The 72,089-nt window shown below is 40.7% G+C and overlaps 4 protein-coding genes across 4 annotated transcripts; 1 reads left to right on the plus strand and 3 right to left on the minus strand.

Annotated features, from left to right (window-relative positions):
• Window positions 1–1,580: 1,580 nt before the first annotated feature.
• Window positions 1,581–4,927, minus strand: lgals2a (lectin, galactoside-binding, soluble, 2a). The gene is made up of 4 exons (XM_083896042.1): window positions 4,840–4,927; window positions 2,786–2,865; window positions 2,502–2,673; window positions 1,581–2,314 (listed from the first exon to the last, which is right to left on the minus strand). The coding sequence occupies exons 1-4, from the start codon at window positions 4,846–4,848 to the stop codon at window positions 2,168–2,170; spliced, it is 408 nt and encodes a 135-aa protein (XP_083752168.1). The 5' UTR covers window positions 4,849–4,927; the 3' UTR covers window positions 1,581–2,167.
• Window positions 4,928–7,873: 2,946 nt separating this feature from the next.
• LOC310933385 (GTP-binding protein 1-like) lies at window positions 7,874–15,632 on the plus strand. Its single transcript, XM_083896863.1, has 13 exons — window positions 7,874–8,313; window positions 9,804–9,915; window positions 10,035–10,215; window positions 10,383–10,566; window positions 10,706–10,870; window positions 11,056–11,179; window positions 11,277–11,391; window positions 11,478–11,622; window positions 12,644–12,826; window positions 12,960–13,095; window positions 13,242–13,420; window positions 13,506–13,667; window positions 14,452–15,632. The coding sequence occupies exons 1-13, from the start codon at window positions 8,131–8,133 to the stop codon at window positions 14,566–14,568; spliced, it is 1,986 nt and encodes a 661-aa protein (XP_083752989.1). The 5' UTR covers window positions 7,874–8,130; the 3' UTR covers window positions 14,569–15,632.
• A 901-nt stretch (window positions 15,633–16,533) lies between these two features.
• sgsm3 (small G protein signaling modulator 3) lies at window positions 16,534–28,831 on the minus strand. The gene is made up of 21 exons (XM_083896357.1): window positions 28,661–28,831; window positions 23,861–23,962; window positions 23,609–23,694; window positions 23,087–23,150; window positions 22,630–22,841; window positions 22,441–22,548; window positions 22,122–22,265; window positions 21,817–22,012; window positions 21,153–21,298; window positions 20,676–20,909; window positions 20,305–20,487; window positions 19,958–20,113; window positions 19,815–19,869; window positions 19,687–19,736; window positions 19,388–19,540; window positions 18,914–18,984; window positions 18,298–18,346; window positions 18,067–18,152; window positions 17,855–17,977; window positions 17,694–17,754; window positions 16,534–17,318 (listed from the first exon to the last, which is right to left on the minus strand). The coding sequence occupies exons 2-21, from the start codon at window positions 23,865–23,867 to the stop codon at window positions 17,235–17,237; spliced, it is 2,268 nt and encodes a 755-aa protein (XP_083752483.1). The 5' UTR covers window positions 23,868–23,962; window positions 28,661–28,831; the 3' UTR covers window positions 16,534–17,234.
• A 37,946-nt stretch (window positions 28,832–66,777) lies between these two features.
• elfn2b (extracellular leucine-rich repeat and fibronectin type III domain containing 2b) lies at window positions 66,778–70,080 on the minus strand (the record flags this gene model as incomplete). The annotated part of the gene is made up of 2 exons (XM_083896868.1): window positions 66,778–69,303; window positions 69,751–70,080. 2 exons carry the CDS (start codon window positions 70,078–70,080, stop codon window positions 66,778–66,780), a joined length of 2,856 nt encoding a protein of 951 aa, XP_083752994.1.
• Between the last annotated feature and the right edge of the window lie 2,009 nt (window positions 70,081–72,089).

Genomic DNA, 72,089 nt, shown 5'->3' on the forward strand with positions numbered 1-72,089 from the left:
AATACAATTAAGATCACTTTTTCACAAAAGCGAGACCCGGCCACAGACGTACTCCAGGCACCGCAATCGTATGAGTCTTCCATCAGCACGTGCAAGGATGAACACAAAGACTCCGTCTCGGCGTAAAGGTCAGACACAATTCATGCTAAAATGATCTACGTGGGTGTGAAACAATCACAGACGCACGAGCATTATTGACAACGTAGCCTCGGATATCGATCTCGTCTGCCGCAAAATAATGAAGAGTGGAAGAGCGACAATGAGTTTTTTTTTTTTCCAATTAAGAGTGGAGGAAGAGGGATGGGTGAGGGAGAGAGTGAGAGAAGAAGAGCAGAGCAGAGAGAAAGGAAGAGAAATAAAGGGGAGGAGGAAAAAAAGAGTCAAATGATGAAGATGGAAAAGATAAAGAGTGGATGGAAGGGAATATCAGGAGGGGGTGAACTGTGACAGCAAAATCTGCTTCAACTGCTCCTCCAGAGAGATCACCTCTGACACTGATGGCTGATGGCACTCATTACCACACACACACACACACACGCACAAACACACACATTCTTGTGCTTGCTGCATACTGAGGACTGGGTTGCTGACCATGTGAGGACCAGCATTTCCACTTTATAAATCAACACAATTACGAATATCTGAATGACATCTATGAAGAACTACTGGGTGCAGTACCAAAAAATTTCTGCAGGTGGAGCCCCAGAGCAAAACAGGGCTGGAAAACAGGTTTTTATACCAAATTGAGGACCTCGGTTAAAAGCAGAGTATAGCATGTTTACAACCTTAGGAAGTGATTTTAATGAAAACAAAGTGAGGACCGGCCAAAATGTCCTCACTTCGTAAAAATGACCTCACTTTGTTGGTTAAGAACCCTCAATGGTCCTCAGTATGCCCCAAGTACACACACACGCAAGCACACACACGACACGATGTACATGGAATTGTAACCCGATACAGACCGATCACATGCATTGTGTTGCTCTGACCCCTGACCTTTGTTTTCAATTTAAGTGCAGTAGGAACCAGACATGTTTCACTTCTCTCCTTTAAGACATTTAGACACATTACTGTCTGTTATTACACCAGATTAAATTACAGGGAAAAACTCACAAGGATCCCCATGTCTCTGTCTCTCTCTTTGTTCTGGTTGTCGTTTTCATTATTATTGTGGTGATCGGTGAGAGATCGCTCAGAAATCACCTTAGTAGCTTCATCACAGTCTCAGATCTGAACCAGCTTCGACACTTCCACAGGAAACTAATTCAGTTACTGATATGGCTGCAAGAACCAAAGCTACTGTAACAGCTAGTGTGTGTCTGAGAGTTCCCAAATACCCTGTGCTAAATTAAATTGTACAGCAATGCTGACATCTAGTGGCTAACGTGGCTAATTGCATCGGATTGAGGAACTTGATACCGGTCAAAATGAAGGAATCATGTTCTTGTCACAAACATTTCCAGCACAACAAAGCTCCACGTCTCAAAGACAGTCATCGCACATTGGTTTCAACCCTTAGCTGTCGTCACAAAGAGGTGGAATATGTCTATGTAAGAGAAATAACCAGTCCCATGTTTTGTTTTTTCATAAAAGGCCATGCTTTAATCCATGTTGTTACAGACAAGCATCATACTCGGTTACAAATATCTGGAATGTTTTGGGAGGGAAGACAAATAAAAACACGGAGCATTTCAAGGCACCTTAATGAGCAACTGGTGCTTTTCAGCTACAACACTGCAACGCAGCAAAAAAAAGCAAAATATTGCTATACTGGTGAATGATTATCGTGTCAATTTAGTTTGAAATCAGTTTCCTGTAGCCCAAATCCATTTTAATATACATATGTAGACTTAAAATGGTGTTAATGCACAATCCAATGAGATCAAGTTGAGTATAGTTCTATCAGATGTGCAGAGTGAGCATCCTTTACTTGTATGTATTTCAGTGTGTGCATCTAAGTATTATGATTTGTATGTTTTATCTACTTTCTTCTTTTGTTTATTTTTTTGTGGTTTGAAGCCACACTTAAGCACTTAAGCTTAATTCTTGCATAACACAATATCATGAGCACATAAGGCTGCTGTCACATGTATTAAGGAAACTAGAAAAACTGAAAAAGGGTAAAAACAGAATTTCAATGCAGCGATTTCTGGCTAGAGTGCAAGATTTACTTGATCTCAATGCCCTTGATGCGAGCATCCCCCTCAAAGCTCATGTACGAGTACTTCTCCGCTCCGATGCGGTTGGCGAAGTGGACTTGAGAGCCGTCTGAGAAAGTCACCAGGAACTCCTCGACTGTGAACTGTATGGTGATCTAGAAAGGGGAAGGATGATGTGTATATGACAAGGATGTCAAATATCAAACGTGTGCTCCAATATGAAAATGATATGGATTCAGCTCTGACAGATCTTGGTGACTTTAATAATTCACGATCTATGACACAGATTATGACACGAATTATTAACAAAAGGCAGTGAAGAGATCACACGGGACCATTTACCGTGAACTCCTCTCCGAGTTGGAAAGGAAAGCCTTCGCCACGTTGCTCCTCACACCAGTTTCCGCCCTCATAAGAGTTGCAGACAATTGCATTCTCATCCCCATGGGCATTAAAGCGAGGGTTCAAATGCATCGTGATCTCCTGCTCACTGGGCCCAATGTTAACAGCAAAACTGTAATACAAATATGTATAAAAAAAATATGTTTATTAGATGCTAATATAACTTGCTGTGCTTAAAATGAGTATGAAATGGTATCAAAAGTACAGTTTTTTACTTTACTTACTTTGAAGCATCAGGTTTTGCAAATCCAACAATGGTCAATGTCTGCCCGACCTTGAAGGACATGTTCTTTACCATCATATCCTGTGCAGAAACAGAAAAAAAAGGGTCAGTTATACAGTACATTACTGTGTGGTACAACTGTTGGATTTTTACAAGATCCAATTATTATTGCAGTTATAGGCAAAACACCAGCAGCGACGGCCTCAGCCAACTCTCCAATCCTCCCTCTGTCCTCAGAAATGACTAAACATGTGTTTTCAATTACACACCCACTGATGGGGTTGCTCATAGCTTCCAGTTCCTTTCTGCCTTGCTGTTGCCACGGCTCTTTTCCACTATGCACTATTTCCACTATTTTGGCATAATGAAATGTTTAAAAGTGATAGGTGCAAAGGAAAGTGGAAACTATACACAGTACACGAGGAGAGCAGAATCTCTGTGTACATGTGGCAGGGGGATTCACTCGCTGTGCTATGATTAGTAAATTATGGTGCAACGTATCGTTCGGTCGTGAAAACAGAGATCGCCGCTGCGTAACAGGTTTGCCACTTTGTCCAATTACACGACTGTCAGCGAGGTAACAAGCACAGATGCAGAAGCCACTTGAGGATTCACAGTTTTCACCACAACGTTAAAACCGCGTGCATGCTTAAGTGATAGGTCGACGTGACACATGAGAAAAAATTTGATTCTCTGCAGACAACATGAGCTCTGCTGTTGTTTCTCCTTCTGCTCATGAACAAAGTTCCAATTGTGCAGCAAATCAAGTGGGATTTCAATACTTTGCTTGTATCTTTCTTTGTAAATAAATTGTTTTGGTTTTTTTGCCATTCACACAAACATTTGAGGGAGAATTCTTTTACATTTTCCACTGGAGTGAACTTCCAAGGTTGATCGTTGTCTCATTTTCAGGGAGCATGAGCAGGAAGTTCAGTGGGAGTTTATGCAGCTGCTGGAGAAAATCAATGCTACTGTTAACCATGCCAGACTTCACTTTCCAGCCCACAGTGACTTCAACTGCAGTGTATTTAAGATCACTGTCAGACTGATTATTAAGAAAGAGAAAGCTGCACATGAACCGAGCATAATATAATTACACGGTTTCCCCCCCTGTGACAATTATTGATATTCCTCCCCTGAACACCTCTATTAATCAACCTGCAGAATGAAACCAGGCTGCAATGGTGACATGCTGTTTGGTGGTTTGACGGTTCTGACAGAAACCTGAGACGCTAAGTTTAGAGTAAAACCAAAGAAAGTGAAATGAGGGAGTGTAAAAGGAGAGGACGACAGCAGTACGACATTCTTTCCAATGCTAGAGTCCAGCAGTGAAGTGCGTGTAACACATGGCAGTGGGGCTGGAGTGTGTGTGTGTGTGTGTGTGTGTGTGTGTGTGTGTGTGTGTGTGTGTGTGTGTGTGTGTGTGTGTGTGTGTGTGTGTGTGTGTGTGTGTGTGTGTGTGTGTGTGTGTGTGTGTGTGTGTGTGTGTGTGTGTGTGTGTGTGTGTGTGTGTGTGTGTGGGGGTGTGTGTGCGTGGGCTGGGCTTAAGTTGGAGCTGTCTGCCAATCTGCATTTATCCTACACGGCCATCTAAAGACACTGCAAAAATGGCAATAATGTCAATGAAACCTCAGCTGCTCCCTCTGTCCCTCCCTCACTGTGCCGATCCCCAAACACATGATAACTGTAGCCTGTGGCGAAGGGAAACGCTAGAATGATAATGAGGGCCTTTATTGCAATCCACTCAGTTTATGAGAAAGATACTTTCACAAGATGACTAAGGAGAAATGCATCGGGCTCAGTAGTGACCACAAAAGGCAAAAAAAACCACAAAGTCAGATCTATGAAAATCCAAATAAGAGTACAACGCAATGAAAAACTCGTTCAAGCAAAGTGCAGATGGCTCAGTTTCATCAGCAGTGAGCTGGCAAATGTCAGACAGCTGACAGTAACACTTTTAACACTGCTTCTCCATCGGAGGCATAACGCAGAAAAGATATGACATGCAAGGAGCACAGTAGTTTTGCCATGAAAAAACAAAAAAAAACAACTTACTTTCATCATTTTTGCAGATGTAGTCGAGGAGCTCAGCAGATGAGAAGTGAGAGTGTGACAGGGCAGGCAGGGCCCACTGCATCCTGAGTGGGGAATATATACAGCATGGGAGGGGCCTTCCACGTGACTGACGTCTAGAAGAGCAAATATCAGCGAGCCACTGGTGACTGTGAGCAAATGGACTCAAAGTGAAGTTAGAGACCACAAATAACTAATTTAGTGCTTAACAAGTGATTGCTGACTTTAGAGAAGTGAGGATAAATGGTGATAGATAACTAGGTGACATGAGACCGTCACATTGTTTCTCGGAGGTTATTGAGTCTGCCTGGGAGCGGGAGCAGAGGCCAGAGTGGGCAGATAAAAATAGAAATGTATTTGTTGCCAGGGAGATGACTAAATATTTAGCCCAGCCAGGAGTTTAAATACCCACTTACATGTAACTTACAGTAAGATCGAATGGAAACATCCTGACAGCCATGTAATTTCTCTTTAGGGTAAAAAAAAAAAGAAGAACCAAGACCAATGCAGGAAATTAGCCAATCATCAAATTTGTTTAAATCTGTGACTCACAGTCGTCAAACAAGTGCGATTTCTTCTGCTGACACAGACGCTGTCACTAAAGAAGGAAAAGAATCCACAAACGTAATTGCACGTAATACAATGTAATGAAAAATGAAAAATGACAGTTATGAGGTCATTAGAGGTACTATACATCCTTTATATTTTAGTACTAATACAGTATGTTTGAAATATAACAGGAAGCAGTGTTGTATGGTTGGGTACTGACTGTATAACATGTTTCAATGCTGTATGAGAGTCTTACTAGCAGGTTAAGACAAATTAACTTTTTGTTTTTTGTTTAAAGAGGACATATTATACCCTATTTCTCCAAGTTAACCTAGTTCCCTGGTGTCCTAATGAACATGTCTGTGACATGCATTGGTCAAAATACCATAAGAATGAAGCACCACAGCAGTTCAATCACCCTGCCAAAACAGCCCTGTTCAGAACGCTCGGTTTAGTAGTAACTCTGTAGGTCCACCTTAAAGGGCCACCTTAAAAAAAGTAAAACAAAATTTAAGGGACAGGAATTGACATCAGCCACAGAGGCTACTAGGAGCTAACAGCAGTTAGCATTTGGAAAAGTGATCATTTGCAGGCTCTAGCAGGCACATTGCTGTCATTTATAACATGTATCCACTGGACAGATAAATCCTCTGAGGCTGGAAGTTTGTGTAGAACTCTGTGCTGCACTGTGGAGCCAAGAATAGAACTTTTCGCAGACATCCGGTTTTCGGATACCGGTGCCCTCACGAGCACTCTCACGTGTTCTTTACGGACAATGCGGAGCTCCGCGAGACAACAATTCCAGGAATTTAGCGCATTGTGATGTCCCAGTGAGCGCGGAAGTCAACATTGTGTGTTTTAGCTCCTGTACTTAGACTGAGGAGGACCACAAAAACATGAGTGAGTCATCTTTTTCACACTTTGCCGACTGATAGGGCCGCCAGAGTCCCAAATATAAGGATTTACATGATTAAAAAATGTATATTTTACATAATATGTCCCCTTTAAATGGCTGTGTTTAACCCTGAAATAGTTGGCTAAAGAATTACTGACGACTACAGGGCTCCTGTCATAATAATGAGAAGTAGATTTGAGCACCTTAATAAGTCACATATCTCTTATCTGGGGACATCTATTAAGTACAACTTTCCACAAGGGAATAATGTATGTCCATATGAATTAAATAAAAGAAACATTCTTCCACCACAACAATTAAACAGTGCATCACGGATAAGTTTGAACCTAACATTAAAGGTGCAGTGTGTAAAACTAAAACAGGGACGTTTTTCAATTCACAAAAGTCTGTGTGATCGTTTCTTTCCATACATGTGAGGAACAGATACAATGCATTCCAACGCCCCCCTTAACCTAAATAAACACTAGATCACAGCACTTAAACCAAACCAAAACCTAGCCTGAACCACGTCCAGACCATCTGGACCTATTAAACTCCCTCACTATAAATCAATGTCCTGTCATGGAAAATAACATACATTACATTTGTTTACATTATAGAAGTTTGGTTTCAAACAGCAATTGTGTCCTATAGATGACTGTGTTAGTTGCAGTAGTTGGTTTTCAGCATCACAAACACGTAAACATCTATGAACAGCGTGTGAGAGGAGGCGGAGGGGAAGGAAGTGCTGAGCAAAAGCCTGAATGACTTCTCTACGTCGACTGATAATGTTACATCTGCTTATACATTATGCACACACGTGTGATTTATAATTCAGCTGGGAATGTTGACCTACAGTGTCTTTCTTTATGTCTTTTGTGACACATATCATGTCCTATAGCCACGATTGAACCTGTATTGACATAGTCAATGAGGAATGTGCATCGGGGAGGATAAATCTGTGTCACTGTGTAATGCTGATATTGCATCAGGCATTCAATGAGTCATTTTTTCTTGGTTTCTCGACATAAAGCCTTTATAGTCACTACCTTTGTATATATTTTGTCATGTACGTTTGTTTGTGAAAAACAAAAAGATAGGAAATGTATTTTGAGGGAGAGTTAAAATAACTTTAACTAAAAGTCCAGTCAGAACTCTGGATATTTATTTATAGTGGTTTTATATACATATATATATATATATATATATATATATATATATATATATATATATATATATATATATATATATATATATATATTATACACACAAATTTTTAACATACACAAAAATATAAAACTTTTATAATTTGAATAATTAACAATCGGTCATTACATCAGTTTCATGACAGTTGCATCACAGTTGTTACACTGTGATTACGTCTCCCTGTGGGGGCGGGGCCACATGTTAATCATATGAACGACCCCCTCACTCTCATTGGTCTAATTCTTTAATATTCACGGAGTCTCAAACGCTATTGGTGAAACTACAGTAAAAAGGCGTGTCTGCGCACACAAACACACCTACACACCTACCTTATTATTAATATGAGCGGAGCCGTTTCTGTATTATTCTTAAAAATGGCTTTGAACTCTTTACTGACGACACTTTGACAAACCGTCTGTCATTACAATGGTGGAGAACGTGTCGTCGTTAATGTGAAGCGTTTCAATTGCACTTGGTGTTTGCGGCTTGCGGTGCACTCGTACAGTTGTCGCTGTTTGTGTGTATGTGTGTGTGCGCGCACTGTATTCGGATATCATCGCAGTCGTCAGCATCAACAACAACTGGAACAGCTCCTGGTCTGAGACTGCGAGGTTGGTATAGAAATGGCAACAACACCGGAGCCGTACGAGCCAGGCTCCATACCGCTGGCTGACGCTTTAGTCCCGGCTAGTATATTTGCTCCGGACCGGACAGGATGCATGGACGACACCGGGGACGAGTGCTTCGAGGACGCGGATATGGTCAACGGCGAGCCCGAGGACCGTGCGGTTGACTTTACCAACAAGGTAGAGCTAGGCCCAGAATGCAGCAGTGACGCTAATGCTAGCTGGTTTCTGCTGGTGAACGAATGGATGAATGAATGAATGAATGAATGAATGACACAAATTGTGCATTATTTTTCTTTACATATATGTGTGTAACGACCAAACCCCGTTCACATTTCCTCAAATACAGACATTAGACACGACTGGTTGTGAGGAGCCAGGACGTTGTTTTTGTCGTAGCAAAACATAATGTCCGTAAAGTTAGCATAACCTAATGGCTACATCATTTATCTTTATGAGACAGAGCATATCGCACCTTATGCTACACGAATTGTGATATTGTCGTGTTAGTGTGTTGATAAACAAACGACACGGACACACAAATGCAGGGGCCACAAAATGATGAGGTGGTGTGTTGAGTGGCGGTTTAAGGTAAACATAATATGTTTACCTCTACTACACACTGTGTGTGTATTAGACCAGCAGAACATCAGGTTAGCGTGTTAGTGGATGCGTTACAACGCTATTACAGGTCACACAAACAACTTGCATCAAAGTTGCATCAGTCAGGGGCAGGTCTTCGATCACCTTTGGCATCTGTCCATTTGGGTCAGCCTGATGGGTATCAAATTCATCAATAAACCTATGAATCTATGACATGCTTGTGTTGATAACACATGACCATATTAGTGACGCCTGGTGTCACGTTACTAACTTATGTTACTTACATGTTAATATCTGTTAACCACTTTAGCTATCAGCTTTTTAGTACCTATCATTCACATGATATATTTTGGTTATAACAACTGCCTCAATCTAATGCATTGATTCTTTGATTTATTTTGTGGTTATGTCAGATAAAGGACAAACTGAGGGATGTGTTTTGATCACATTTTACTTATGCATTAGGGCTGCAGTTAATGATTATTATATAATAAATTCATCTGTCAGGTATCTGCTCAATTAACTGATTTGTTGTTTCATTATTTAAATACAAAAAAATGATGCAACATATTTATTGTTGTTTCTTAAACCTCAAAATGACATCACCCTCAAGTGTTTTTTTTTCCACAAAACAAAGGTATTGCGTTTACTGTCATAATGGAACTAATAACCCAGATAATAATCAAAATAGTTTGCTATTAGGTTAGTTATTGAATAATAATCGCTTATTTGTTGCAGCCACATGCAATATAATATACGTTTAGTAAACTAAATTGATACTGCTTTTCTGCCTTCACTTGCTTTTGGTCTTCACACATGGGCATTATTTGCATGCAACCTTGAGCTGTTTCATGGGAAGAGAGACAGCTGTGTTTGTGCGTTTACAAGATTACAAGAACCTTTGGTTTCTGCTAAAGGGAAAATTGTCCAGAGTGATACCACTCTTGAAAAATCACCACAGATGATATAATTGCCTCTAATCTTTGGATATAAGTCCCATCCAGACTTATACCAGTTATAATTGTTCTCTTTTTTCCCCTTATTCCACCTCTTCCTGGACCCAACAGCAGGCTCTTGTTAGCCCAAACGGAGAGCAGTATGACTCGTTAGTACGCCAGCTACGGGACAGGATGGAGGAGGGATGCGGAGAGACCATCTATGTTGTTGGAAAGGGCTCAGGTGAGAAGCCGTGTAAACAAATTCACTTTGAACCTTTCTCTTATTTTTCTCTTTACATTTGTATGAAATATTGTATTAAACCCACTTATTCTCCTTCTTTCTCCATCACTGTGATGAAGATGGTGATGACTGGGGTCTGGATGAGACAGATATGGAGGCCTCAGTGGCTACAGTGCTCTCCATGTGCGAGCAGCTGGACACTGACCTTATTTTACTCCGAGAGCGTAATGAGACTGCCGGCTTGGTGCGTGACTATTTGATCCGCAGGCGTGTGGGTGAGCTGGACTTCCTGGAGGTCAGGTGAGTGGGCAGAGATGAGAATATAGGTTAGAAAGACACCATTTAGGTTAGCTTTTGGATTTACACTGACTATTTTGCCATCAGTAATACTTTTATTGAAACATGGCTGGAAGTTATGCTCCTCTGGTTCAGTTTCTGTGATATTTTGTTACTTCTTTACCTCTCAGAGTTGCAGTGGTGGGTAACGTGGATGCTGGTAAGAGTACTCTCCTGGGAGTGTTGACGCATGGAGAGCTGGACAATGGCAGGGGCTTTGCTCGCCAGAAGCTCTTCCGGCACAAGCACGAGATGGAGAGCGGCAGGACCAGCAGTGTGGGCAACGATATCCTGGGCTTTGACCAGGAGGGACAGGTGAGGGGGGGTAAAGAGCAGAGATGTCTTATTATTTTGAATTAAAACTTTATATGATTGAGTTTGAAAAATAACCATTCACGTGGAGACTATGGCTGCTGTGAGTATAATATCTCCCTCTCTGTGTGTCTGTGCTTAGGTGGTGAACAAACCAGATAGCCATGGAGGAAGCCTGGACTGGACCAAAATTTGTGAGAAGTCTTCCAAGGTCATAACCTTCATTGACCTGGCAGGTCATGAGAAATACCTCAAGACTACAGTCTTTGGGATGACCGGACACCTACCTGACTTCTGCATGCTCATGGTTAGAAACAGGGACATCAAGAAATATGAAATGTTTTTTTATGTTTGTGTCTTAAGTGGTTTCATATATCAAAAATAGACTGTCTATGTTTCTGTATGTGTATGAAATTGTATATACAAGTCAACTTTTTTTTTGCTTCTTTCATTAAAGTTTAAAAATATAATTCCCACACTCTTTCTCACCAGGTGGGTAGCAATGCAGGTATCGTAGGGATGACCAAAGAGCACCTGGGCCTGGCATTAGCTCTAAATGTGCCTGTATTTGTTGTGGTAACCAAGATAGACATGTGTCCAGCCAACATCCTACAAGGTCAGTCTCAATTATCGGTATCAATAATGATAGTTCTGTTCTCTGTGGTGAATATATTTGTGCTGCAATTCGTGTGTTTTTTTCCCCCCACTAACAGAGACACTGAAGCTTCTCCAGAGGTTACTGAAATCCCCTGGTTGTAGGAAAATCCCTGTCCTGGTCCAGAACAAGGATGACGTCATAGTCACAGCTTCAAACTTTAGTTCTGAGAGGTATTAACTTTAACTCTCACCCTGCAGATTCAAGTATAAAAGTGAGAATGCAACTTTTTAACCTGTGTGTGTGTGTGTGTGTCCAGGATGTGTCCCATCTTTCAGATCTCCAATGTAACCGGAGAGAACATGGACCTGCTCAAGATGTTTCTTAACCTGCTCTCCTCCAGGACTTCGTACAGAGACGATCAGCCTGCAGAGTTTCAGATCGATGACACCTACTCTGTGCCGGTACTGTGACTACTTAAAAAGTCTTAAAGCAACACTATGTAACTTTTGCTAGTCGTGCTGTTGCGGTATCAAAAACACGTTAAAAGCAAATCTTTACCAACTTCAGTGCCCCCACCTGTTAATCAAACATATATTCTAAAAAGACGGGTTAATGGAATAAAAGGCACCATAATCTTTATCAAAATCAATTTAAAAACAAGGCCCTATCTAATTCCTCAAAGCGCCGTAGTACACATGCCAGGCCTGAGAGTGGCGCTGTAACGCAGCCACAACAAAAATAAGGACGTTACACACACTACAATGTATACAATCACAGAAACAGAGACAGAATTAGCCAAACCAGGGGAAAGGAAACCGATAAAACAACCGAGTTGACAACTTATACCTTTGTTGCATTATTTAGTGACTCTTTTTGAAAATCTAGCAACAAATCTAGTGATTTTCTGGCAGAACCCTGAATACTTTAAAAGAATGAAATGGTCAGTTCTGCCCATAGAATGTATTATGAGAATACATTTATCTAGCTCTGTTTACTGCGGCTGCAGAGTCGGTCTGACAGCGAGGGAGAGCGAAAGAAACACTGTGACCACACAGACAAGAACAAGCTGTGGATGTGCAGTGCAATTGATTCAGTTTCACTTTTCCTTAAACACTGTGAAGTCGCTGAGGAAAGGATGTGGTCTGGCGATGTCTAGCGTCTTTTCAGGATGACTTTAGTTACTTTTACTGTGCCAAACAATCTTTATACACAAGAGTAGGACGGTGATGACGTGTCCCTGCTAGCTCAACATTTTTGAGATTTTCCCACCCTGGGACCCGTTTTCAAACAAACACAGTTTCTGCATGGATGAAACGCCAATACGATTTTTAAAAAAACATAACAACGCATATTCACCTACACTCGTTAACGTGTGAACAGGTCTGAAGATTTATAGTGCTGCTTTACCTGTGACTATATTTTAAAATGTGGATTTATTATGCCGAGGGTTAATCTGCCACATGTGTTCTTTTTTTATCTCAGGGAGTAGGCACAGTTGTGTCAGGAACTACTTTACGTGGACTCATACGCCTGAATGATACCATGCTGCTGGGGCCAGACCCCCTGGGCAGCTTTATCCCTATTGCCGTCAAATCAATCCACCGTAAGAGGATGCCTGTGAAGGAGGTTAGAGGCGGCCAGACTGCGTCATTCGCTCTCAAAAAGGTAGGAGGGGATATTGTTTTTTTTGTGGGTTTCTATATCGGTCTTCGTAAAGAAGATCTTGATTAAATGAACGCACATCAGTTTTGTGTATTCTGTTGTCTATACTCCTCCTGTCATGTGGCTCTTTGTACAGATCAAGCGTTCAACAATACGGAAAGGCATGGTGATGGTGTCGCCGAGGTTGAACCCACAGGCTACCTGGGAGTTTGAGGCCGAGATCCTTGTGCTGCATCATCCCACTACGATATCCCCAAGATACCAGGCCATGGGTGGGTAAAAATGAAAGAGGAAGGCATGTGAATTGGATTAAAAAAAAATGGTTCTCTCATGCATATTTTAGTGACTTGTTCTCCTGAGCTTCCACAAACACACCTTCCCCATCTTGTTTTTCCTCTTTCTGGTCTTCACTCTTTAGTCCACTGTGGCAGCATAAGGCAGACAGCCACCATCTTGTCCATGAACAGAGACTGCTTAAGAACGGGGGACAAAGCTTCTGTCCACTTCCGCTTCATCAAGACCCCCGAGTATCTACACTGTGAGCAGAGGCTGGTCTTCAGAGAGGGACGCACCAAGGCTGTGGGGACCATCACCAAGGTAAAGCACGTCGCAACCAGATAGTGTTCCAGATGTGAGAAGCTTTTTATCTGATTCCTTTACAACATGTTGACTTGATTTTTAGCTGTTGCAGTCAACCAATAATCTGCCATCAAATTCCAAACCACCTCAAATCAAGATGCAGTCGACAAAAAAGGCACCGCTACGAAAAGAGGACGGCACCCCGGCAGCCAGCGATGACGCAGCGACGATAGCGCAGTCAGCAGGACCAAGCACGACACAACCAGTGAGTCACACGTCCAAAGCATAGCAGACATTTCACTTCTCTATGGAATTACCTAATTGACTGTTGTTTGACTATTGTCCTAACTTAACTCCTCTGTACATAACTCCTCCCTTTTGGTTATTTCGTGCAACATCGTATCCACCATCCATTTTACCCCCGCTTGATTTTTGCCTCATGTCATCACAACTTCTTTTTGCTGTCATGCCACATTGCTTCTTTGCACCCTCTCCTCCCTCTCATTTTGCTTGCGTGGCCGGCCTCCCTCAGGGAGAGGGAGAGGAAGACCCTCAGATAAAGGAGGGCAACAAAGAGAACAAGGTAAAATGGGTTGATATCAAAATAAGCCATAACAGCGGAGAGGTAAAAAGAAAAAGAAAACAAGTGGAGCATGTGTTTTACAATCAAGATGGATGAGTTCTCAGCTTTGATACATCACTGTCAGGAACAACCACAAAGTCAAAGATGCTGTGCAAACTCAATTTTGGAGAAGAGTGCTCTTGAATTATGAATTTGTCTTTTTGGCATTTTAAATGAAATGATATATGATTAGTAAGCGTCCAAGTTAAACTAAACATTAATCACTGATACATAATTGCATATGGTCATTATAGCATTGCAGAAACGGTAAAAAATAATGGCGTCCTATGACTTTTGCACAGTACTGTGGAATTAGACTTGTTATAAACCAGATTATCACCAGCCATTGGCGTAATCCTTACTCAAATTACTAGTCAAACAACTGTCTGTTCTTGTCAAAAACTCTTTTGGTCTCTCTCTTTCGCAGCCAAAGTCTGGAGGAGGTGGGAGGAGGAGGGGCGGCCAGAGGCACAAGGGGAAAGGCCTGAACAGTGGCAGCAACTCGACAGCAGCTCCCTCCTCATCAGGGACGGGCGGCTGCTGAGCTGTCTCCCCCCACGCAAACCCCCCCCCCCCCTTCCCTCTCTGCAATCACTCCGCCAAGTGTCTTCATCTCACAAACCATGGATGCTGATGTTTGAAGAAAGACACTCTCCTCAGTCCAATTACGACTTGCCTTTTTAAACAAAGACCTACTGTTTTTATTTTTAAAAAGGGAATAGAAGGGGGTATTGTCCGAAAACCGAAAGGCATACAACCTTTTATGCATTTTAATGTCAGCTGCTTTTGCTATTTTTGAATGATAATGGCGTGGTTTCTGAGGTTAGCCTCACTCGGGAGGGTGATTCATTCAATTATATTAATATTTAATGCCTCTAGGAAATCCACAATCCAGTCCTTTGGGCTCACTGTCAGTGATGGGGAGGGTGGCCCAACCCGAAAAACGAGGATCTAGTATCAAGACGAGCAGCTATAAGTGAAACTCCCCCATGCATTCCCTGTGTATTTGCAATGAAAAACACTTCATGTACTATTTATACTGCATTATGTAAAATAGCTGTTAGTTGTGCTCCGATTGGAGATGCTCCGCTGTAAAAAAAAAAAAAATGTATGCAAATCACAAATGAATGTAGCAGAGGGCGCATAGTGAATTGAAATTTTAGATATGTGGAAAATATAAGCTGTAACATTTTATAATTGTCATTTATTTATTTGGCATTCATGCAGAATGTTGACGTTTGGATGGTCTGCAATTTCCTCCTGCTCTAATCCGCGCCGCTAAGATTCAGTCGTATCTTCGACACTTCCTCCGTCAGTCATCCATGTAAATACCTTGCACTCATAGTGTTGATACAGACAAATACAGCACATGACCTTATCACTCCAAAAGCTGTTCATGACCCAAGTCATGCAGTACTCGCAATGATATTTGTAACTCTCATACCCCATGCTGGTTGCTGTTACAAGTTGTGACACTTAAAACAACTTTGCAGCTAAAAAACTTGACCATTAATAAACGGCTTTACCAAACATTTCAACAGTGTTTTTTTCTCTTTAATATTTCCATCTCAAATTTCCTTATTACGTATTAAAATTGTTCACATTTTTTTTTTTCCAATATTCACCATTGTATGCCTTCCTTTTACAAATACTACACCAATAATTTAACAGAATTGTGTGTTTTACACAAGCTACAATAGCTGCAACCATGTTAAACCAGAAACTAAGCTGGTAACGGACATGGAAAAACTCCACAAAACATAATAGTAAATGAACAGAAAACATGAAGCATCAAGCTTTAACGCAACACTATGCAAAACATTTTTGACTTATAACAATTAAAATCACTGAATTGTAATACTGAGAAAAAAAAGAGCCTCTTCTATTCCCAGTCTGCATCTGAACCTCTGTCCTTGCACTATGTTAAGTTTGGTTATTGGGCATTTGGTTAATGCCCAGTATGAATGGTCGCTGTTCACATGTGAGACGATCCCAAAGGATGGATGTTATACCAGGTCTGACCGGAGCCTTGATGATATGACAAGACTGCCAGAAATCAGGCCCACTGAGTTTCATGCTCAACTGAGGTCGGTAACACAAATCTTGGAAGACAAACATGTTTTCATTGTGGTGTAACTGCTACAGCGAGGCCAACAAAGGTTACATAGCGCGGCTTTAGATCACTTTGTTTGCCAAAAACTTATAGTAGAAAATCAGACTTCAGTCGTCCTATCAACCTTCAAGTCCCTTGCATTACAACTCGTTTTTCATCACTTTTGATTTTAAGTCCTAATCCTAAATCACAAACGTGCGTTTATACACAAAAATATATATATATACACACACACATGCCGCACACACATACATACAATATATGTAACATTTATTTAATAGTAGATTTTGTAACACAAAAAAAAGTATCTGCTTCATTTACAATATGTCATACAAGTGTAAGACTGTGTACTGTCACTGTTTTGGTAGCACACATACCCTTAGTCTTAGTATCACAATTTGAAAAGGCTTTACTTGGTGTGTGCAACATTAGTATTTCAGGAAATATATATATATATTGGGACATATATGACACTGAGGTAAGTAGCATTCCACCAACAAATACGTAACTATACAGTTCCATGTTCAGGAATGTTCTGTTGTGGTCTCCACTTTGGGACATTTTAAAGGAATTTGTGGACCACTGGCACAGTGTGATCACCTGATGCTGCATTTAAGGTACACACGCGACCAATGAAAGAGAATGGACTGTATTTATATATATATATGTTACTCCTGTGGAAAACACGCTTGGTTAATACAGTGCAAGCACAGAAACACCTCAGTATTTCAGTCCAGTGAGTACAGACTATTCTGTATGAGAAGAGTGTTTCACTTACACAACTTAATATGATTCAAGACAATAAATGAAACATCCTATTCTGGGTCAAAATAAAACCTATTTATGCACCTCGATGCATACGTGAGCTTCAGCTCACACAAACCAGGCAACGTTAACGCTGAAGCAAGAGTTTCAGTCTTCATTACAGGGCGGACGTCACTGAGCAACACTGAAAGGCGACGTGACAGAGAGAGTCTGTGAAATAGTCACGTAGACAATAATTAAAGATTGACAGCCTGTAACAAACAGGAAGAGGAAATCAAACAGACACAGACAAACATGACATGGACTGGACTCAAGACAGTTTTGCTGCATGTCTAGCCATCAATGTCCCAGCTAAAGAGGTGATGTTTGACCAACATGTCCTGCACTCCCTCCTTCAATGGTCTCTGCTCCTTCTCCTGGAAGAGAAACGAGATAATCTAAAGATAAAATCAACATAAACACCACACAGGTCTACTTATATTGGACCTCAGACAAAATGACAATCAGCAGTTTCAAACAAAGCATGTCGTCTTGCACAGCTAATGCTGATTAAAAATCTTAAAATAGTCACTGGAGTTTTGCCAGAGGTGATTTAAATATCCAAAGTAAATAGTAGTGCACTGATGTTTATTTTCCTGTTTATCTACACTAAGATATAACAATCATCCAGCACATCCATAACACCTGCATTTAGAATGGCAGATTTCATAAACACTATGACGTTTTTGTGCTGAATATCAATAATTTAACCAGATTACTTGTGTTCTCTCCGATAATACTATTTTACTCACCTCTTTCTTGTTGGGTAGCTCACAATCTTGAGAGAGACTGAAGGCAAACCTTGACAGCACCCTGAGGAAACAGTTTTCAATGAGCTTCCCCATTTATGTTTTTAAATTCAACAACTCAAAACAGCCAGGGTAAGAGAGAGAGAGAGAGACTGTAGATTCACCTGAGCTCACACTTGATCTGTACCCATCCAGGACTGCGAAGGAAAGACCAGGGCTGATACCATTTCTCTACAGCAGCCATGCTGGAACACAACACCTCCAGCCATAAGTGTAGCACCTGCTCACTGAAGGAACACACGTGTCAAGAACCAAACACACCAGGTGTGTATCTTGTATTACTTGAGGATGTGTGTTGTGTGTTTGTAAAACTCACTTGAGACCGACACAGACAAGAGACCTAAACTTGACATCCATCTGAGCGTGAGCCGAGTCGTGGCTCATGTTGACTGACTGCACTGCCTGGAAGAGCAGACAGAGGGCGCTAGTACACTAAATCTCAATGGACACTTACACATACTCTATATTTTTCATGTACATATAGAATAATAATAATACAGTATCTTTACATTAAGATATATTAAACTTTTTGACACTGATGACTCACTCTGTACAGCAGCTCCTCTGGTGTTAGTACTTTCCCATCTTCATCTAATCTGGTTAAAGCCAAAGACATTTGTGTTGGTACTTATCAATATTGGACTGAAGAATGCAAATTTCATCAAGGTAAATTCCCCCTAATCTACTGCTGAAAGGACCAGTGCATGAGAATTAGAGACATCTTCTAATGAAATGGAGGATTCTTCCACTCATCCCTTTCTGTGCCAAGGTAGTCGGAGAAGTACAGAGGCTTCTTCTTTGTGTAGAAAGCCCTTTCTTTAAAATGCACCATCATGGCTGGTTTGCACATTCCGACTGTTGTACATGGCAGCACAAGATGGCAGCCTCAGTAAAACAAGCCTAGAGTACATATAAACGCTTGTTCTACAGCTGGGGAAAAGACAAACAATTATACAATCGTATTTAATTTGTATCAAGAAACTATCTTAAATGTTTCACACTAGAGCTTTAAAAGCAAATTTACCAGAGTCAAATCACATCATTACACTGTGCCTGCAGACTCAGGTCATGCTCATATGATTTTTTAATAGATTACAGAATCCACACTTATATTAAATAGGTGCGTGCAGATTTTGACACGGCAGTGAGTGTCTGTGTTCTACCTGTAAGTTTTACATAGCACCAGTCTTGAGTAGACTGAGTTGAAGTCTCTCTCTACCTCTCGACTGGCAGCCTGAGAACACAGATAGTTTTTATTTCAAACACATGTGCAACATTAACAATGACAACACATAATAACAATAATCTTGTCACATGTTTGAAAAGGAGTAGGCACACAACTCAATTTATAGACAACTATCCCATCACAGTATACATTTATACAATGTCCTTAATGTTCTCCCTACAACACATGAATACGTCTTCATACGTTTAATATTATTTTAAACCGATTCATTTGTTAAGACTGTTCCATAATTTAACCCCTGAGATTGAAACGCATATACTTTTTTACTGCATTTTTACATTTAATTTCCTTTGTCTCTCTGGAAACAATGTCTTTATTAAAAAAGAAGAAAAAAAGAAAAAAAGTAACACTGAACTTTATAGAACATAATAAATATGGTGTGCTCTCCTACCTCCTCTATGAATAACCAAGGGTGACAGGGCCCTCCCAGTATAGACGGCTTCTTCAGTCCATGCTGAAAGATGGCTTTTAGGGCTGGACACAGAGTGCCCCTGGCCAAGTCTGTCACTGCCTCTGTCACAGAGTCATCACCTGCTGATGAGTACTGTGGACAGATAAAAGCACAAGTTACTGATTAGAGCACTTAAGTTCATTTTCAGGGAGCATGAGGACACAAAGATAAAAACAGAAAAATATCACATGGCCTGAAGCAAAAATACAGTCAGAGTTGAAAATCAGCTGCCTCCTTACCTCTTTGCTTCTTTCGTCTAGGATCTCAACAAACTTTGCAGGGAACCAACCTGTTATGGGAAATGTATATGAAATTAAACATTCAGACATTTATAATGGACTTGGAAATATTAGAGAAACAAACAAACCTCTGAGGCCATTGAGCTCTCCAACCCAACAATGTTCATCCTTCTGTGAGATGATCTGATGGAGAGAGATTAAAATAATACATTGAAATAAAAAAAAAACGAAATAACACTTTGTGTGCATCTCTGTGCAAGTCATAGCTCACAGTGATGATGTCATTCTTTCTGAAGCCCAGTTCGTCGTCATCGTGTCGTTCAAAATCCAACAAAGCCTTCGCCCTTCTCCGCCTGTTGCGGGACACAACAAGGAAGTTTTCATGATCCCGCTGGTGGCTCTCCATGGAGTAGTCAGGAGTCAGTTCCTGAAGAAAAGAGGTGGGAGTAGGCAAGTCAAAATTCTGTCAGATTGGATGAGAATTAGAAATTCAAAAACATCTGCATCAACAAAGCGTACGACAAAACCGCTTTGCATAACATGTCAATAAATGAAGGTGTGCTTATTGCACAGTCCACAGCAGGACATACAGACATAAAAGCCACAGTGTCAACTCACAGCACTGGAGTGACGTGGGTCAAAACAGTGAAAGTGCTCTGCAGTGCGGGTAATGGCCTCTCGCAGTGCAGCCACCAGCTCTGTCTGCTTAATGTTCTTAGATTTAAGAGCCTCTGCCTCATCCTCCCCAAACAGCAGGGAGCTCAGTGTGGATTTCCTGCGCAGGGACTGTCTTCTCACCACCTGATTAAAAAAAAAAAGAAGCACAAAACACATGGCTTGTTTTAACTACCTTTTACTGAAAGAAATTGACACACACGACTCCTAATCCGTCTAGCCACAAGAGGTTTAAACCATAAGCTTGACACAACATTTTTGAGTTTGACAAAATGTCCATGTTCGCTGTAACATTTGCAAAGACTTAAACTGACCTTATTGAGATTTGTGTTTAGTGTTGTGTTGTTTCCATTGTTGAGCTGAGCCTGTTCATTGAGGATATACGCTTGGTGCTTGTGTCTGTGGGCTTCCAGGGTTTCCTGAGACAGCGTACCAGCTAGCCTCATCGCTTCCCCGAGAACCGCAGGCCCATCTCTCAGCTGGCTTGGCAAGTCCGACAGAGTATTAAAAATGGAAGCAGAGTTCTCTGATGATACAAGCTCCTCCTCCTGGTGTTTGGGAGTAAATGTCACAGCATAGTTTTTGTCAATAGCAGGAGTACAATAGAAGGGGTGATTTCTATCTTTTGATCTTTTACATTTAATAATGGGAACTGTCATTCTTATTATATTCCATTGAAGAGAATAAATGAGTTACAGAAACAATAAAATAACTACATGTCACACCACTAATGAAATGTGATTTTCATCAGGGAGATGAAACTCGGAACCTTAGCAGTGTTGTGCAAATACCTTGATCTTGAGCATGCCCAGTGTGACCTGGAAGAGCACCAATGAGCCCTGGTAGAAGAGAAGATCCCAGATCCTGAGAAGCAGACGGATGTCCACCACACTGGCAAACGATGTCAGGAACCAATGGAGTGTGATCAGCGACAGCTCTGGGTGTGTACAGAGGATGGACAGGGTTCCATGATGTATGACAATTAATGTTTTAAAGGTCCAGTGTGTAAGATTTAGTGATATCTAGTGGTGAGACTGTAGAGTGTAACAAAGAGAGGACTCTATACCCACCCCCTGCTTTAGCAGACTCACCAGGAAAGTACAGCAGCACCCAAAAACTACTTCTTTATTTGCAACAGGTTTGCAATAGAAGCTCCCACTTCAAAATACAAAATGTGCATCTGATGAGGTTGCTTTAAAAACATGTTAGCATAAGATGGCAGCCTCCACAAACCTAAGTATATATAAAATACCTATTCCATGGCTAGAAGAGCCTGAAAGTTTTTATTTTAAAGTGATTTGACACTTGGGTCATATTTTTAATTAAAGGCAATAAGCCCTCCTAAATATTACACACTGGACCTTCAAATGTATTCACCAGCTTCATCGAATGGCCCCGTTTCCCTCTGACCCCATGCACCTCACTTTTACCACCTTTCCTAATTGCAGTGCTTACCTATGTCATGCTCTTGCAGAAGGCGGTCCAGGGCTGGCAGATACTGAACAATGAGCTGGCGGAGAACCCGCTGGTCAGTTTGAACGCCTAGCAGAGTTGAGGAGAAGTAAGACGGAGGAAGGAGGTCTTCAATCAAGGCACACATCATCCACAGTGCATCCTCCTCCTCAAGAAAGAGCAGCAGGCAGGACACCACCTGGGGCAATCAAGAAGTATGTATGAGAGTCAATAAAAAGGAGTCAAGATGGACACATTTTTTTCTAAATATGAAGACATGGTTCTTAATATAAAGAACATATTCTCACCATCCCAGTGCCCTGACAGTACCCAATGTCCGGATAGAGCCAGGCTAGTCCTCTCAGCACTCGTCTCAGCCTTGGCACTCCAACACTGGTCATAGTATTGAAACATGCATTGGTCGGCATAGTCCGTAACAGATCCTTCTCTATCTGAGGAGTCAACAAGGAACAATTACATCATACTTTATTTACAATATAAAAAATGTCCTGGTACAAATCAATATCTTCTTCATTCATGTGTTTTGGGGCTGCAGAGTCAATTAAAGTTCTTGGTTCTTACATTACATTTGTTTCCAATATCTTTAATATATACTGTGGGTTTTACCTGTTTCGCTGTAGAGGAGTCCTCATTGGAGCTGTTCTTAATGATTTCTCTGTAAGAGATCTCAGAGGTCCTTTTCTTCTGCAGTGCTCCAGACAGTCGCATCCAAAGCTAGTACACAGAACATCTTTAAAAACTTGTAACTCCTTGGAAATAACCAACATATGTAAATGTTAACACTGAGGTGCTTACCTGTGGCCTCATGCTGTGAGGTATGCCCCCTAGCACCAAGGTCCGCAGGCGCTCCGAGCGTGGAAGGACAGGGTCGATGAGATCCCAGGTCAGGTCACCCACCGTGTGGTTGTGTGTGAACTCCAAATGGGCTTGCCAGCGTAATCGCTGCTGGGGATCTTCACGCTGGGGTGAACCTTCTGTCCTCAGCCAGGACCTGGGCTCCCCATCGTCTGATTGAGAAGAGAAACATTTAGATACGGTGTGTACTGTTATCATCTTATTTGATCAGCAGGAACTAAATCAAAGAGCATCTCAGTCAGTGACATCCTTAACTTTTAAGGTTATTTGCACTCAATTAGCATACAAAACGTAGCCCCTGTAACTACATATGATTCCCATTATATTCCTTGATGGTATTCAGGAATTTCATGACTGTGAAAAAACAGAATGAAGACAGGAAGTCAACATAAATTACCATCAGTGTCCACTCTGAACCCAAACTCATCGTACTGCACTTCAAGCTGCTCCGATGAACCTTTCTGTGGAGACATACAAATAACATGCATTTCATTCTGTCACACCTTTCAAAGTAGAGGTGAGCCTGAAATACAGATGACCGCAACAATTTTATAAGCACCGTAAAAATGGCAGTTAGTAAAAGACATCCGATGTCAAAGAGTCACATGAGGGGAAAGCTGCTAAGGTTTCTGTTCGTCTTTATTTTGCCACACGTACGAGTTGAATTTTTTTCATGCAACCATTACATATCTCATATTATATGTATTCTCGTTATTGCTTTCAGAACATAATAGGGACTTTGAGGGTGATTCTGATGTTTTCCCAACACTAAAAAACAGTCCACAAAAGGCCTCACTGATAGTCTCAAGGTGTGTGGGCAGAGGGTTACATCACCCATTACAACTTAACCAGTTTCCAGTTAGAAACATGACAAAACATGTTTTTTTGAAACATAAACAACATTAGAAGTCATGCTCACTTGAAGGTACTTGGCCAAAATGTCCTGAGGCCACATGCTTGGAGTGAGAGCAGAGAACGGCCCACCAGGGGCAGGGGTGTAGGTCCCTACAACAGAGAGCAATTCAAACTGTTAAGTTAAATATGATAAACACCATGCAAAGGGAAGTTTGACAATAACAAAGATAGTTAGATGAAAAATTAGATACATCTGATAATAATAATAAAAAAACAATCCTTAACAATACTGTTAAAATATCCAACAGATATTTACCTGACATTTTGTTGGTAGTGAATGTATGGTGGTGGTGCGTGAGTGGCTCCTATATGCAGCAAACAGTCACTCCAGAGACATGGTCAGCAGATGGTATGAGCTCTGCAGAAAGAACAAACAAAAGAAGTGAAAAGGTTAGTTGTTGAATTCTAAATGCACAAGTGTCTCCTGTGAAAAACAAAATCCCAGATGTCCCTGATGTCAGTGTAACATTACTCGAGCTCTTAAAAACAAACAGTGCAAGTACCTTTACAATGAAGAAACAAAGAACAGTCTAAACAACAACCATGGGCTGAGAGCAATGCTCTCTTCTTAGTTAGTACATCCGACTCTTCACCCTCCCTATTCTGTTAGATCAAATATTGCAAATCTTAGCGATATATAATAATAGTGAATTAAAAGACTCTATTCACTATTCACATTTGATTAAAAGCATCATTACTAGAATCATAAATAGAATTTTAACACACACAGTAATCTCATGAATGGGAGTAGCATGCATGTATGAAGGCTGTATACTTGACTTGGCCATCAGTCAGTAGATGCATTATGTTGTACCAGCTGGTTCATAATTAGATAATCATAGTGTGTTATTCTTAGCAGCATCACACACACACCAACACACACACCAACTTGAAATTATGTGTCTATTTTATAGATAAAATCTAATCTATTGTCAACTATTGTCTTGAATTTTTTTTTTAAATTGTAGGTCAAACCAAATGGCAAAATGTTCCTTTACAATTCTAGGAAATGCCAAGTAATTCATCAGAACGGTAATTAAACATTTTGCTAACGTATAGGAGGAAATGTCAAACGGACCAACATCATCTCTTCTCACTATGTGATGAAAGCCAAAACCAACTGTAAAATGAAATTATTCAAAGTGTTCAGATTACAGAATTGTCCTGTTATGAACACATGTTGTCTTTATACATGATAAACATTGAAGCCACAGCTGAAAGAGCAAATCCAAAACTCCCATAACAAACTATGTTGCTAGCCTAATTCTTATATCAACCAAACCATGGATGTATGAGAAGTGAATTTGAACGTCACGAACATCATCGCATCTTGCTTGTCATCACATTCATATTACAACACACAAATGGATGCACAGCAATACAATCTCAGATTCATGCAACTTCTCAAGGTTGCTCCTCATCAAATGTAAACGTGTAATTGTTTGTTGCATACAATGTCAGAAAATTTAGAAAAATGTTGATCGGTGTTTGTCAAACCACAAAATACTCACATTTAAGCTGAAAAATCAGAAAACTTGTTTTAATTCTCTCAAAAATACTCTTAACAGATTAATCATTGACAAATAATTTTGAAATGAATTATTAATCGATAAATCAAGTAACTGTTTCCAAATTGTCAGCACTAAATGTGAAACAGATGGATGGATTAAATGCACAGTGAGTGTAATAACAGTGACAGGGGAAGATATTTTGAGGAATTATGCGGAATTAACACAATGCAGGATTTCAACCTTCGAAGAATGACATGAACTAACAACAGGGTGAAGGACACCTCTGTCAAAGCCTAAGCAGATCTGCATTGTCTGAATTGGCATGTTGTAACATCTGATTTGTAGGTCTGTCCAACAAAAAGAACTACAACACTCTACTTTATGACATACAAAAAACAAGGAAGCAAACAAAGCAAGGAAATCACACAGGTGAAACTATTCATTTAGTGGATGTCATGGCAGAGGCAGCACAACAATCACAGAGCGTAATGGCTGGAGGATGGACAAAAACGAATATTGGTCCGGCTTTCACTTGCTGGTGTTTGCTACCCAACCAAGGGTCCTATTACTGTTGTTAGACTAGTAAATGTCAATAGTTTGCTTATTATCCATAGCTAGTGCATTTGAGCTTGCTGTGTGTTTAGGCCATGTTAGTGAAGTAATTTCTTCCTCTTGTCCCCTTTGTTCATAAATGAAGTGATTCAAACAATGTATGAGCAATACATCATATAAGCTAGGTTGAAAACAAAAGCTACACAAACTAAAGCACTTTTGTACTTTTGCTGATTTTTGTGAGGGTGATTAGTTTCTTTTTATTTCTTCTTAATGTAATCATGTTTGTATAAAATGCTATAACAAAAGCAACTGTATCTGGTCTGAAGACATGGTTGTTTGTACATGTAGAATTACTACTTCAGAGTTCACCGGTATCGTTGGCTTGTCAACAAGCGCACATGCTACCGTGATATATATTTAATGACAGTTGTGACAAACGATTCTGTTTACCAACTGTAGGAGGAAACCCGAGAGCAAATCCTACATTGTGTTACTTTAAAGCTGACAATCGACACTCAAACACACACAGACAGACCTAACAGCATAAACAGCCATAATCTGCAAAAGAGGCTCCCCAGCATACTAACACTCTGCCAGAATGATTCATTCCAGCAGCAGGCTTGCAGCATTTGAAGAGGGATTTAGGACTTTGGGAGAGATGAGAAATCAATTTGAAGTCTGGAGGGTGGCCAAGTCATTTCAGGACAGAAATGTGTGAAGCTAAGGGGAAAATGGGATGGGATGTTAGAGCGACTGCTCTCCACTAACAGTATAATCACCTGCCAAGAAAACCAACAGAAACCCCCCAGATCAGTGCTGCTTTTATGCCACTGATGCCAACAAGGTTATACTTAAACAGTGTACTGTCCCTTTCTTCCCCTCCTCTTATCAGCACTCACAATTTATCATGACAATAACTTAATAACCATGTTTTCTTTCCCTCCCCTTAATTCTCCTGTAGATTTTGTGGAGTTTTTCCACGCTCAATGTGGATACAGTAGAGGGTGTCACCTGCGGTACAGACTGTAAAGCCCATCAAGGCAAACTGTGTAATGGTGTATACAAATAAAATTGACTTGACGTCACAGTAAATGGCGCACTTACCAAGATCCTAAATACAATCACATAAGCAGTTGTCAAACCTGTACCTCCAAGTATTATTTCAGAGGCCAATTGTTACCAATCTAAAAAATAAAGTAATGGTGCTATACAAAAGTTTTGCTAATGAGTATACAACATCTCCCAAATGGCAAAATGCAACCACAAGTATTGAAAGTTGAGAAAGTATTTTCAAGATATCAACCCACACAAATGTATATAATCCCACTGTATAAGCACAAGACGCACAAACTGTAGATTAATTACTAATGTTTGTATGTAATGTAACGTAACATGTCTGCAGTCAAAAGCCAATAAGTGGTCAATCGGTCAAGAAACCAAACGATGGTGGCTTTGAAGAGGAGTACTTTTCATTTTACTGTAAAAACAAGAAAATATTGTCCTTTCTTGAGGTGTGGCTGTGCTCACGTGTGTTTGCACAGACTGGTTAACGCCCTGCTGCAAAAGCAAAGAGTAACATCCTGCTATCAAGTCACTATCACAAATTTGCCTGAAGGACTTAAACTGTACAAAAAGCACAAGAACACATACTAATCGAAAACATTCCCACACATTCATTTACATCACAGAATACTCATGCTCTCTCTCACACTCACTCACTCATTCATTCATACACAACATAATTATGCCACTGTATTAAACTGCAATATGATGAAAAAAAGTCTCTAAACACAATAGTTACACAAACAAACGTGCATGGTCTGTAGGGGAAAGGGGTTTAAAACGGCTTACAGTTCTTACTCAATCCAGTTTGTGGCACATCACAACAAGCTATAAGACTTTAAATTACACACATGCTCTATACATATACAGTGCTTTAACAATTTGTTAAACCACCACATAACAAGACAACAAATATTTTATTAATATTTAAAAAACTTGTTTAAAACTAAAAAGTTGTTGTTGTTTGTTTGGTAAATAAACTGAATTCACCCTTTTATACCCTCATTTGGCTCACTGGGCTTCTCTAAGAAGTCAAACATTAATTATTTATTATACTTATTATATACAATATTTATATTTTAGCATAAAAAATATCATTTCGGTTAAAGAGCTTCTAGTTCCATTTTTGTATAGTCTAGTACAGGGGTCACCAACCTTTTTGAGACAGAGAGCTACCTTAAGGGTAAAAATAATATGGAGGGCTACCATATAATATTTTTTTGTTTGTTTACCATTTAAATGATTAATATTATGCATTCAACTGCATACACATTCATTCCAGTGCTTACTCCTAACGATTACCAGTTTTTATAAACAATATCAAAGATATTTTACTGAGCGATCATACGGATACATGTAAGTGAGGTGAAGTGAAGTGAGCCCGCGGGCACCGTATTGGCTGCCTGCGGGCTACCAGGTGCCCGCGGGCACCACGTTGGTGACCCCTGGTCTAGTACATTATTTACATTACATTAATTTAGGGCAGCTGTGGCTTTGGGTGCAGGTTATATATATATATATATATATATATATATATATATATATATATATATATATATATACACACATATGCGTGTGTGTGTACTAAATGTTAAGGTGATGTCGATGTTATGCTGAAACAAATCATCACTGAACCTGTGTCTGTGACGACACTACTGTGGAATACAGTGCCTAAATGAACGCTTCATTAAACCCCCAGCTGACGTCAGAGGCCAGAGACAACACAAACCAGAGATTATTATGGCTGCCATTTGTTCGCCTGCGTCTACGTATGTTTACAAATGTCATGAGATAAAACGTGCAGCACTCTCATGAGCTAAACGCCTCCGTAATTAATCACACCGAGTTGTCAGCTGTTAGCCATACGTGCTATAATATCTTTAGCTCTTAGCTAATACTTACAAACATGGCCTACTGCCGTGACTTACCGGGGCATTATTCTCCTGGAAGCTCGCGGTTGTGGTTTGTGTCGGACGACGTGTCTTCTGTCGTTTGTAACTCTTAAGCAACATATGTCACGGTAGCATTTCCTCCCATATTTGTGATTTTCCCTGGGTTAACGTGCACCTGCTGCTAGCGGAGGTACGTGCCGCTGTATCCTTGCGCTCTTATCTTTCCCCCCAATTCCTGCCCGACAAGTAGTTCCACATCCCGGAACTACAAAATCGCAGTGGAAAATATCCTTCCGCATGGGGAATGGGTGACGTAGACAAATGACGTGGGTTTCTTTCCACTCCAGTCATTAGTTCCCCCCCCCCCGATCAAAAAACAAATGAAAATAAAATAAACACACTCGATGCACCCTCATCCTGTCACGATAACTCATAATAAATGTAGCCATATTTGTTTGATATTATGAAATTAAAACTTTCAAACTTTTAAGGAAAAAGGTGTAACCTACATAGTTCTTTATGACCACCTGCACGTTTGATGACACATAGCTGTAGCATCGGTAAACCATGCAAATAAAATCACTATATCAAACAGGCATAGTTTTTTCTTTTGAATATTAATAATATATAGTAATGTAATAAGAATTGTATTGCTTCAACCATAGACTTAAAATACAGGAGAGAACGCCGTATGCATTTGGCTTTTTAGTTGCCTTGCCTTATTTCAAATGAAAGTTTAATTCATGGGCAGGCTCACCTTATGCTTCTTAGAAGAACTCAACTATATAACATTTCTATATCTTCATGTATTTTTCTACTGAGTGCAAGTGTCGTTGCAAAGCACATGTTGCATGGCCTCCTGACCACTGAGGAGCCAGTAATCCTAATATAAAAGGCTTATTCACAGATGATCCACCGTGGCGAATCCTGAAGGAGAAGCCAAAAGAAGAACATATAATGCTTATTCACACTGACATAAGAGTCTAAACCTCAGCTCCTGTATTCCTTGTTTTTGCCTAAACAGTCAAAAGTTAAAATGTCCTTTTCTCCTCCTCCTCCTCCACCTTCTCTTCTGCCTCTGCCCTCTGACACATCACTGTGACGCCACGCAGCTTCTAACCCTCTTGCATGCTCAGTCTGCTGCACCATGTCTGAGTGAGTCACATCATTAAAAATGCTGCAGCCTAGAGCCAACCTTGCCAACGGTTTGTCAGACATAAAGCCCCAAATACTACAGTATATCCCTCACTACATATCACAGTGGTGTTGGTGCGGTGCAGCCTCAACCCCCCCAACCTGCTCTACCTACTGTGATCGTTATCTTTGTCAGTTTTGACAGAATGATGTACCCTGTTGTTGAGCAAGCCACTGCGGTTGCTATGCCAGATCGAGGCAGAGGGAGATGTCAGGGAAGAAATGGAGAGAGAGGCAGAGATCAAAACAAAAAAAAAAGCATTGAGCGAGGAAACCATAAAGGTGTGATGATGATACAAATGTTCAGAGGTCAATTTAATGGTGGGAAAAGTTTTGAAATGACTCATTGTGGACATAAACCTTATCAAACCGTATCCACCTTATCATGTCTGGTGTGTGGGGGTGGGGGGGGGGCATTGTTGTTGACATGTTTATTGAAAAGTGATGGAGTGACAGTGAGTCTTTTGATCCAGATCAAATAGCAGGTTGCATCAGCAGCAGACAGATTAGAGATGATAAGATCCCAAGAATGAACCACTTGTTCACAGTGGATTAATTTGCTGCAGTCTTGCAGTTCTTCCACAGGGCTGAAGAGGGTGCTGTTGCACTTCATCAGGCAGAATACAATTACTCATGTATGTAGGACATCTTTGAGTAGATTACTGTAAGTTTGTGTGTGCGTGCGTGTGTGTGCATTTCTCAAATAGGCTGTGCGGACCAACTGTCAAACAAACCTGTCTGTGTGAGGACATTTTTGGCTCGTCCACACAACTTTTACAACATGCTTTTAGGTGAGGGTTAGAATTAGGTTAAGATTTGGGTTAGGCATTTAGTTGTGATGGTTAAGGTTGTCATGTCTACGAGTGTCCTCACAAAGAATACACAACCAGCAAGTGTGTGTATGTGTGTGTGCACTCATATTTGTATCCTCTGTCAGAGCTTTTCTGGCACAACCTAATTTTGAGTTTATTTTTTTAAGATTTGCATAGTAGTTTGGTTAACATTGTTAGGTAAAATGCGTTATTTAGGCCATCCAAATGAATGAAAGTCAATATAGTGTCTTTGCAAGAATAAATTGTCTCTCATGTCCATACTCGAAACTAACTTGAAATCACTAAACCAGAACATCATTAAGTGTGCTTCCTCCGTTGGAGGAGAAAAGTCCTTAAGCAACACACAGCACAGAGAGGTTTATGTAACCTGCATGATATGGCCCCTGCCTTTGGATTAATTGACTTCCTTGATGCATATAGGGCCATGATAGACTCGGGAAGGCTGCGTCTTTAGGGCTGGATCATGGGGCTTTCATGCAGCTGCTCCCCCCCAGTCTCAGAGGTGCTCTCCTGTGATGAAGGGGATTGAAGGTAAAGGGCAGGGGCTCTGAGGCGATTGTGATGGCAAGTGATTTCTCCAGAGTATTGTGATGAGAAGGACTGCTGTGTATTTATGACTCTGTGTTTTTAAATCTACAGAAGCGTACAGAATGTGGCAAAGAAAGGGGACATGTCTGTAAAAAATATATCTGTCAATCAAAATATTACAGTTTTAAAACATGTTTTTTGTTTCTTTCCTGGGTCGTGGAAGGTTGAGGGCAAGTAAAGGGGAAGCGGAGAGAATGACAGGGGTGTTATGTATTATGGCATCTTTCATATGTTTCTGTACAAACCTTGGATTTGGGCTTTTTATATGTCTAAGCTTATTTGATCATTCATAGAAGACAAGCCTTTGGGTAATGGTGCCTTGAGCTACCACAAGTGCAACTGAAAGTTGATGGGATGTGTCATGATGCACACAAAAGTTTAAAAGGTGCAGACGTACTGATTGTTGGTAGAAAGTTGGTAGGAAAGGAGTGCTGGATTTACAGCATGGGGTATAAACTGCAGAGCCAAGGATTTGTAGAGGGTACTTTTACTGCAGCTTATAAAATACATGCATTAATGTATTAATGCAATAATATATTCTACATCATTAAAGTGCAGACACAGGAAGTCTTAGCCGCATGTGGCATCACATGTGAAAACCTGCATTATGGCACAGAACTGCCTTGGGACATCAGTTGTATTCCTGCGACTGCTTTTAATGAAATTCAGATATCTTCAAAGTTACATAAGCAATGCACCCAGCCATAGTCAATGCGTTGTACAACAGCCACGCGGTATATTAAAGATTCATGCTCCCATGAATCATGTCCTTACTATTGTCCTGTTTGTCTAACATTTATGTCGCTTCATTCTGTCCATCTGCTGTGACCATTTGTTGGTCTTGGTCAGCCAGTCATTATTTGTCTCAGTGGCAGAAGCGGTCAAATGGATGACGTGGCTACATAAATAAATCTAACCTCGTCCCTCCCTCCTTGTATTTATGGCAGTGAGAGTAATGCCTGTTAACCCTTGAACCCCTGGCTGTCTGTGTTGCAGTGTCTGTGCCTGTTCAGCTTAACTCACAGCTGACGGGGGATGTCTAAAAATGAAGTGGACCACTATCTTGTTATAATCTGACAGATTAATATATTGCACATGCAAATGCATCATAAAAGATGTAGCACATGAGTGACAACTGCGGTGTCGCTGGGGATGCGGAGGCATAAAACCATGTCCACTCTACCATGTTTTGAACGCATAAAAAATACAGGTGGTAAGTGCTTGCATGAGGCTTTCCTGTCATAGTTTTTCACTGTAAGACAAAGGGGTAAGATAATAAGAGTAGGAACTGTTTGAACGGTGGATGTGTTCAAAAGATTTTGTGGTATCTGTAGGTGTTTTACAGAGGATAATTCCGTAAACTGGCTTTCATGATTTGACTGTGCCTACAGCCCATTCACACAATTATCCCCTTGTGATATTGGCATTATGGTAATGTTTTTGTTTTATGGAATAGATTAAATAGTCACAGTCACATAAAAAAAAATATATGGTATTTGAGTCAGTGTGCTTTACTATTGCTTATTTCAGCTGAGCTCCTGCTCTGTGGTTTATACTGCATCTCATTATTGTCAGCGTGCAGCTGGTATTCATACACAGATGATCACCTGCTGCTTTAACGATCTCCAATTCACAGAATTTGTGATTGTTGTGCTTGAGTTATTAATCTCTACCATCTGTGTAGCTGCGTAGGTGCTCGTCTTTACATTCTGCATCTGAGCTGCAATGGAATACCAGGCCTACACATTTTAGTTTGATCTTACTGAAACAATAAAAAAAACGTTTGTTTTTTTCCTGAAGGCAGATATATATATGTGTATAGTAACCGCTTCATTTATTAAGATGGATCGAGTTGGTCCTCACCGTAGCTCGTCTTTGTCTCTGTCATTAGTCTTCGTCAAGAAAGACAAAAGGGAAGGACAGGCAACGCACTCAGGGAACAGGGACGATCCAAGAGAAACAATAAGGGGGTGGAATATAGATCACGACTTATGACTACACATCTGTCTTTGTATATGCACGAGTGTGTGCACATCCCTGCAGCTTATATTTATCACTTAGTGCTCGCTAAGAGGATGAAAGAGCAGTGTCCTTGATCCGTTTGGTTAACTTATACTGCCGTCATAATAATGGGTACACGCAGACTATCCTGCTTTTGAAAATGATGTCTGTAATCATGCAGTAGATTCAGTCTGTGACGGGAGCATGATATAAAACTCTAATTGGTAAAAAGCACTTGTGTAAAATGTAAGCAAATCAGTCAGTCAATAAAGTTGTTATAAGCTAAATTACTAAATGCGTTTCGGTGTGTGCCAGTCTGTCATTTACATGCAGTTTGTTGTATATATATATATATAAACATATATGTATCTTTACTGCCATCTGTGCACAGAGGTCTCTTCAATCTGAGTGTTATTGAGTGTAGCCTTTGCAATATTTAGATAAGTGGAATTTGTGGTTACGAGCAATGCCGGCATCTGAACCCAAAATTAATTTCCCCTTGGGGACAGTAAAGTATATCGTATCGTATTGTATCGTATCATATGCCACTTACCCTTTGAGGGTTATGGGAGAGCTGGAGCCAATCCCAGTTAACCTTAGGGTTGTAGTCTGCCTCTCATTCACATTAGCTCTAAGTTTCTGTGATAGAATGTTGGAGTACTGGGACAAACATGAAAACTTGGAAGGAGAATAAAACTGCGAGACACTTGTTTGGCCCGGCCTGAGGCCTGAAAGCCCCGGGGTTAGGAACCTCAGTTTTAATTGATGAACTGTACTTGTACGAGTGCAGGTCAGTCTGCTCCCTGAAATGTGCTGAAGCTAGAGAATAAAAAAAACAAAAAAACATTATCTATTCTACTCTGTGCTACAGTGACAAAATAATCCAGATAGTATACGCTGATAAAGAATGGAAACGTGAATGTTTCTGCCTTTGATAGTAGTTGCTCCCGTGTCTGTGGTAGAGTGATAGAGATCTTTTGGCCTGCTGGTGCAGATAAACATCAGGAGCAGGAGGAGCACTCACTGGTTGTAATCACAGATAGCAGAAATGAATGTTGTCGCTTTTCGCCCCTGATACACATTGTCTGATAGAGACAGCGCTGTTTACTTTCTGTCAGCACTCTTGACTGCTGATAAAGGCTGCTGAGTCCGTGTGTGTGTGTTTGCTGTGTGTGTATTTGAAATAAATAAAGAAAGAAGAAATATCACCAAACCCTAAAGTCAATGGAGTGGTCATCTTCATATATTTGTGGGGGTGTGAGTGTTGGAGCAAAGCCAGGTTCACAACCTCTGCTGCAAAGAACAAATGGAGACCTTTGCTTGTTGAGCCATGATGTGCTGTTGTTCTCGGACAAGACATTACAGCAACAGTTTGTTGTACAACAGAGCCAAAGCAACCGCTCATAGGTCACAGTCTTAGGTTAAGGGAATGCAACATTAACAGCATAATACTGACAAACACACACATCAACACAAAGAAGCAAAAAAACAGAACTCTGTTCCCTAATATTCAGGTTAAGTGCTCATAGCTACTCCAATGTAACAAACACCTGAAATGTTTCCACTGAGACTTCATTAATATCCTGTTTTGAGTCAACACATTCAGGTGGGTATACAGTATTTAAGACAAATGAGCAACACAAACGTGTCACATTTTTAAAGGTGCCATATGTAAGAATGTGGCCAAAAACGGTTACTACATTCAAATTCAAAATGCCGAAGTCTTTTAGGTTTCGTTTTCTGACATAACTGGCAACCCGTGGTTGCTCGGCAGCTGAGACTCTACTGACTGCAATGATTGGTAGACGGCGGTAGGTGGCGCCACATGCCAAAACATGATTTCAAAACATAAACATGATTTGCAGTCTGCAAAATATATTTTTTAATGCAAATATTTTGGCTGTACTGTTGTTGTTGGTGAGTTCAGTTTGTTATATGAACATTATTCCTGAGTCTCTGTGACATATTAGGAGGATTTTATGGCCAGTTGATTTAGATTTATGACATAATGCACCTTTAAATGATCCATATGCAGGTTTAAAACACCCCACACTGTACACAGGAATGCACAGACACAAGTGAATGTGCAGCTGTGGGTGCAAAGATGTGCTCATTAACGTTCATAATTATATAACAACTGCATCTGTGTTAAAATTCGTTGGCTTCACTTTTCAAACTGGAAGTCTTTGCTCAATTTATACAGTCTATTGTTGGCACACATACCTATTTGGTATTCAGATATGTCCAGTGCCATTTATTCTGCATAGATCTGTTAAACCGGTGTTTAGTGTGTGGGATTTCAGCATCTACTGTCAATTCACACTCAAATCATATGAAACAAATACGAAGATGTGGAGGTGGAAGGAGAGGAAACATGAGGAGGAGGAGGTGGTGGTGGTGGAAGAAGACATATATGTCATCATGTATTCATGTCATGTTGACATGTATAATGAAATTACTGAGTAACGTGAAGAAAGACCTTCAGTGGCATCATCTCAGCTCTATGGTGCACATCACCATTCTTCTTCATTGCTCCTCGGCTTCTTACGAAACCATCCTTTCTCATCAATGTCTGCGTTTGTGTCGCCGTCTCTGTTTTTGGGCATGTGTGCGAGAGCGACATGAGAAACCAGCTTGGAGCCAATGGTTTATTTACTGCTGTGAAACAGCCCTAAAATCCTACCTCCATGACAAATTCAGATATAAACACAACATTTAGGCAGCACGAACAAGCCCTCGCTCAAAAGGTATGCTCGTTTTTGTGGCATCTTGCCTGTTTACTATTGTAAAACAGATATTATTGGTTGTAGTCTGTGACAAGTGACTTATGTGGTCATTCAGGTTGAAGTATGTCTCAGTCTCTTTTCTGCTCTCAGCACAGATTCAAGTGTCACTATGTCTCTGTCCCTCTTGTCCTGATGCCTCCCCATCCTTTTTCTTTTTGTCTCTCCTGTCATCACTGCCCTCCTCTCACATTTTTTTTTTTTCCTATCTTCTACGTTCACTGCTTTCTCTTCCCCTCACTGCCTCAGTGTCTGCTCACTTTCTGTTCTGGTTTTCTCCACCTGATAACAAGCAGGATAGTGCAATGCTACGCTCTGCTGGCTCCCACCCCTGCAGTATGTGAATGGTATACAGAGAGAAGACAGGAATATGTTTGGTCTCAGAAACTATACTGAAGTACAATTTGAATGGGAATGCCGATGTCATGGATGTAAAAATAAATGCCTTAAAGCTCCCATAGAGTGGTCCTATCACATATATATATGAGTTATGGAGGTCTACTTACATACATTAAATTGTTTTTATGGTCAAAAACCTCCTAGTTACTGCAAATGAGCTGATCCAAATCTCTCCTCACTGAAGATCTCGAGAGCGTTCTCAACTGCCTTGTGATTGGCCAGGTACAATGGAAGTGATGTAATTAGCACGTCAGCGCCCCCTCTGGATGCACTGCTACTCATTATCAAAACATTGTTTTTACACCATTGTTTTTACACCAACCGTGGGGCCCCGTTTGGAACATCTTCGGAACAAGGGCCTTTCTGCAAGGAGTTTGCATGTTCTCCCCGTGTGTGCGTGGGTTTTCTCCGGGTTCCCCGGCTTCCTCCCACAGTCCAAAAACATGCGATATGGGGATTAGGTGAATTGGTCACTCTAAATTGACCATAGGTGTGAGTGTGTGAGTGAATGGTTGTTTGTCTCGTCTTGTCCTGCGATGGATTGGCGAACTGTCCAGGGTGTACCCCGCCTATCGCCCAATGTCTGCTGAGATAGGCACAGCACTTTATCCTCTGGTGGAGGATAAAGCGATAGATAATGGATGGATGGATGGATGTTTTAATAATGTTTAAAAATGGCTTCGTCATGACTCCCCGCCGTAGTCCCTTTTACGCCTTACGACCCAGAGTCGGACCGGAGTCAGAAGACACTGTCGCAAGTGAAACACCTCCACAATGGACGGTCTTCTTCTTCTGCGGTTCAATGTACGCAAACCGGATGTGCCCGGACTAGTGCCCGGAGCAGGAGGATCTGCTGTTCAAGATAGAAGTGATCCTTACGTTACAATTCCAGGCTTTTTCAGACCGCTTGCAGAGCCTGAGAATACAATAAAACCCAGCGTTCACAGCAGTGGCTGAACTGTTTGTTTCGAAACTTTAGGGCTTCATAAATAAGGTAATGGCACAGATACACACCATAAAACAGCGTTAATTTATGCCCAGAACATTACTTTTGTGGCTTGCCAGCTCAAGATCCCTGTGACACTGAAGTTTGTCACTTTAATCTGTGCAATATTTTGGCCACAACACAGTACAATGGTAGTGTTAAGTGGGAACAAATGTGACATGTTTTTGATAAGTATAGACCTTGGCATTTCCTGTCAGTCGCTGTGTAGCTTTACGCAGCAGACAGGACATCAACTTTGACAGGTAATATTGCTGTTAGAAAAAGAGGTATCATTTGTGCAGTCAGGTGTTGCTATAACAGTTGGTTTAAGTGAACGGGAGGCTTTAATGGAAGGGGGAATGTTTTGATCATCAGCCGCAGGTAAGATGGGAATGTGGGTGCAAAGCGCCACCCAAACTTTTTTCCTCCTACGAGGAATAAGGAATCTCGCTGTATCTAGAAGCCTTAAATGTGAAGAAGCCACTGAAGTGTCCCTGTTTCTGTTCACTTCACTTTGTTGGAAATAAACCTTCAGAAGATCATCCAGTACCAGAGAAGTGTCTATGAAACGCCGGTGACATCAGCAGCCACAGGTAAAAGCACAGCTAATTTACGATTAAGTGTTGTTAGTGCACTAGAGTTGTTGCCCCAAGTAACAGTTGTGTAATTAAAACCAGGTTATATAGCCCATTTTTATTTATTAATTAATTCATCATTTTATTCTTTCAACCAGTCATCACCAAGCGACGGCGCAAAATGATTTGTCATTGCATCGAAATTAACCTCTTTTCGGCTCATATTTCACACTTTATTTTTAGCTCATATTTCATGCATTCCATCATGTAGCACCACCGTGTTTCTACTGTGACCTAGAACAGACAAAATAAGGCACACACTATATTGGGTCTTTCTGGATTTCATGTGACTTGAAGGCCACAATAAACTCTTTGACACACTTGGGAGGGGTAAAGCAAGGGATATTTGTTTGTTGCAATATGCAACTGTATCACTATAAGCCACACAATTGTACAGACTGAATTTTATGTACCACTGGACAAATGTAAAAAAAAGGCAGATGAAGGAGGTGCAATATTTGCAGAAAAAAAATGGGTTTCGGACAGCGTTCTGATTCATTTTACAATTGCTTCCATAATGAAACAAAAATTAAAAAAAAAAAAAGCATGAAAGAAAACAATTAATAAGCAACAATATAATGTTCTCTGTTGGTAGTGGTGCTGCTCTGCACAAAACGCCCCTGGTGCCATAAAAACAGGCTTTTGTGCAGCAGGGGGACGTTCTCACTTCAGAGATTTCACTTGTCTCATACAGCTACAATGCTGAATGGATTTACAACGGGGAGGAAGAAAGACAATCCAAAAAATTCAAATATCTTCTGATCAGACAGAAGCAGGGTGTTAAAAAAGTTATCCAGCTTGAAAATCTTTTTCTCCTCTTGATATAATAAGAAGTTCACAGCTCACAAGACAATGTGATTTAAATGTCTTTTATTGTGCTCACTAACTAGAAATATGAGGGAACAAACAATACTCTAATTAGCGACATCTTGACACCTCAGTTCATCAAAGTACCAACATAGTGTAAACAAACCACTCGTGACGTTGTCATGAGAGGAAAGGAGACCGAATCGCAACAACAGCAGTAAAATATTAATCATCAGTTTGTCTTCATGTATTTGAATTTATTAATGTATAAATATTCTGCTGCCTTCACAACAAACCCATTTGTCATTGCATCAAAATAAAGATTTATTAATAGAGATAGTGATTTATCGGGGCATACATTACCCACCATGTTTCCCTTTTAAAATAAAATAAATACAGTTATGTGTGATCAGTTTGGACTAATCCTATTCTGAGCTGCTGAGCTAGCTTGTTGTATGTTTTTTATTTTTTTATTTTTATTTTTTTAAAGCAACCACTCAACTATGCCGTCGACTCTGCTTAAACTGTTATTGAGTTCACGCTGAACTTTGACCTCCCCATGGAGGAGGAACGAATAAGAATATTTCAACGCACAAATCATGTCAATGTCACTGGGTAGCAAACAAATAAAGAAGTTCTTGACCCATTTAAAAAGCAGCTGGGTCTGATATGAACTGGAAAAAAACACAAGGCAACAGAGTGGCATTCAGATTATTTTATTGCCTTCATATAATGCTGCTTCAGGGGAATGTTGGCCTTTTAAAGGCAACGTTGTAATAATAATATACACTACACAATACACTGTAGGTTCTAAATATATATTTATGCTCTCCCTTTGATACACTCCAGTGCATCAGTCACCTTTACACAGACACACACATACACATCAAGCCTTAAATGTGCCATATGTAAGAATGTGGCCAAAAACGGTTACTACATTCAAAATCTTTTAGGTTTTTTTTTCGACGTAACTGGAAACCCGTGGTTGCTCGGCAGCTGAGACTCTACTGACTGCAATGATTGGTACACAGCGGTAGGTGGCGCCACATGCCAAAACATGATTTCAAAACATAAACATGATTTGCAGTCTGCAAAATATTTTTTTTTAATGCAAATATTTTGGCTGTACTGTTGTTGTTGGTGAGTTCAGTTTGTTATATGAACATTATTCCTGAGTCTCTGTGACATATTAGGAGGATTTTATGGCCAGTTGCTTTAGATTTATTACATAATGCACCTTTAAAGGTAAGCGAGTAGTTACCCTCAAAATGGATGTCTCGCCTCCAGACCTTGGAAGACAAGTGCTTGAAGTGCTTGTGGCAAATGGTAAAAATTGATCAAGATTTAAACAAAGAGAGCTTCAAAACACACCCACTGGTGGACTAGTCAAACCTATTCAATTCAACTTTATTTGTCCCAGTGAAGCAGACACACACGGTTATGTCAGTTGACACAACAATCCACACACAATGAGACAAAAAACATGTTTGAACCACAAAACAGTACATTTGTATAAGGTGCAACCAGAATAGAATATTTACATGAACTGTATATGTATATTATATGTGCTTTGTAATAAATAATCTTAAATAATAATAAATAGCTAACCGGAGGCAGTAAAGTGCATGCTACGGAAAAAATGGACATGTGTTGAAGTGTGTGTGTGTGATTAGGGGGTTGTTAGGAGTTGAAGAGCAGGACAGCTTTGGGAACGAAGGTGGCCCTCGTCCTCTGAGTCCTGCAGCCAGGGCATCAGAGCCGGCAGCATTTAGAGGGGGAGCCACTCAAAGGCAGCGTGGAGCGAGTCTTTAATGATTTTGTGTGCTAACCTGCTGCGTGTCTGCCGATCGCATATGTGATAAAGTATGAGTGCTATACCTTCCTATATCAGCTCTTAAACATAGCAACAGTTACCAGAGAGAGACAAGGTGGATCTTCTGTAAAAAAGAAGGAAGATGAAGAATGAACTACTTTTCATACGATCACGACTAAGTTAACGTAAATAATGAATATGATGAACTCTTTGATGCTGGTGCCTGTCAAAACACCACCGTGCCTACAGCACCACACAGAGAAGTATGCGCACAAGACATGAAAGTCGTCCTTTATTAATAAATGCTTGGTGCCCTTAGTGAGCGGGGTAAAATAAATATGACAACATGCAAACAGTGAATCCAAATGAGAGAGACAACTGCATATGCAACAGTGCACAGTGCTGCAATACTAATAGGTCGGTAGATGGGAAGCAGAAGCATGACATAAAAATATATGCCTTGCTTCTGCTTGAAAGTGTGTGCAGGACAAAGAACAAAGAAAAGAGGGACGACGGAGAAAGCAGTGATAAGAGGATGTGGAGAATAAAGGAAGAGGCTCCTCTGGGGTGTAATTAAGGCTCTGTACGCTGTTTGCCATTGACCGCAAGAGCTTGAGCGAGAAGACGGGAGAGATGTATGAGAGAAAAACACAAAAGAACGAGTCTCTTTGAGACAAAGTAAAAAAAAAAATGAAACATGGAGAACAATTGAGGACAATGAATGAACCTCAAAGTGTAAAAAACCTTATAGTTGGAACGCATTTAAAAAATAAAAGCGCAGAGAATCAAAGAGCGAGCATAAAAGAATGTGTGAGATCTGGGAAAGAATATGTTTCGTTTCTTCTTTCGTTTCGTTTTTGCTTTTTGAGTTGATGATGGAAAAAATAATACATTCACTTCTTCACCTTTGAAAATCAACCACATTGTAAACCAGTGCTCACCAATGCTTCACAGCCCAGGATCCCTGACTTTGGTCCGGTAAAATGGACGATATGGGTTCCACCTATTCAAGTGTTGACAGGGAAAGAATACAACGTTGCATTGAGCAGATCATGATGTGATAATGTTTAGCATTATGCCCACATACTCAATCTGCAAGTCACTACACCGTTATGTGTGCTAATTCAAAGTCTCAGTCAGTGCAATAAAGCTGTACGTGCGAGCTGCTGCATACTGCCTCTGTATGCCTGCTACAGAGGCTGCAGAGACAGACATGGTCTGAGGGTGTTACAATAGTCTGTCAACTGTCAGAGACTCGATCCTCATCATCACTGTTTGCAAGAGGGAAGGTAAAAACAATGACCATTCGACACTTAAAGGTGCATTATGTAATAAATCTAAAGCAACTGGCCATAAAATCCTCCTAATATGTCACAGAGACTCAGGAATAATGTTCATATAACAAACTGAACTCACCAACAACAACAGTACAGCCAAAAATATTTGCATTAAAAAAAGTTTTTTGCAGACTGCAAATCATGTTTATGTTTTGAAATCGTGTTTTGGCATGTGGCGCCACCTACCGCTGTGTACCAATCATTGCAGTCAGTAGAGTCTCAGCTGCCGAGCAACCACTGGTTGCCAGTTCCGTCAAAAAATAAAACCTAAAAGACCTCGGTATTTTGAATTTGAATGTAGTAACCATTTTTGGCCACATTCTTACATATGGCACCTTTAACATCACTGTAATACAAGAAACTAAATTAATAATATCAGATGGATGAGAGAGACGGAAAGTTTGCCAGCAACGATACTGCCTCAGTCGTGTAGGGGAAGATGCAGTCATAACAGTATATACTGTGTCTGCTTGAGAGGAACCTGCTCTCCTGAACAAGAGATGGTATATAGTATTCTGTATTTCTCATTGAAAAATAATTATTCAGTGTTCCATGGTTGTGTTTGCGTAAAAAAAAATAAAAGGAAGAACTTATGGAAAATATATCCTATGAGTGTTTCCCTATGCTATGGACATCATTGACGTCCATAGCCCTTGGGGTAGTTTGTCCTGGGCTTTAGGGAAATGCTTAACCTTTAACCTTTTATTTAAAGAGACGAGAAAGAGTGACATGAGTTTTATCTGCCAGTGACACTGAACTGTCATGAGGCTCTGTTTACTGCGGTTTGACTTGTGTCTAATCTGTGAAACCAGCTCTGCAGTGAATCAGCCTTAAGACAAGGACACGTTTTGTTGCCATAGTGAAGTGAAAGGCAGAGTGCAAGATTTTTTTAAAACAGGGGAAAGCCATCGGCAATGTGCTCATGGGATCAGACTGGTTCTGATAGTGATTACTTTCATGTGTTGGTGATAAAGCAGAGACTTTGAACTGTTTCAGCTTAGAAACAAGTTGCTTTCATCCATTAGGAGTCATCTAAACAGTATACAACATGGGGTGAGGAATAAATATTTGAGAATAGGCTTTCATTTGACTCAAATATATGATAAATCAGTGATCAGATGCAAAGAAATGCCTGACAAGAGTATGTCAAAGAAAAAAAAAAGCTGCTTGTCGTGTTGCCAACTACTTTCAATGGGAAGCAGCAAAAGCCAATCTGAAAAGTACATAGATGCTGGAACACATTATATATCCAAATGTGCATATTTGCCAATGTTATGTGCCTTTACATCAATTGAATTATTTTCTCGATTAACATTTAACTCTTCGGAAAAAGGGCCTTTCTGCATTGTAATGGTAAAATTCAATTTCTCTGTCTCAAGAGATACATTTGGCCATCACCCATACCCGCCGAACACAGAATACCAGGCCCTTTGTGTATAGTGTATTGTATATTGTGTATTGTGTCTAGCCTGCACCTTCCTGCAGCACCAGCAGGGAGCCAGCTCCCCTATACCTACAGTAGACAAAGGGTGTGAAAGCACCGTCTGTATGAAGGTAGAGTCTTTGTCTATTGGAGGAATGCAAAAGGGAAGTTGCTCAGGTATAAATGTGGAGTGCACACTTTGCTCGAGTTCTTTCTCCAGCAAGGGTCACTCCTGTGAAGGTTGACCTTTTCCTTGCAACGAAAATAAAACCTTGTCGGCCGGCAGAAGTTCTCTATCAGCAGCAGAGACATTTCCACAACAGCATGTTCTCCCCATGTGTGTGTGGGTTTTCTTCAGGTTCTCCAGTTTCTTCCCACAGTCCAAAGACATGGTGAATGGTTGTTTGTCTCTATGTGGCCCTGCGATGGACTGGCAAACTGTCCAGGGTGTACCCTGCCTTTTGCCAGCTGGGATTGGAGGATTAAGTGGTAGAAGATGGATGGATGTGATATTAACATGTAAACTGATTGATCAGATGGGAAATTAAAAGCAGCACAATTACTTTTTCAATTTTCTTTCTCACAGAAGGTACAACAGACATAGGAAGGAATGAAGGAAGGAAGGAAGGACTAGTGTTGAAGATAAACAGTGAAACTGAATTGTAAAATGAAGGGAGGAGATGCAGATTAGTGACTGGTCTGCACATGGCCAGCTGCACTGCAGTGAGTGTGCTCTGTGGTCACAGTGCTCCTCTCTGTCCATTTCTGGATCTACAGCCAGATGCGGCTCACTTCACTCCTGCAGCAGACTTTCTCCTCAGGAAGTTGCTATATAACACTGGTTGCTTGATTTTACACGACAACGTTTATTTAAATTTGCCTTGTCATGTCCAGCCTTTATTTTTTTTTGGGGGGGGGGGTTACTGTGTAAAACATTCATCCCACATGGTTTCAAGCTCAATCTGTATAATTGGCATGTCCTTGAAACGGCTTCTGTTGGGATTTTTGGGCTCCCACTTGATACAAAAATTAAAGTCTTCCGAACATCTGCACTCTGACACTGATCCTATTACATTTGACACGTGTGACACATTCAACTAATAGATCAGGAGAGGGAAAACAATTAACTGGTTTACGTAGTGCTTTGTGTAGATGTGTGTGTCACTAATAAATCCCTGTCATCTCAATATTGCGACTTTTAATGAGAAAAAGACACACTGAACCCGATATCATGTCTGATTTTGCAGCACTTTCACTCAAGCCCCCTGAGACTGTAACGAATGATGATAGTTCAGGTCCAGCTCAGCAGAACAAACTGAAGCATGAAGATGATTTCAAAAAGTTACCGTAACTGACGTTGACAGACGCGGGATGACTGCGTGTTGGATGTTGTTTCCATTCTGAAAGGAGGTATGGTGCTGTAAGCGTTTGTCTGGACGGGCTTGCTGCTGACTCCGAGCTCCCTCGGGTACTGTGGTGATTCAGGTTCCCTGTCGCAATCCATTTGCTACAACACATTCTCTGGAGAGTCCATGAATGACCCTTTTGCCCTGCAGTGCTCTGCATGGTCTGTATGTGTGTGTGTGTGTTGCAATTGTTACTTAGGACATTTTTTGGCATAAACACTGACCTTGTCAGGACCAGTAGAGACTAAAACCTGGTCATAATGAGACAGAACCTAATTTCACTGGTTTCAAACTGGTTAAGTTAAGGGTTATGATTTGTGTGTGTGTGTGTGTGTATCTTCTACCACTTTATCCCCCACATAAGGGTCACGGGGGGCGCCCCCTCACGGGAGGTTACAGCCTGGACAGGTCGCCAGTCCATCACAAGGCCACATAGAGACAAACAACCGCCCACTCTCATACCTATTTAGAGTTTCCATTGTGCCTAATCTGCAAATATGCATGTTTTTGGACTGCACACGGGGGAGAACATGCAAACTTCTTTTTCTGACCGGGTCTTGAACCCAAGTTTTCTTGCCGCAGAGGCAAGAGTGCTAACCACTACATCAACTGTGTCGCCCTGCAAGAAGCTTTTATCCTGTCAAATTGCTCAACAACTGTTTTTTGGTTTTTTTGACAACAAAATTCACTTCTGAAACGTTTTTTTTTTGGAGGCTTCTTTGTGTTTTCAGTCATACCCCAACCTGTTTGCAGCCATTTCACTTTCCTAGCACACTGTTGCTGCTGTTTACTGTTGCTGCTGTTTCCTCCATCATTTACATAATAACACGGCTGTACTGAAAAAAACAGAGATTAGAGCTGATCAGTAACTGACAGTTGTTTGTAATTAAAAATGATGCACTACAGTTTTTACTTTAAATTATGAAGATATTCTGGTATTTTGGTGTGTATCCCAATGTACTTATATAACACTGTATCTTACATTCTAGATAATGGGGACAGAGGTAGATCAAATCTAAAACCTGATTCTTAAAAACTTGATTTGATTTCGTATTATTATTGTTTGGTGACGTAATCTCAAATGTTATTCCCTCCCAGAAAGGACGTGGGCCACTTCTGACAATGATGTGGCACAAGTGGCTTTCACCTGACCCAGACTAAAGCATGAGCCTAAAGTGGGCCACATGTGAAATGGCAAATATGGCTTGTATATCCTTTTCTGACAAATATGCATTGCTCTTGGCAATGTGTAATCTGAATGTCACCCAAAAGTGGGCCATGCCATAAATAATAAATGGCCGGAATATCTTCAGACAAATGTGGGACCATCTTTGGTAAAGATGTGGCACAATCACTGACATGTAGCTGACATGTAGCTGACATGTGACAATGCAATGCAATGTTTGTGACCCAAACATGCCAAACAGGAGCAGACAACCCAAACGTCCTCATTCCACACAGGATGTGGGCCAGAGGAAAGTGTCAATGCAATGCAAACATTCATATGACTAAAATGACAATATTTGCTCATTAATTAACTCAAGCTAAGATGCTCTTTGGATTATGGTTTTGATGTGTCCTGAATATCATGTTTCTGGTGAAGCTGTGCGATACATGCAGACAGCAAAGAAAATAAAAGAGATGTATGTATCTATGTGTGTGTGTGTACACCAGTGTGTGTCTGATTTACAGTGCAAGAGGGCTGAAACCTTTACTCTGCCCATTCAAGTGTAAATTATCATAATCATGTTTTCCTGAGCAGTCTTGCTTTTTCCTCCCCTCCATTCTGCTCTCTCTTTCATCCTCTTACTTACTCCCCTTTCCTCCTCTGTTGGTGTTTTTTAGCAGCAGAGAGGTAATTACAGTCTGCACTGATGACTTGGTCTGCACACTTATGCACACACACACACACACACACACATTGGGGGCCTCGCATGGAGAAATAGAGCACATTAAATATTTGTGAGGGCACTCTGAGAGGTTATTCCTCCCTGAAATTTTAATGTGCCTTCCCTAGTAGAACCTTGAAAACATATATACATACAGCCTCAGGCTGGAACTGGGTAAAAGGTGCTTCGTGGAAGTGAGATACTGTGTCATCTATCTGCCATCGTGCACCCGGGATTCTTATAGTAATGTCACAATAACTATTGTTTGGCTGTGATGAGTATTCCAACAGTGATGTCAAACACTGCTGTGGTTATAAAATATCAATTCCCGGTGGTAATTTCAGACAATACCCATTACCTAATCTATTACCTCAATATCTTAATAGTAGGGGTTTGTTGTTTGTGAACAGGAAGTGATTCATGACAAATGTAATACATAGAAAATTAAATACATTTGGTAAGGAAAAAAATGTCAGTGTCATCTTTCCTGCAGCAAAAAAAAAAAAGTAAAACTTTGTTTTTTATGAACCTATAGCGGCGATCAAAAAGCGCTGACTCAAAGACAGAAACTGCTGTCTGAGTTACTTGTACGTGGTTCTGAAAAAGCTGAGCAACAGCCTCATCGGTTGAGTGAATGTGCTCATGTCTGACTAAGAGGACAACAAGATCTGTGGCCATGACACTTTGTCAGTTGGGATCCATAGCGTGATGAGCCTCAAGTGGAGCATGACAGGCCTGTCGGTGCACTGATGGTGCACAGCCTTCTGGGAAGGTCAGTCCTCCACGCGGGGGAAGAGAGGTAAAGGTTAGTCATGCTGCATCAACAGAGCAGTGCAATTAGGACAGTGGGGATTAAACAGCCAATGTGACAAGGATGTGGGGCTCAGTAAAAACCCACTGGATGAAATTCAACTAACTTTAGTGTGCGAAATATCACAGCTAAAGACCATAAACTGCGTATAAAAGTTGACATATTCTTCACTTTTAAGATTTGTCCCATGTCATTTGAGTTTTTGAAAACCAGAAATTCACACGCGTCACCTGCAACCTTCACATTATGTCCACTCATTTTGTGCTTGTGCTCTATTTCATCTGTTTACCTCTAAATCAGAGTGTCATTTGCAAAAGCATTCTATTGAAGAAGACCTGAAACGAGTGATTGATTGAGACCATCTCCTCCTCAGTCAAATATTTACTGACGCTGTAAATCAAGTGAGAAGAACCTTGTTCTCACTGTGTAACTTGAGATGTAAAGGGGAGAGCACTCGAGACTCCTTACTGCAAGTAACTGTTTTGATTGTGCTTTCAAATGTCAGTTATATATATATACTGTATATGAACCAACCCACATCTGTGGTTTATCACAGAGCTCACTCATTCGCATGACATCACAGGGCCACATACAAACAAGACTCAGTTTAACAACTCAATTTTAGGGTGAATTCCAATTCCTTGCTTAACCCTCAATCTCAAAAATGCGCACTCCCGCTAGTGCAAGTGCTGTCTCGATTCTCAGTTTCGCCCTCAATATTGAGATTTTCCGAGACCACCTTTGGGGGCAAGGGCTACCCAGAATGCATTGCGTGTTTTGACATAACAAAGATGGCGTCGAAAGCAGCGAAACGAGTACGCTACAAATTAAGTATTTTCTTTGTTAATAAAGATATAAAAACGATGAAAACCATTGTATTATCTTGGTTTAGGCCCATATTATGGATTACTGACGTCATTGTTGTGTAACATTTATTTTTATTTTACGATCTTTTGTCAATAGCCGGCCGGTGCGGACAAGTGATCGTTTGCTATGGTTTACTTTTCAATAAGCCGTGGTGTGTGGTAACTGTCAGCTGAATATGTCCGTGGTTGAAGTATTTGTATGAGTATCATCTTATAACTAACTGACAACCTAATAACTTGACTGACAAACGGATCGTAATAAATAATCGTGACGTAAATGTGTTCTTCTTCTTCTCTTTTGGAGTTGACGGACTGGACGCAGCTTTCGTCTTATTCTGTCCCCCACAGTCTGAAGACGTATCTGCATTTAAGGGGTGTCCCATTTCTAACCCTCAACACTTGGTTTTGAGGGCCAGTTAAGATTAAGGGTTGAGCTTGAGAGTTAAGATTGAGGGTTAAGATAGGAATTGGAATTGGCCCTTAGTGTGTCCAATTTGGACTTTTTGATTATTTAGGTTTCCCTCCTTAGATTTTCCCTTCTACTTCCAAGCATCATGGTGTTTCTTTGTTTTATTCGTCATCTACTGCCATTCTGGGAAAAATGTGTTGCAAAACCTTCTTTATTTTTCTTTCTCCCTCTTCGAGGGGTCACTAGAGCAGATCACCTCCCCTTACAGTGATCTGCATATTTGATTTGGCAGAGATTTTTTTTTTTTTTTTTTTTTTACAGCGGATGCCCTTCCTGACACAACCCTTCCATTTATTTTGGCTTGGGACCGGCACTACGAGTGCACTGAATGATTGAATCATTGTCATGAGGAGTGGTACTAGATACAGGTACTGAACTACACTACAATTATCCAGTGCTGTCTTAGGCATGAGAGCCAATATTGAGATTCCATTGTTTATTTAAGGGTCTCACAGGCGCAATTATGTGCTTACGTTTTCTAATGACCTCTGTGTGCACTTATGTGACAAGAACAGCTGCTATTAAACATGCACTAGGCTTCAGGCAAAGCTCCAGAGTATGTGGATGTCTGTTGGTGATTACTTATGGCCTGGTGCTCATAAGCCGGGGTGGTTTAGAAGCAGAGCTGAGGTCTGACATCGCCACGCTTGTATTAACAGCCCTATACATGCATGATATAGGTTTGTGTGTGTGTGTGTGTGTGTGTGTCTGCTGTTATGTGCTTGCTGATATTCTGTGGCTATAATTTAACGAGTGTGTTGGCACTGTGTGTGGAACTGCAGTTATTTGGACTCGGCATCTGATGGACCGCCGGAGGACAATAACATCATTGAAGCTGGAGGTGAACAGGTCTCCAGCCACAAATAAACTCCCACACATTACTGGATCTTCCCCTTGATCCTCATCCTCTTCCACATACGGTACATAAAAACACACCCTTCAGGTTGTTGAGTAAAAGGGTCGCTTTCTATTCTCCCAAAACACAAGTAGAAGACAATGTTCCTTCCTAACTACTTTCCCACATCATTTGCAGATACTGTATAAACTGTCCATGTCAAACACACACAGGTCACAAACTAATCCCCCATTACTGTTCTTTCCTCGACTTCCCACATTGTCCCATTTATTCAGTTTGCACACTAATGAGGGCGGCAGATCCCCATAATAATATTGTCACCAACAACAGGTTTATTCTTTATATACAGTACATGAAACAGCCTATACAAAACCATCTATGTGTCCATTGCCACCATCGGTGGTGAAAGTCTGATTTCCACAATATCTGAATGTGCAGTTTCCGTATGGCACTGCTAAGACGTGCCAAGGAAGGTTTTGATTATTTTAAATAAACACTTGGTTTAGAGTAAGGAAGGTTAAGAAGATAATGACACAAATGTTGGTCTCCTGCAGTATAAATAGACTGTTCATTACCCTGGCCTTCAAAGCATTTTCTAAATCACGACAAAGAAGATTACCTCCTGCCTTGGTATTGAACAGCTGCACTGAGTGCAGGTTATGAGGTGGTTCAATGTTGGGGATTCCGCCGGTATGGTTTGTCTGTTTGCCCTCATTTTGCCAACAAACATGCAGTTACAAGCCAGAAATAAAGATTTGTTGTTGTTGTTTTTTTTATCAAATAATTTGTAAAATTGAAGTAAGAAAGCAGAGGAAATTATTATGTCACAAAGACACACATGTATGTAGGCATGTAGGCATACATAGTGTACATACCATCTTCCCCCCCTTCTATCCATGCCATCATCTTACCCTTGATCCTTTCTTCCACAATCTTGAACACACACATACATACATACATACATGTTGAACAGAATCAGACATAGCAGAGCACACACACACACACACACACACAGCAATGAACAAATACGTCTCAAAACATATTCCGCATTCATCACATGCCATATATAATGAATAAAACATCTGGCAGAATCCTGAATGCTTACTGGATATTAAAAATGCAGAGGAGCCTTCCGACAGGTTTTTAATGAGCCTGATGAGCCACGTGAGAGTGTGTGCTTTATTTGTGTCAGATTGATAGGACACATCCACTTCATTTCATGGCACATTTGTGTTCGCGCGCCGAGTCGGCCGCACAGCTAAAATCTTTGTTGCACTGCTGTCAACAGCAGTAGGACCCTACTGTGATCATCAAAAGTAATTGCAATAAAAATGCACGGCAATTATCTTCAAGATTGTGAAGGAGTGCGTAATTAAAGCCGCTATTCTTGCTTATTGTAATTAGAATGGATGAAGTAACACAGCTGTGTTGGTGCATTTCTTCTTAGATAGATTCTTATATTCTTAAGACTTGCAACAGTATGTTATTGCTGGTAGAATGAAGCAGATTCTTAGACAGAGTGCATTGTGTTTTACAGTCGAAGTGTTCTTTCTGTTCTCACTAAATCATCTGTCCATTTTCTACCGCTTTATCCTCCATAGGAGGGTCGTGGGGGTGCTGAGCCAATCTCAGCTGACATAGGGCAATAGGCGGGGTACACTCTGCAGACAGGCCACATATAGAGACAAACAACCATTCACCGCTATGGTCAATTTAGAGTGTCAAATTTACCTGATCCCCATATTGCATGTTTTTGGATACTTGTTGGCCTGGGTCTTCTTGCTGCAAAGGCAAGAGTGCTCACCAATACACCAACCGTGTGGCCCTCACTAAATCATCCAAATTAAAACTTTTGGAGAGGTAGTTTGAGGAACCAACAAACTGAAAGACAGAACCATGAGGGACTGCACTTGTACCCCCTTATCCACAACATACTGTGAAAAAAACGTCCATAGCCTTGTTATCTGTAAAACTAGTATCTAATGACAAATCATGGTACGTTTATGACTTAATACAATACATTTCTTACATACAGTTTCTTCAGATATTTCAGTATGGATCATGTGGTGATCCGACTGACTGGCAGATAGACATTGCCGTCCCCAGAGCTGCCATCCACAACACAGGAGGTAAATCAAGGAAGGACAAGAAAATGCTTTTAAACAAAAAGTCGAGTGCTGTAAGAAGATCCCATTTCCAGTGGGAAGAGCTCAGGAGTGTTGCAAACTGATGGCATATAGGTTCTTCATCAGCTACACTTTGCTCTGCCAAACAAGGAGAGATGAGCTAAAAAGAGATAAGAAAGGATTAATAGGTGGGAGAGGATTGAAAACTTAAAAGCATGGGGGAAAAAGGAGGGACGAAGAGACATTGAAATGAGCATTAATAATTTTATAAACTGCACAGGGTGAGTCCTGACATGCTCTTAACGCAGGAGCAAGGATGACATGTAATATTCAGGGTAATTACATGGTGCCGTGGACGGCTTTCAAATCCTTGCCAGCAGAAACTGACTGTGCTATAGTTCAACACAAAGAAGATCACAGCGTGATACTGCTCATCTGCTCCACCTATACAGCAAAGACAAAGCAGCAAGATGTAGATTTGTATCAGAGTTTCAAGGACACTTGTGGTTAAGGGAAATTTAAGTATAGTTTAAATGAGTGATGATTAGATTCTTTTTTTGTCATGTGTTATGTGCTAGTTTTTCTCCTTTCCTTCTCCCTCTCTTTAACAAAAACCATGATGAAAACTAAAAAATTAGTTTTGTGTCCTTGACAAAAGTCAAACCTTTGAAACAGGAACCATTTTCCCAAAGTCACATTCCTACATTTTCTTTGCATCCACACTCTACTCTAGATAGACTGACTTCCTGCTTTTGTCCTATCTTGATCACTATGACCACTCTCAGTCATCTTGGGAAAAACTGAACTTAGAACTGACCTTTGGCTCATAAAGTTTCAATTCACTAGTCTCTACCAGAGAGAGGTCCATGCTCCAACATGGTTTTCACTGCTTGTGTGAATTCTTTTGTAGACCAATGAGTCCAATCAATAAATATATTAAAGGGATAGTTCGGAATTTTGGACATAAGACATATTTTCCAACTACTAACTATTTCCAACTCCAACTATGGCTAGCGCAAGTCAATGGTACAAGTTAGCATGGCATTAGAAACACTCATACCGACTCCTCAATTGTAACGGCAGACTATCGATGTACATATCTGTGTTGATAGAATAATATTTGAAACAAAACTAACCTCGCATAACATGACTTTTTGAGTGACTACTTTCTCGGCAGCAGCGGAATCAGTCCGCCGCTGCCATAGCCTAATAGGAAGTATGACGCGCTGCTGCTGCTGAGACATAAATCCTTCAAATTGCAAGATTGGTTTTATTTCAAACATTCTATCAACACAGATATGTACATCGATGCCATGCTAACTTTTACCATTGACTTACGCTAACCATAGCACCGGCGAACTCAGCAACTAGAAGAACTGAATGAAATTTCATGAAAACGTCTACAGACGTCTCCATCACACCGGCTGAGTTGGAAAATAGGTCTTATGTCCAAAATTCTGAAACTATCCCTTTAAAAGCATTTTTGCTTAAGTAAGTAGGAGAGGGTATGAAATTATCACAATCTGACCCTTTGATTTTTATGTCACTCAGAAGAAACTAAACGCCCAATTAGTTCCGTTTCATACATACTAAAATATCATCGAACTGCAGCTGAGGTTGTTGGCAGCCTTAACAGAAGTTAGGCTTGACCTTCTTGTTCTCCGTGGTTTCTGAAATAGCTCGATTGATTAATGTTCTTGTGTCGCCTCAGAGCATGTGCTCCCTCTCAAAGTTGGAGCTTAAGGCAGTGCAGTGTTTTCCACACAGCAGACCCCACATTATACTGACAGAACTCTTTTTTTTTTTTAAACAGAACAAAATTGCCATAATGTGAAGTATTTCAGGGCAAAGCCTCATTTTTGAGGGCACCTTAAGCTCCAAGCCAGTACTGCCGCATGTTCCGAGTTTGCACTCAGAATGCCTTTCCTCTGACCCTCTTTTAATTCACAATCATTTCTTTTCACATAAAAGCACCAGAAAATACAATGCAGTTCTTCTTCCTGTGAGAGAGCAAAATTTGGATGTTGCTCAGCTGCGATTTTTCACACACTTTCCTCCAAATGTCTCCATAAAGTCTGGAAGCAGACAATTGGAAAACAGACATGTTTGCAAAGCAATGGAGGCATCAGATTACTAATAGGCATATTTTCATTGAATTTAATTTATTGGTTTAGTTGACAGGGACAATGTAGATGAATAAACATTATTGTAGATATGCCAGAATTAGCCAATAGACTATTTTTTCATCTGTAGTCCCTGGAAAGATGTTATAAAGTCCTCCAATAAACAGAATAAGATAAACGGAAATAATAATAAAAAGGACAATATTAAAGACCATAGTAAAATAAAATCAATAAAAGACAAACATGCAAGTAAAAATAGCAGCAGGTCAGTTCAGCGCACATAAAGTGTTTTAGTGCTGACAGACCTGATTACCAATGAGCCATTTCTTTAAATGGCCTCTAATATAGAATTCCATTCCAGTGCTGCTTGATCAGAGAATGCAGACTGACTGAAATCACTCTCTGAGAGGAACAATATAAAACCTCCTCTGGATGCAGCTTGTTCTGTTTTTACAAGCTTTGTTTTCTGTGCATATACTGTAAACCTCAGGCCCTGTTGACCTGTGCGATGCATACAAGTTTAAAAACTGGGCCATATTTATGGAAGGTCTTTAAGTTGGGAGAGCAGGTATTAGCTCTTAGTGTATTGCCATTGTTAAAGCTGTCATCTTCCACCAAGAACCCTTTTAAAACCCTTTATTCAGGAAAAGGCTTTTAAAGAGTTCTCTGGATCAAAATGGTTCTTACTGGAACCATTAGTGTTACCAAGAACCCTTGGGAAACCCTTCCTTTGGGAAAGCAAATGGTTCCAGGTCGAACCTCAGCCCTTGTAGAAGAACCCTTTTGGAACCTTTATTTTAAGAGTGCCATCGGATAACCTCTTAATAAAGGTATTTTATAAAGTAAGAGTTAAGTAGTCCCTCATTAAGAAGCAACGAGTGCTCCCACAAACCCGGCACACTTCCGTTACTGAATATGCTGGTTTTCATCCTGATTGAGTTTTGGGATTTGTGTGTGTTGTTCAGTTTTGCATCGTTTTGTTTTTGCAGCGTGTTTCTGTCAATGCATGTGTTTTGTTTCTTTCTGCAGATCATTATTCTTTTGCATTTCGTTTGTGTTTTTGAATCTGCAGCGTTTGTGAATATGCTCGGTTTTCCTCTTGTTTTCCCGGTCGGCCACAGTAGATAATCCACCATCCTTAAATAACATTTTACGTTTTAAAGCTTTGAAAGTTTAAAAACACCCCAAAGAAATAAATAAAAGCATGAATACACACACTCTCTTTTTACCTTTGATAACTTTTGATTCGTTGCATTCGTGATATGCGCTCATTCTTGTCGCATAGAGAGGGCTACTGTCTTTTTTCCAGTGTGAGTGAGGGACACAGATATGTGAGGTCAAAGAGAGATTACACTATAAGTCTCAGACTCCGACTGTGGTGGATGAAAGCTGCAGAGTACCCGCACATTTTGGAGGTTATATCTTTTCTCCTCTGCGTGAAGCTTTGCTTTGCTTCGCTCGCTCACATCCTTTATTTGCTTTGTCACCGTCTCTCTCTTTTTTTAAATGCACACAAGCACAACGCACACACGCGGCACAATGTGGTAACACAATGAGAGACTTGGGTGTGAAAAGGCACAAATAGAAAGGAGGCAGGATTAACTGTTAAATTTTAAATGCAGAATGGTTCGTCAAGGGTTAATCCAGCTCGCTAATCCTCAGGCGTTAAAGAGCTTAACATGGATGGTTTAGAGTTATGGATATTTAGAAATATGGGATATTTCTATAGCTGCCAGGTTTGGCTTGTAGCATTCTCAACAAGGAAGGTGGTTCAACAATGGAAAAATGGAGGAGGGAGGTATGGAGGGGGTGAAAGATCTAAGAGAGGGCGGGGAAGTGAGAAAATATTGATAAATTCAGAGCGAAAAGACACGACGAGCATTACAGAGAGAGAAAAACAGTTTAATGTGATAATAAGAGAACAAAGCAGAACAGTGATAGTGAGAAAGAAGAAGGTGAGAAATGATGTCACGCAGTCTTGTTACCTCGAGAAAGATGAAGAAAAACAGGTCTTTATTAGTACACGAGTTACATGAAACATTTAATATGATGTATTAGTGTTATTATTGATTTGTTTTGTTGTGCTGAGAGCTTAATGGTCTTTTGTAAAAGATGCCGTCTCACAATCGCATGCTGGATGGTCCAGATAGCATGTGACACAATAATAGAAAAAACAAACAAACTAATATTGTAAATAGTAGACTGGAATCACATACTATGTGGGTCTTTTGGATGTTCTTAATAGTAAACCTCTAGCTATGTCATGAAACACTGTTGCTTATGTCACTTTAGGCTTTTTTATTTTTTAGTGACATTAGTGTTTTTAGATTAACAAGTGACATTACACCACTATATTTGTGTATATTTCATTCTTACCTGCACAGAAGCTGGTGAGAAACAACGATTCCTTTCTTGTAATTCCCTTTGAAATGACAATTAAGAAATCTATCTATCTATCTATCTATCTATCTATCTATCTATCTATCTATCTATCTATCTATCTATCTATCTATCTATCTATCTATCTATCTATCTATCTATCTATCTATCATAGGCCATTTTAAGTGTATGCAAATGTATGTTTTCACTAAACTGCTGAGTTGTGTGTTGACAGTCCCCATCAAATGTCTCAGTTCAGTGTGTCCACTGTGACTTGTTTGGCTGCGACTGTAAGCCCAGGTGTCCTCTTTGCCTTCAGGTTCCTAAATCTCTGTGGTTGTTCTGTCATCATTCTCATCAAAAGTGTATGTCACAGGTAAAGCGTTTGCTCTCTAGACCGGACTCATCAAACATCTGTCCCTCTGTGGAACTGTGGCCAACACTGTGTGTGTTTGTCATTTTCATGAGTCGTCAACTTTTGATTTCTGACCTCTCCTCGAGTGCCCATCTGTGCCCATGTATCACGGGCCAACAGAACAACCAAGAGGCTTTAAGGCAGAGTACACGTGGCCTGTGGTGTGAGTGTGTGCATGCCAAAAAGAGAACATTTCACCGAAATGCTCTTATATTAGATGGATGCTTTGCGGCCTTTAGTGCCTGAGTGATTCAATTACAGCTCCCAGCAATTAGTAAACACTAAGTAATGGCCAGACACTTGCACACAATTACATTTTGAATGCTTATGCAAGATTACACATCCCAGTGAATAAAAAAAGACAGTTGTTTTATTTTTAATTACAAATTTATTGCAAATATAGAAATAGATCTCTTGTACAGAAATCGCAAAGGGGAAAAGAAAAGTCAATATCATCGACAAGTACAAAGCAAAAAGCCAAGATTTGTTCCCATCTTCCAAACATGTGTTTGCTCGTTCCCTCTTGGGCTGAAACCAGTGGACAGAGTCACAAAAGATTTGAACAGACTACGATGGAACTCTTCGTTAGACCCTTTTCACCTCCTGCCGCTTCAGACCGAAACACCTCCCGATGCTGTCCACCCGACAGGAGCCATCTTTGGACACAAATGTAATATTCGTGCCTCAGTGGGAACTCAAACCATAGGAATAATGTGATACATGTAATTTGGTTGAGGGAACATACAGATGGTGGTTATATTTCAGCACTATGATCGTGTTTTACTGGCCGGGCCACATGGAGTCCAAAAAAATGTTTAGTTCTTTCTTTTTTATATCTGTTTTCAGTCAATACTACAAAATAAAAAGTGTTGGGGAAAATATATATCAAAATGCTTTGATTTGATGCTAAATTAAAAATAAAATATGACAAAAAGGGTATTGTAACCACATTTTTAAGACATTGCACAAATACACTGTGCTTTTCTCAGGTTTGTTTGGTCTGTATATTGGTATTTTTGTGGTAATGTCAGCTTGCAGTCAAAAAGGTTTCCTCCTTAGCGAGGTCTGTGGTTTCATATCTCAATCCTTCACTGAACAACAGTCTCATTTAGTTCTGTGTCTTTTATAAATAGTGCCTGTCACTTGCGCTTGCCAGCCACTGTCGCTGCACAGTCAGAAAAACGACAAGCTTACAAACAGATCAATTCACAGACATTCAATTTCCTGAATGGGTCGAGAAGAGCTCCTCCCTCCTCCTCCCCCTTTCTGTGAATTGACAGCCATTTTTTGGAAACTGCCGAGTTTTCAATCTCTGACCCTGACAAGCCCAATCATTGTGGCTTTTCACAGAACCACAGCACTGGATTGTGTGTCCAGAATAGTAATGGACATCCAGCCGCTGCCACCTGTGTGCAAGAAAAACTTCAGTTTTGATCAGAATGAAGGGGCCTCATCTGCTCCTCAACAAAATGGAAGCTTTTTCAGAGAAACAGGATAGTGTTTCTCAGAAAAATGGGATCCCAAAGCACGACTCGCAATGGTGAATTTAAAACTTTGCCAATGTATATTTGTACCAGCAGTTTTTTACAACAAGAGTAGAAAACACAGAGAAATCCAAGCACAGAGGGTTGGAGTGAGTCAAATAACAAAACAACAAGGTCAAAAATATAGGATCGGCAACAAAACAGCTACAGCTGGAAAGCTACAGGGCACAAGGACAAACAACAAGGGTTAACAGACTGGTGTAGTGAGCTAATAAGAGTATGGGGAACAGGTGAAAGAGGAGGGTGTTGTGTGATGCTGCTGGAGGTGAAGTCTGGTGGGATAGGCAGGGTGTGAAATAATAAATAAAAAAATACCTGGACTGACTGAAAAACAACTAGGTCATACTCTCTGCATCTGGGTGTGGGCAGAGGTCTGCAAGGGTCCACATGACATGCATTTAATGAGGTCAATAATGACCCTATACAGACGTTCCTTACTGCGCATGCTCATGTCAGCACAATACTTGCCAGTCCAGTAGGTGGCGTGCTCTTTTTTTTTTTTTTTGCTCAAAAGAGACAGCGAAAAAGACAGGAGCCATGAAAACCTGTTTAACTCAGCACTCAAAGAAAACAAGGTCATGTGAATTAGGGCAAAAAAATAAAAGGTTAGATTGAGTAAACATGCATGGACTGATGCACACTCTCGTTTTAGTATGAACACAACAGCGGCCATGTAGACACATGCAGAAATGCATGCAGAGTGGTTCTTTGCGCATGCAGAACGTGGTAAGGATGACTCGGCCCTAAGCTGACTGAAACTCAAAGCCATTAAACACAGAGAAACGGGCGCTCTCTTCTGATTACACTGCACTTCCAACCAATTATTATGTATCTCTACCAAGTGTCTGCCTATAGTAAAACCAAGCTGACAAACTGCCGAGCAGAGCGAGCCGAGGGGGTAATGCATTTACTACTTTTTTTGTTTGTTTGTTATTGACGAAGGAAAGGTTTGGCAATTGCTCGCCCACAGAGCCGGCGATTATCAGTACAGAATGTAAACATGACTATGACTTATGGCTCGCTGTCACTGCACGGACTGTAACGCAATAACTAATGTATCAGCAAGCACAGCTGCAGGAGAAGTCACCCACACATTACTGGCTGAGAGCCAGATGAGTTGTTCTCCTTCAGAGGCTACACCGTCCAGCAGAACTACTTACACTTCATTTAATTGGCACGCACACAACGGGAGGGCTCCACCTAAAATTAAATTCAAAAATTGAATGCATTTCCTATGAATATGATTGTTAACGTAGTGGTTAGCACTCTTGCCTTTGCAGCAAGAAGACCCGGGTTCAAGACCCAGTCGGAACAAGGGGCTTTTTGTGTGTACATGGGTTTTATCTGGGTTCTCTGGTTTCCTCCCACAATACAAAAAAACATGCAATATGGGGATTCAGTAAATTGGACACCCTATATCAGGGGTGTCAGACGTATGGCCATGGGCCAGAACAGAGGGTCCAAGATTTCACATTATAATTAGAATCTTGTCATCATCTGGAATACAATATTTTTTTCAGTTCCAGACGTTTGTGCCTTTGTCGATCCACTGTGACCTGTAAGTTGTAATGCACATTTTGTAAATGGTCAACTTAATATTGTTGACATTGCACTTACTTCTTCTTCTACTTACCAAGTTCTTGTTGTTTATATTATTATTTTACTGGTCAAGCCCACTTGAAATCAAATTGTGCTGTATGTGACTCCTGAATTAAAATTTGTTTGACACCCCTGCTCTGAATTGACACAATTGTACACACTCTTAGAAATAACAATTCTAAGTAGAACCATATAGCATTCTAGGTAGAACTCAATGGCACTCAAGGTCACAAGGGGTGACCTTTCCCTCGGGGGGAAAGGGTTTTTCAGAAGCAAATGGTTCCAGGTAGACCCTCAGCCCTTGTAGAAGGACTCTTTTGGAACCCTTATTTCTAAGTGTGTAGGCGTGAGTGCGAGAGTGAACGGTGGTTTGTCTCGATGTCCCTGTGATGGACTGGCGATCTGTCCAGGGTGTACCCTGCCTATTGCCCTTATGTCAGCTAACCCTCAGCGATCCTCATATGGAGGATAAAGTGGTAGAAAATGGATGGATGATTATTAATGTTTTGATTACTTCATTTTAAAAGCTTCTATTGTAGCACGGCTATTATTTTTATTTTTTTGTAATCAACTCGAGATAAATTTTATGCTCTGGCATCAAAAGCTACTAAGCAGCAGGCGGTGTAATAAACAACGGATGATAAGACTGTTTTAAATGAGCCGGCTTTGATAAGAACAGCAGCATCCTCCGAGAGCAGACGACAAAGAATGGAAATCACCAAATAACTAACAGGCAGATGGACGAGCTGCTGATGCTGCATTGATCTGCCGCTGACTTGTAAGTGATGGATTGGGATTAGATTCCATTACGCGATGTGCACTGAAATATGTAAGTGTGCGTAATTTCAGCACACGCTTCTTCAAACACAGTGTATATTTGTTTATGTCTTTAGAATGAAGGAATTGTGACAAAATATAACCACCAACTGTGACAGGTTCCCATTCAAACCAGTGAAGATCCACGAAGCATTGATCTTTGTCATGGAGAACAATAAAGTGGAGTTTTCATGGATGTAAACAGGCACCGTTTTGAGACATCGTTACCTCCTCTTTGCATTGCACACTCCAATGCCTGGAGCAACACAAGTAACTGCAGTGTCTGTACATAATCCAATCAACCAAATAACAATAATAATAAAAAAAACACTTGGTATGGATGAAAATATAAAGTTACAGATACAAAATGGCAAATGTGTCTAAAACCTAAATATTGAAATCAAATGTACTCGAAAATGTTGTTTTTCAGCCCCTATAGTTTTTGTTTTCATTGTACACAACAATATCTTTTTGTCTCTCCAAAAAATACAGGGAATCATGCAAATATAACAACTTTTCTTTTTATGTAATACATTATGTTAAGCTTTCTCTGTTTCTCTTAAAACCTTTGTAACACATATCATCGCAAGTACTAAAAGTCAACCCTTTTTATTTACCGACGCCCCTCACCCTCTCCCGAGGAAAACCCCAAATAAAAAAAAAACAAAGACAAAAATCCAACTGAAAATAAAGTAACACACAGACATATCAAGATTTCAGGCGGAGTATAAAACATCAATAGAAGCTTTTTTTTCTTTACTTTTTTTTTACGTTAGCATTTTTTTTTTTTCATTTATATACTTGTGTACAAAATTCACAGATATTTCACATTTTTAAGTCCTTTGTCCATCTTTGGAAACAAACAATTTCAACCAATGCATATTGTGTGTGTGTGTCTCTGTGTGTGCGCGTGTGTGTTAATAAAGAAAATTATGTCGCTCTGTGTTTTTTGTGTGTCGTCATGAAGAGCTGGAGCTGCATATCTTAGCCCGTTGTGGCCGACAACATATTTTCAAATGCTTTTCTGCTCAGAAAACCTATTTATTTATTTAGAATCACCAGTGGTTTCTCAAACTTAAATTAATTTTCCAGCCCAAATGGCTGACAAAGAAATTTAAAGCCCCATGCAGACAGCATGCATAGTTTTGAGCTTAGAGTAGCTCAGAGGCAGCGCTTTATCTCCTCATTTATTTATTTATGATTTCATTCACCAGCACAGTTGTCCAATAAGAAGTGTGAATATAATAGGGATAACCGTCGTCTGCAACATTCTGATGAGTTTCAGTTGTCAGCAAACAACATAAACTGCGGAGTCAAAAGTAAACAAACAAGGCTATTAACGCTATTTAGGATCCCTCTTTCTGCTGCTTCTTGCAGAGCGTTTTGGCAGTTGGAAACGGAATCATTGGCAGTGCTCGGCCCATCGAAGCTGCCTCTTAAATTCTAGAGTTAGAGTAGATGTATTTCATTCGTCTTGTCACTCCTAAGACAAACACAGGTTCACATTAGCGCTCAATTAAAATGGTAGGCATTTCATTTTTAACCACACGAGCCCTTCTGTGGATCTCATTAGGACACGTTACAGCTTCCCGTTTATCAAATTCAGCACATTATCCACACAGGTTATTCTCCCACACAGTGTACTAATGGAGTTAATAAAATGATACAAAGGTTCAGCAGGATTGCGGTGGTGCTAATACCTGGCTGTCACCGGCCTTAAAATGAAGCTGAAGGAGGGCTACTCTCAGCTGTAAGAACATCAAATGTCTTTCTATCACACATTTTGTTATGGTGAACTGTCACATGTTTCAGCACAGTCAGGCTTCCACACTTATTATACCAGATGTCTGCCTGCATGAAGCCAATAGCCCCGCCTTTGCTCTGCTAACTCTGGACACTTTGCCCATTCCGTTTTTATTTTAGTTCAGTTTAGTCAGACTGTGATTCATCCTGACTCACATTTCTATCTTCCATTTCGCCATCATCTCTGTCGCTGTGTGTAATTGCTGGTGAGAGCTTAGAAGGAGGAAAAAATAAGATCATTTATATACCACAAAAGAAACAGTAGTTTGTTATACAAAGTGTATCTGCTGTAGTTTTCTTTCTTCTTTCAATATTTTTCCAACATTTTTTCAAGACTGGTCCCGTATCATGAACGTCATAGCTGATAATATACAGTGGATGAATTAACTTCAAATCTACAACTTTGTGGACATGTTTGTCCTTATGAGACAATGAGTTATCAAGCAAAAGAATGACTATGATGGTTTCCTATCATAATGCACATGTAATGACTGTCAGTAATGTCCCACTTTCATGGAACAAATGGGAGTCACAGTAAAGCTGAGTGTGGTCCTTTTTTAAATGGAAACATTAATCACTTCTTTAATTAATTCATACACTGATTAGACATAAATCCACACCCATTTTGAGCCTGGATTCATTATTAAAGAAAATATAGTTGAGTTTTTGAATATGAAAACGTGTGATTTCTACAAAAAAGCATTAAAGAGCAGCACATTAGCATGTTAATGCTGTGTTTCCACCATGATAAGGTTCTGTTTGGTACAGTACAGTATGGTTTGGAATGGTATAGCCCTGGGTCTGGGTTGCACCTTTACTTGGTAGGCGGGGTGTGCACTGTGCCACATCAGCAAGATATGTAAGCACGACATTGTACCAGTGTGACAATAACAAACAACAACATTAAATGCAGCACAACAAACATCCAGCAGCTAATTATTTCCTGATTGGTCTCAACAACACATCAAGCTTTGTATGAGAATGGACTGCAGACATTTGTCTCAACTTCTATAGGATATTTACACCGATAGCAACAAACAGAATGTTTCTGTCGCCCAATCAGCTGACTGTCATGGTGGATCTGGTCTAGCACCACCCTGACCTTACCGTGCCATTTTACTCTGGTACCCCAAGAGAAGGGGGTGCTAAAGAATTGAACGGTTGGGACTGTACCAAACTTAACCTTTCCACTCGGTGGAAACGCGGCTTAAATATCTGGTTCTCCCGTGACTCTAACATTTAATTTAAAAATTCCGCAGGTTAATTACTTGAGCTCTTTATCGAAACATGTACTCGTGTAGATTCGTACTGCAGGAGCTGCATCCTCAGTTGTGCAATAAGAACAGAAAAGTAAAATGTTAATATATACACTTCAGGCTATTACTACCGACTACCAACTACTGCTTGACATTAGAAATCCGTAATGAAAGTCAGAGTTTTAGTTCATAATAATAACATAATCACAAAAGCCTTTTACAGTGATTATGTCGGCAGCAGGATTTAAAGCAATTATTAATCATGAGCAACACAATATCACCTCTCATTTCAACAACAGCTTATATAATAATTATTATTCAAAAGATTGGCACTTTTAGTCCACCGTTGTCATAAAGAGTTACATTTGAGCAGAAGAGCACTTGAACAAACATCTGTCTCCTGACAATCTACACCTTCTGAAATGCATTAGTATGGTTAATTAGGTAGATTTAAATGTATAAGAAAATTAAATACAATCCAATAAAACTTTGATTAACATCATTTTCTGTCACATTATATATTTTCCAGCTTGGTGAAAATAAAACAAACATTTCTGACTTTGCTGAGTGTCCATTTATGTGAACTTAGTTATGGCAGTTGAGGATCTGAGGAGTTCCTTTCTGTGGGATTAAGTACTCTTACAGTGTAACAGAGAGAAAACCCTCTCCTCTGATTCGTTGAGAGTCTGAGTCTATCACAGTAGCAAGCTCCTCTTTAAACGTTGTTATTTTGGATAACAGGAGATCGGTGGTAGACGGGGAGAAAAAAAAAATCACATGTTCATTGTATGGTGCTTCATTTTAAAAAAGACACTTAACTACAAAACAATACATTGAGGCCCTTGATCCTACAGCTGTGTGAACAGCAGTCGATCACAAACACTCTGAGAGACATGACCTCTTGACTCTGATTGTGTTCACACATCATAACAAAACAACAGGGGGAAGCGACAGTGATAGATGTTTCATTCTTTTTTAGAAAAGAAAAAGAAAAACAGAGAGGAAGACATACACAGATCGATGTGCACATACCAATGCACAACACCCTTTATCAGTTATCAAGTCCTGTCTATAATAAAGGTCTTATTTCTATCATTTAATAACAAATGTTGTGTTTGGCAATAAATCTAGTATGGGTTTAAAAAAAAAAAAAAAAAAAAAAATTCCTGAAATCAAACTTGTCATTATGTGTTTTCTCGTGAATATTATTAGTGAAAAAGTTAGGGGAATGGATTATGTTTTCACATTTTTAGGGTACGATGTCTCAGGTTGTGTACGTTAGCCGCATAATTTGAACAGCTACACAGCACTTTGGGTAAACAGGCTGCCCTTTTGGCAGAACGCCAGGCAATGAAGTTATCATTTTGATAGGTCACAAGTAGATTTAGATAGATGAGGGTGGATAATACTCTACATGAATGCAGATTAGATCATGGTTGTGTTAGCAAGAGGCACTGCGATTATGAATCTGAGCATTTTGCTCATGTGATGTACTATATGTTTGGAAAACACGTTGAACATTGGTGATATTTTTTTTGTTTTTACATTTGTCCATGCCATAAATAATCTAGTATTGTTTAGACTCAGACAACCAGCCACTGGGCAAGATACCGACAACTATCAATTGAAATCAGTTTGGGCATATACAATAAAATATGACAAGGCATGCCAACACCCACTTACACTGACCACTGTGTACCACACTGCCACACACAATCATGAGGCGTAAAGTGCAAGCAAACATGCCTGTCACAAGTTGGCTAATTAAGTTCTCAACAGACAACAAGAATATTAATTTCCAGAACAAAAACAGACGAGTTGGCAGTAATTAGAAGTGTCCTTTCCCCCTGTGCCTCTCTCTCCTAATTTTAATGTTATAGGATTTGCAATGTACTGTGCTCACATTGGACAATGGAAAGAGATTTGCCCATAGCGTGCTTGTAATTTACTTACATTCACAGTGGCTGTGGGAAATTACTGTATTTGTATAACTAATTTTCTTGGCTCCTTTTTTTTCCTTTATATCCCCTCTGACTTTTAATTTCTATTGGTCACTAATGGGTCACATCCCGCATACCTGACTGTAAGAGAATAACACAACGTAATCTGCCACTGTGTCCATGTCCCTACTGTACACTACCGGGTAAGTGGCATATAATTACCTTAATAAAGGGAACATTATTTTGCCTCGCCTTTGCACCCCTTCATATAAAGCCATTATTTAAGCAGTCAGTGACATCTGTGGAACATTCTTAACATCACTCAAGTTGGGAAGACGTATTACCTAAGGGTGCAATCACACCACTATTCTGAGGCCAAGGTTCCAATTGAATAACTTTCCTTACACTGCAGGATTTTGAAAACCCTATCACTTCATTTCTGATGCTACTGATGCTATATAGCTGCATTATACATTTCATTGAAGAGAGACAGGGCCTGAATTTGATAAATTTGTTGACCCGATCAGCATTTTTGTCATTCATAATAAAACGCATTCCTCACCCCATCATAGTCTACCTTCATCCAAAAACATCCAAGACCACTGCAGATTGACAGATCACCCATACAAAATAAGAATCCCACTACCTCAAAGTGAAGGGTATCAACATTGACCTTCTGTAAATAGATGACAACATGGCACTGACAAAGATTGTCCATAAATCACAAAATGTGATCACCAAAACAGCAATAATTAGACATTTGAAATTTTCTATAAATAAAACTGAAACTAAATGAGAATGACTACGAAATTGGGCCACAGTGAAATATAAAATAATACACGATAATTACTCGCAAATCCCAGGCACAGTTTCACAGTCCTTGCTCTCAGCACAATATTCTATACACCTAGCATGCCAAGAACACCCAGAGGCAAATTTACTTTGTACATTTTTCCTCCCCATTAATTTCAAATGGTTTCTCTGGCTGGCTCACAGGGCCACCAAGAAAAGAAGCATCCAAATTCTTTATCCCACATTGCTTAATTTGATCCTATAGTCATAGCTTCTGCTGTGCTGACACACCCTTCCAGTAATCAAGGATGTCATGCAAGTCCTCGCCTTTGGCGAATTGCACCTTTTTTCGAAGGGCATTACCGGCCGTCACATAACAGGCTTCATCACGCTGGCCTTTCCGGTATGGACGAAATCGCTCCCAGATCCGCAGTGAGCTCTCTGAGGAGTACTCTGGGCTGGAGGAATAGCCAGAATAACTGGAATGGTGACGGGCAGGCGAAAGCTGGGAGTAAGATGCTGCATCCTTGCGTGAGCGGGTCAGGGGTTTTAGGAATGAAACCCTTTGGGCTGGGGAACCCTTGTGGGAGCCTTCATAGTAGAGAGCTGGGACAGAGTGGCGGTGCTCCGAGCAGTGGTAGTCCTGCTGCACTTCACACTGCTGCTGCTGCTGTTGCTGCTGCTGCTGCTGCTGCAGCTGTTGCTGCTGCTGCAATATTTGCTGTTGATGAAAGTGGTGTGACTTCTGGCTGTCCTGATGTTGGCCACCAACACCACCACTGTCGCATCCACCACCACCCCCTCCACCACAGCTCCCACTTCCCACCAAAGGCAGCCTCTCTAGAGGCTCCCCACAGCCCAAGGGACTGGCCCTGTCTGGGTACTGCTGCTGTTGTTGATTACAGCCATCTGGGCTCCTTGGCTCAGGAACATCCAGGCTATAGACCCTAGCTCCTCCACGTTCCCTGTCCCGATCCATAGAACCACAAGAGGTGGTGCTGCACTGTTTTTTGACCGAATTTACAATGACCACAGCTGCATCTGCACTCATTTGACGCTGAATGGGACGTACAGCATTGGCTGGTGGAGGGGGCCTGTAAGGGGGAGTGACAACAAAGCCACCACCACTGATTCCTGGGCGCTCAGAGAGAGGGCCATTCAAGGCAGGGAGGGGAGGCGGAGGTGGTATTTTATTGGGAGCAATAATTTGACAAGTCTCTCCTCCTTGGGTCAGAGAGATTAGGCCTCGAGTAAGGGAGGATGCACTGTTGGGGGGAGGGGAGGTGGGATTGGAGGCTGTATGGTCACTGGACATGCCAGAAGCAGCAACTGCTGCTGCATCTAACTTCAGTGCATCAATGCAATTGTTAATGATTTGATTGACCTTGTCTACCTCCATGGCAATGGTGGATATCTCTGATGCAGATCCATGTCCATCATCATCTGAGTCATCCCCAATATCAGTTCCATCATCATCCCTCAAGTCACCCCCCCTCATTAGTCCATGCCCACCATCTCCTATCCCTACAGTTCTTACATCCATATAGTTTCCTTTACTTGTCCCCCTGGCCTCTGAAAAGGCAGTGGCCATCTTTTCCACTTGTGGGATAGAGGAAAGTCTGGAGGAGCTGGTGTTGGCTGAGTGGAGCATTCCCAAGCTGGAGGATGTTGACAAGGGAAGTTTGCTTCCATGATGGTGCTGATACTGGTGATGTTCTCTGGACTGCTCCTGAAGCTTATGGACTGCTGATGGATCATTTGCCACTGCTGCTGCTACCTCGGGTCCATATCGCATCTCTAGGATTGTTTTCTTGACACAGATTGACTTTTTCTTCTCCTCATGCATGCGTTTCTTTCGCAGACAATAGTAGACAAGGCCTAAAATGATGAGCATTCCAAAAAGACAGCCCACAATAGTCATTATGTAGTGGGTAGTAGTCGAGGGTGTAGGGAGCATGTTGTCTGGATTTTGAGACCGAGTGGAAAATTGAACGCAGGTGTGGTTGTATCGTTGAGAGTTGCGAATAGATCCGACACAAAAGGTGTAGTTATTGTGTGGTTTGAGTTTGCTGAGGGTGACCATCTCTTTTTTGTTCTTCAAAGTCATGATATCAGACACAAATGTGTAGTTGTATTCTGTTAGAATATACATTTTACTGAAGGGATTTGGAATCTGCACAAGTAGAGTGGCTGATGACAATGAGACACGATAGAGCTTGATGCTTGGGACGAGAGGTGCAGTGGATGATGAAGAGGTGGTGGGCTGGTTGTATGGTCCGGCACCACCAAACATCTCTGGTCCCATCCCAGAAGGTCCATCCAGATCTGGCGGGAGAGATGTCATTCCTGGAATCATCACTCCATTTCGGCAGCGATGGAACAAAACGTTTTTGGCATTACGACCAGCATGGCCAGAAGCAATGGGACTCAATAAAGGGTAGCCAAACATTTCCCGTGGTGTCTCACACTGGAGGCGGTCATAGGTGTGTGTGACATTGTTGAAGGAGTCCAACCAGCTTAAAAAGCTTAAGAGATCACATCCACAATGAAATGGATTTGCTGCAAGTTCACACACCATTAGCCGCATTAAAACAGTAAACGTGGATGGATCGATGCGGGCAAGTTTGTTGGATGACAGGTCAATGCTACTCAGGCTAGGGCACTCCCAGAATGCATTGCTGGAAATTACCTCAATGAGGTTGTGCTGGAGGAAGAGGCATTGCAGGCGGCCAAGCCCTCTCATCATACCCTCAGTTAAGTTTGTCAACTTGTTGTAGCCCAGCTGTAAGACCTGAAGAAAACAGAAGAAGCAGAAGAAGAAGGAGCTTTAGGTCATGTGCAGAGATACATGTGACCCTTTTGATTTTAGTCTTTAAGTTGTTAAAAGGTGCTATATGTAAGAAAATGTCATCAGAGATTTAGGAAACCTGTTGAACTGAAATACTGGCTTCATAAAACAACAATAGTGCAGGCAGTATTCATTCTTTAGGTATATAAGTTTTCATTTGTGGTCCGCAAACTGTTTATGTTTTGGTTAGGTGTTTTGGTCTGTTGCTCGTGTTTTAGACACCTTCTGAAAGTGGAAGCTAACATTGTCAAATGTTTGGAATTTGGATTGCAGAAACCATCGAAAAATGCTAAAGTTCGCTGTTGTACATATTTTCAGGTGTGTAATACTGTATGTCACATGATAATGTTGTCACATTTTTGTCTTAAACTCAAAGCATTCCCCTCTCACCTGTAAGTTGGCTTGTCCTGCAAAGGCTCCATCCTCAATGTAGTTGATTTCGTTTTTGGTGAGGTTGAGGTCAGTCAGATTGGTGAAGCGATACATGGAACTAAAGAGAACAGCTTTAAGTTTGTTCTCATTGAGTCTTAAGTCATGGACTGTGTTGTTGATGTGTTGGGGGATAGCCTCGTACGGTGGCTGGTTCTGACTGCAGATCGCCAGCCACACGTATCCTTTGTCCCCCTCAATGAGCCAGCAGTCCCCGTTGACCACATTAGGAATGAGGGAGACGAATATGAGGGAGGGAAAAATAAGTAGAATGGAGGTGGCACCTTGCATGATGCCGAAGAAAAGGAATTATAAAGTATTTGTAATTATTATTAAGGAGAAAAACTGGGACACGCAGGTAACTATATTTTGTTTTCTGGTGAAAGGGATTTTCAAAAAAAGGAGAAGGGTGCAGCTCGGGTGCTCAGAACGGGTAAAGGCTTCACAGTGCTAGTCACAGCTTTATGGTTGTCATGGTGATTAGCAGGGGACCCACGTTATGTCATATCTTGTTGGGCTGCAGGGTAGTGTAACACAGCTTGTCTTCATACTCTCCCACTGTAGACTTCAGTGACCCACATGGATGGACCCTTGGAATGATGGGGGTTCTGATAAAAGAAAAAAAAAAAAGAGGCAGAAGGGGGGAAAAAAACGAATTAAATTGTGAAATACATTGTTTATTTTTATTTCAAAAAGTAAAATAAAAGTTTTATCATGAATTATTTACAGACACTATGATGTTTTTTAATCTTCAGTAATAAATTCTAATGGTCATTTCTTTGTCTTGGAATTGATCTATTCGCTGACCCTGAATTGATTTTGAAATCAATATGTCATTGAACAGGTGCTCTTTCAGACAACTGAATGTGCATTTAGTCATGCACTCTTGGGTCACTGTGTCACAAGGTTATGACTGTGCACTGTGTACATGCCGCGTTATCACTCAACGGTGGGCAGGCGTGACACCTGGGGCTGGAGGTGAAGTTACTAAAGCAGAGTATGTAGCAAGAGTTGCTAATGTCAATGGCAATGTATTGTTTTATTCATCATTGTTTGGTGCACTTAATCTAACAAATACAACATCCAGATGAAGCTCTCGGACAAAGCTGTTGTCCCATTGCTGATCAAGCAATTCATTGCAGCCAGGGCATTTTGCACCACTTTCTACACAATGCAGCGTTCTGTGTGCTTATCCGAATGTGTGTGTGTGTGGAAACTAATGGAAGCAGGTCAACAATAAAAGCAGCCCTATTTAGAGTGAATGAGAAACATATCAGTTAAAACCTCCTATGAGTGCTGCTCAGGTCTACAAATCAATCTCTCACCAGTCCTCTAAGAAATGCCTTTCCCTCAAACATTAAGCCCAGCAATAATCACTCAAATGCTGACACCACATTGTCTCCACAGACATTCCTTGTTATGACATGATCGTGCCAAATTCCGAGCTCTCCATCCCATCTGCATGTCATGTTAATACCAGTCAAGTGTTTACACAAGGAGAGGATTAGCTGCCTGTTGCATCATGATAGACATTGTCCACTTGCCAACTCAGCAGCTGGGGGGGAACAGATTTACAATTACAAACACATTACACAAACATGGACACTAACATGGACTTGTGCCCCTCGGACAAACAAGTGCATGTTTAGACAAACGCAATCAACGCCTGTGCATGTATGTAAACGGGCAGACAAATGGATGCATTCACAATGTAGTCTGAGCGACACACTGATGCCTTATTGACACTGTCTAACTACGGACATCATCGCCATTTATGCAACCTGTTGCACATTCCTTTGATTTCCATCATCATTCTATGAAGCCAACAACAAAATATCTCTCCCTCTCCCCTGTACTCCAAATTAGACTTATTTCTCATTCCGACAGAGAATTGAACTCATTCCAGTCTATTCTCGTCCAAGCTCCCCAGAGCTGCCAGCAGAGAATCGGGTCTATATCCTATTTTCACTTTATTTATTACTGCAGATTCTTCTATTACATAGCTGTGCGTGAAGAAGTACATTACCATGCAGCTGTAATGATTTTAGGCACCTCCTGGGTTACCTGTCTCCTCTTATTAGGCAAAAACAGGAAACAAGTGTGGTTTTCAGTGCCATCATGAGTGTTTTAAAAACTAATGGAAGATGGATATGAAGACTATTCTACATCAATATGTGTATATTTTGCTGCAATGGTCATTTCAATTACTTAAAGATTCCTCAAGAATGCCAAGTTACCTCTTTGATTTGATTTACACCCAACTTTTATCCCTGACTGCATCAAACAGACCACGCTGACGA

This window comes from Microchirus variegatus (genome assembly GCF_963457635.1).
Source record: "Microchirus variegatus genome assembly, chromosome: 10".
Lineage (NCBI taxonomy): Eukaryota > Metazoa > Chordata > Actinopteri > Pleuronectiformes > Soleidae > Microchirus > Microchirus variegatus.

Bases quoted from the DNA above. Each gene is read 5' to 3' on its own strand.
- sgsm3 (XM_083896357.1), bottom strand. The intron at 22,842-23,086 runs GTAATTTATGTT...CTTCTCAATCAG, and splicing joins GTTCAGAGTGGACACTGATG to ACGATGGGGAGCCCAGGTCC. The intron at 18,985-19,387 runs GTAGGAGAGCAC...CTGTGTTCTCAG, and splicing joins CTTGGTTATTCATAGAGGAG to GCTGCCAGTCGAGAGGTAGA.
- LOC310933385 (XM_083896863.1), top strand. From the start codon at position 8,131: ATGGCAACAACACCGGAGCCGTACGAGCCAGGCTCCATACCGCTGGCT. The intron at 11,180-11,276 runs GTCAGTCTCAAT...CCCCACTAACAG, and splicing joins TCCAGCCAACATCCTACAAG to AGACACTGAAGCTTCTCCAG. The intron at 13,096-13,241 runs GTGGGTAAAAAT...TTCACTCTTTAG, and splicing joins CCCAAGATACCAGGCCATGG to TCCACTGTGGCAGCATAAGG.
- lgals2a (XM_083896042.1), bottom strand. The intron at 2,674-2,785 runs GTAAGTAAAGTA...TTTGTATTACAG, and splicing joins GCAAAACCTGATGCTTCAAA to TTTTGCTGTTAACATTGGGC. The intron at 2,315-2,501 runs GTAAATGGTCCC...TCCCCTTTCTAG, and splicing joins AACTCGGAGAGGAGTTCACG to ATCACCATACAGTTCACAGT.